The sequence below is a fragment of the Hypomesus transpacificus genome, chromosome 23, assembly GCF_021917145.1.
Source record: "Hypomesus transpacificus isolate Combined female chromosome 23, fHypTra1, whole genome shotgun sequence".
Classification (NCBI taxonomy): domain Eukaryota; kingdom Metazoa; phylum Chordata; class Actinopteri; order Osmeriformes; family Osmeridae; genus Hypomesus; species Hypomesus transpacificus.
In genome coordinates, this window is record NC_061082.1 from 5403089 (window position 1) to 5470533 (window position 67445).

Sequence of the window (67445 nt, forward strand, 5' to 3'; positions counted from 1 at the left end):
CACACATTCCTTTTTTAGAACTGGGTGTCATTCCTTCTCCTGTAACAATAGAGGGCAAGAGGAGCCTAAAATAGACAGGCTTTATGTGGCCTGTTCAGAAATGTATTTGCCTTCCAACTATTCGAGACTGTGAGCTAAGACAGACTGGCACGTGAAGATTCACAATTAGGCTTGTGTGTGAGTGCCCGAGGCTTAGAGCCCAGATACACTCAATCAGGACGATTTTAAATGTATACATCTGTTTTAAACAATTTTAAACTTCTTTACCTCTTCTTAGAATGTTGAATTGTGCAAGGTGACAAGGCCTTATGTTTGGTCATGTGGTTGCAGATCCTCAAGCTGCTTCTGCTTGTGTAGTAATTCCCCAGGGTAATCTCCTCACCTCATCCAGCCGTCACACATCATGAGATCCATAAATCATCTGTTGTGGTGAGTCAGAGTGGGATGGTCCGACTGCTTCACAGGTCACGAGTTTCAGTTCAAACAGTCCATGTTCTAATTGTGTTGCCCTATTGACAAACCTTTAATTGTATTTTGTAATTACTTTAGCATTTTCATGTCAATGGCATTTCATTTAAAGTCATGTGTTGCCTATTTACACTGACAGAGGCAACTCATGTCATGGCCTGAACAAATTGAGAAATATAAACAGATGTTAAACATGACACTAAATAAGTGTAGTTGGGTTAGTCAGGTCCAGTGTGACACAGGAGCACCTGCAAATTTGCTACCCTACAGAGGAATCTGGAGGGGTGTGGTGTTCCTGCTGGTGTCAGATCTCCTTCCACCAGGGGATTGTAATTCCATTTTAATATCCACCTTTGATAATGTCAAGTGTGAAAGGTGGTTGCATATACATGGAAAAGCTTTTACAGAGATGTGCAAGACAAGAGAAGCCAGTGTGTGTGTGTGTGCTTTGCAAAGCCCCCGAACCTACATGAACTTTAAAGCTTGTGAGTCAGAACATCTGATACAGACTACTTTCTTTCCTTTATATTTATTAGAGTAATCTAAAAGTAATATTGTATGAAGCTACGAGAACTAAAGCGAGACCCAATATTAAATGTTATGCAACAATCGTCCCTCTTACTTCAGCCACTGTTATTAATACACAAATAAAGAGAATGTTGGCCAAAACATATTGCGCTCTGTACCCATCCAACATAGACAGGATCGTCTTCCCAGAATCCAATGGTTGAAGCTAAATGTAGGGTGAGAGTAAAATTCTTTGATAATCTTTAGGTATCAACCATACACAGAAAGATGGATGTTGATCTACTGGCACCTAGTGTCCTCATGAAGGATGGACATCGAATAAAAGGAAGATATTTATAGTCTCTATCACTTGCAAAAACACATCAATGCCTTTAATTCTAAGCGTTATGTCACTGGTGTGCTTCCATAGAGACGCTATAGCTGCTTCTGGATTGGTAAATTTGTTCTTTCATACATTTGCATTTAGTTAAAAGGAAAACGTGTAGCCTGCACAGGCATGTACAAATCTTATTTGGATGATGTCTCTGACCATTAATTTCCAAGTCGTCAGTTTACTTTGCTTTATTTTGGTAAAATTGGATTGAATCCTGTGGCACCTCTCCACTAGGCAGCACTAATGCATCGTCCGTTTACAACAGTCAAGGACTGTCGTCCAAGAAGAAGACTGAGTTACCATAGTAACTACTAGTAAAGTCTATCCGTTGTACCAGTAGCACTATTTGCTTGTTAACGAGCTAGTCAAAGCTAGCTGGACCTTCCTATGGTCTGGTTGTATGTCCCGATTGTTCTCTATTTAGCTACCTGCGTAGCTGACTTTGCGTCATTACACTAAATCGTATTGAAACTTAAAGGTAAGACGTTAAGCGAACTGTTAGCTTCAGCGTGCTACAGTACAGTACTGTACTGTTTTTGGATGGCTACTGTAGCTCGTTACAGGAGGCTTGCTAGCTAATTTGGTTTAGTAGCCTGACTAGAATTGTGTGCTTACCGCCAGAGGCAGCACCACCTTGCAAGTAGCTCGTAGACTGACTTGTTAGACTAGCAAGGTTGGGTAACGTCAGTTGTGCCGATTTGCGAATACAGTACGTAGTAACTACCTGTTTGCATATTTACTAGTGATTTAACTAACAACGTTTCTTTTCTCTAAGGCAGGTGGTCAGTAACACAGTGGTCAGAGTATGTCGGGCGACCTTGTTGGCGTGTGGGAAGTGGCGTTAAGTGATGGAGTTCATCGGATTGAGTTTGAACATGGCACAACCACAGGAAAACGAGTGATCTGCATTGATGGAAAGGCAAGTGCAACGTACGCGTTTAAATGAAACGTTTGGTTTATGATGGAGCAAATATAAACTTTATTGTGTTCACCTGAAATTAAAGTAGTACTCATAGATTATGATGCTCTTAAATGCATGCATATCTATCGGTGGAAAACATCAATAATGCGACATGACCCATTGAATGAACACTTCCATTGTCCCTTTTGTTCCACCTAATAGGAAGTTGTGAGGAGAGACTGGATGTTTAAACTGGTGGGCAAGGAGACTTTCCAGGTGGGTAGCTCGGAAACCAAAGCCACCATCAACATTGATGCGGTCAGCGGCTTTGCGTACGAATACACCCTAGAGATAAACGGAAAGAGCCTGAAGACATACATGGAGAACCGCTCCAAGACCACCAGCACCTGGGTGCTCAACCTGGATGGCATCGACAGCAGGGTGGTCCTGGGTGAGTGTTCCAGGGGCCTGGTCTGTGGGGAACACGCACTTGGACATTTCCCTGAGTGGATGTTTGGAGGAAAGGGGTGGATGAGGCGAGATTGAAACTGATTTAGCTGATTGAGGTCCTTTTAAATGTGTTGGAGGTCAAGCACGAGTCTACATGTAGGGAAGGCAAGATAAGACTGTGTGGCCACCTCAGCTTGCCCATGCAGACTGAGGGGATGGGGGCTGGGACTGGTGTCATATATGACATGAATACATGAACTTCAGTACTCGTTAAAAGCCTTTGTTAAATCAACCCTACAAATGAAACGCCCTCTGTAGATAAATGGATAGAGGCGCTACTGTTAGCGACTCTGGGCTTAGCCTCTGCCACTGCAGTGATTCACTGATGTTGTATCAAGGAAGGAGGGTTGATCTCTTTAGCTGCCTAAACCCCTCACCGTGAGTTATGTCACTTGAGAGGGTTAATCCCTCTCCGTGCATGTCTCCATGGTTACCTTCCTGGTGGACTACACTGCAGGCTGAGCCTCTCAGAGACCTGTAGGGCCAGCAGTGTGGGTGGGGCCACTGGTACAGATTAGCTTGTGTGCCCTCTTGTTTGCCCCTGCCTCCATGACACGCTCCTGCCTCCATGACACGCCCCTGCCTCCATGACACGCCTCTGCCTCCATGACACGCCTCTGCCTCCATGACACGCCTCTGCCTCCATGACACGCCCCGTTGAGTCATGTGACCATCTGCCCCCCTGCTAAGAACAAAGTCAGCAGCGTTGATGGTGTTGTTGGTAAAACCCCTGGGCACAAACTAGACTGCAACACCCTTTGCAACCCTGAACTGTAATCACCGAGAGAACAGCAGCCGACTGTCACTAAGCAACTGTGTTTACGGCAGGGGATGTTTAAGAGGCTTTGCACTTTGGAAATCATACAGTGTTGGCTCACTCCTTGTAAAACCTTTTGATAATGTGAATGTCGGGTCATTGTACCTTATCACAGTGTGTTATTGTGTAGTGAGTTACGCATGAGTTATTGTACCTGTCAGCAATCATTTACAAGGCCCTCTGTAAAAGCAGCCTGCTCTGTAAATGTTTATGTTAAAATGAAACAGAAAGGAAAGCTGAATTATTTTCACTGCTTAAGATTGCACATGAGAAACTTGTTTTGCAGCAATCACATACCTTTAAAGGTCTTACAGATATGCCTTTCTGTTCAGGGTGGCGATTACATCAAAGAAAATATGATGAACGTGTATTTGTCTTTTGCCTTAAAGCATCTGGATGAAATTGACTCAACCTGTGTTCTCTCTCCTGTGACCAGAGAAAGACACCATGGATATCTGGTGTAATGGACAAAAGATGGAGACAGCGGTAAGCATAGATTCAGCCACACGTAGAGAAGTGCTCTCATTACAGATTACAAACAGCTTTACCTACATGAGCCCTGCAACAACCTCACATTCACCACACGGCACTGTGAATAAAAGGAGCCACAAAATACACACATGATCACCTTAACTAAGGACGCATACTTATTCAAATGAATGGAAGGATGAACTCAAGATAAGTCACTGTTTTAATACGAGCTGTTATTGACTGCGAGGTGCTCTGAGATGGATGTTAAGGGATGGGTGTTCTTGTTGGTAGGGGGAGTTTGTGGAGGACGGGACAGAGACCCACTTCACGCTGGGGGACCATGACTGCTGCATCAAGGCTGTGAGCAGCGGGAAGCGGAGGGACGGCATCATCCACACCATGCTGGTGGACGGCACAGAGATCGCAGAGTGCACAGAGTGACTGTTGCTGGTGGACGGCACAGAGATCGCAGAGTGCACAGAGTGACTGTTGCTGGTGGACGGCACAGAGATCGCAGAGTGACTGTGTGTGAGGAAACTCTGGGGCACATGCTGTTATCACAATGTTTGACACGTACTTGCATCAACAATAGCAATTCAGGGTCCAAATTACAGATTGAAAGTGAGTTTGTCAATATTTCACTGTCAAGCTGGATTTCCGATTGAATGCAGTGGAAATGTTGCTGCTCATACTTCTCCAGCAGGATGAGACTTGAGCTGAGACTGGCCAGCTGCAGGGGCCAGCCGAAATTGTGTTGAAAGGAAAGTAAAATGTCTTCATTTTACTCATTTGACACCCCTGTGCAATTCCCAGGAGTTCACAGTTGTACAAAGGGACTACAAAATAATTTGAAGGCTACTAGATCTTTCTGAAGAAAAACTAATGAAAAGATGCCTAAATTCCAGTCCATGCCACTGGCTTATACAGTAATGCAATAATGTGCCAGTAAGGAGCTTTTTCTTGTAGTCTGCAACATGTAGATAACTAAAGTGTTGTGTTGTTATTAGTAACAGCATCATGTCCGTAATAACTATAAATCAGTCCATAAGCATTTCATCTGGTTTGTCGATCATGAGTTCTGTGCAGGAATTTACAATATGTTTGTATAGAGGGAAAGTAGGATTTGGCTTTGAAACAGATTTTTGTATGTTCAGCAGCACTGTTACCCTCTGAAATAGAATTTGATTACATTTCATAAATAACATGAAGTATTCAGGTATAGTAATATTAAATTATGCTTACAGTGTATATTTTAGTTAACTGTTTCAGTGATGTAATATTTATCATGTATATTTTATTTCAGCATGTCAAAACTTATTTTATTAAATAATTGTAACTGAAGTATTTCATTGTAGTGCATTATGTGAGGTGAAACAGTAAGTTATGTAGGTGTTTCAGTGTGGCGCATTATGTGAGGTGAAATAGCGAGAGTTATGTAGGTATTTCCAGGTAGCTGGTGAGACAGTCTGGTGACTTGTTGGGACCAGATTTCCGAAGATGGCCCTGTATAACCACATGCTCTACCACTTCCACTGCTCAAAATCGTTGGGAGCAAAAAAAAAACTAAAGATACGTAGAATCTTGAAATTCTCATAGAAAGTTGGTTGATTTTTATTGCTTTGTCACAACAGTGTAATACAGATCAAGATTATGTTAAATTTAACATTTTAAAACTACAAGATAGTAAAGTTACAAACCCCAATTGCTACTTGATTATTTTTACATTTAAAATAACAATTCAGTTGTATACAAACTACAAATGATAAGATACAAAAAATTATGAAATAAGAAATAGCAGGGAAAAGAAAATGTACACTAATCATACGTTTCAAAATCAAAATGTATGGCTATATTCGAAAAGAGGATCGCAATCATTTAGACGTGTGCATTTAGGGGATCTGCATATATGCATGATTATTGACGCTTTTTGCAGATGAACAGATACTCAGGGAGAGCCTGGTACCCGTTGAATACGACATGGATGTCCTTACTCGTATTGGTGAGGCTGTCGTACAGAGACGAGGGATCTGAGCCGGGGAGGGAGGGTGGAAGGATTAGGTCTGGTGAACCAGTCGTGGACCTCCCCGTCAGCACCTGCGCCTCAACAAAGTACAGATACTCGTCTTCTGACGTGTTCCTCCACAGCTCCATCGCCAATCTGGGGCTTTCGCAGAAGTAGATCCCCTGTCCATACTTTTGCTCTAAGAAACACCCCGAGAGAATACAGAGAATAAAGTCACTTTTAATGGAAGGAAACACCAACGTGTGCACTTTTCAGCAGGTGAGATGAACTACACTGTGTTTAGAGAAATATGGCTTCCATGTAGAAGGAGAGGGAATCTTTATTAAGCTCCTTTGCTCAGTGACACAGTCTGCATGGAGGCCTGTATGCTTCCTTAATGTCCTCTCTAAATGAAAAGCTCCTGCTCATACCGTCAGGTGGGGCTAGCTCCCTGTGGAAGCCCACCCTGCTGACCAGCTCACAGAACTGTGCAGGCAGGCGCTGGTACATCCTTCTGGGAGTAGCCGACAACTGCTGCTTCTTTAGCTCAAACATCTGCTTCAGGCAAGGATTCTCCAGCTTTTCAACCTGGAAAATAACCCCCAACTCATTACTGCAAGAGTGCAACCTGTTTTTCTCAATGATTATACTGTGATCATTTTTATTTTAGATGATTCCTGTACTGGCTAGACTCACTCTGACAATCGGGAACTCTTTTGAACCTTTGTCTCCATTATCAAATCTGCTCCTCTCATAAGAGACTTTTCTGTTTAGTAACTGTACCAAGGCATCCTCTTCTTCTCTTGCAAACTCTTCTTGAGCCTTGCAGCACATTGCCTCCACCTCCACCCCCACTACAGATACTTCGATGGAATTACTTCCTGTTATTTGAATACCGGCACAACCATCTTGGAAAGACTCTGTTATGGAGATGTTCCACATGGTCTGGAAGGACAGCAGGTTCTCATGCTCGCGCTGGCCAAAGTGCTGAATGAAGTTGTTACGAATGTTGAAGCTGTTCTGGTGAAGGCACATATCATTCCAGATCCAACGCCTGGCCTCAGACATCCTCTCTTGAGTGGCACTTATCAGCTCGATGTGTGGAGTTTCAGCACTGCTCTTGGCATGGTCATTTGTCCTCATTAAATCTACTATAAAGAACATTAAAACTTGTGTTAAAATGAGACCATATTACATATAATCAGCAGGTTAAGTGCGTTGTGATGATGATGATAGCACTTGTCTTAAGTCTTTTGCTTGGGGTGTCACCTTGAGGGGACCCGCTGGGGTAGTTAGCACTACCTTGAGGGGACCCACTGGGGTAGTTAGCACTACCTTGAGGGGACCTGCTGGGGTAGTTAGCACTACCTTGAGGGGACCTGCTGGGGTAGTTAGCACTACCTTGAGGGGACCTGCTGGGGTAGTTAGCACTACCTTGAGGGGACCTGCTGGGGTAGTTAGCGCTACCTTGAGGGGACCTGCTGGGGTAGTTAGCACTACCTTGAGGGGACCTGCTGGGGTAGTTAGCACTACCTTGAGGGGACCTGCTGGGGTAGTTAGCGCTACCTTGAGGGGACCTGCTGGGGTAGTTAGCGCTACCTTGAGGGGACCTGCTGGGGTAGTTAGCACTACCTTGAGGGGACCTGCTGGGGTAGTTAGCACTACCTTGAGGGGACCTGCTGGGGTAGTTAGCGCTACCTTGAGGGGGCCTGCTGGGGTAGTTAGCGCTACCTTGAGGGGACCTGCTGGGGTAGTTAGCGCTACCTTGAGGGGACCTGCTGGGGTAGTTGTCCCTGGGGGGGACAACTACCTAGGGGGAATGTCCCTGTACTTACTGTAAGTCGCTCTGGATAAGAGCGTCTGCTAAATGACTAAATGTAAATGTAAATGTAATGTAGTTAGCGCTACCTTGAGGGGACCTGCTGGGGTAGTTAGCGCTACCTTGGAGGGTTCTCATCCCGTCTTCAAATGCCTGTAGAGATGCACAAGGAAGGTAAATATCCTAATCATGTCCCTAATAACCCTACCAAATCTTAACCGTAGGGTATTTGTTTTGCATACTTGTTGCTAAACATTGAGCATTTATAGTCAATTTACAGTTATCCTGATTAACATTAAGTCATTAAGGTCACTTATAATGGTAAAAAAAATATATTGCATGAATAATAGTAATAATAATATGTTCTAGCAATACTGACATGTTTTGTACCAAAACTTACTTTGTATGTATTTGTGTCAGTTGGATACATCAGGTAGGAAATGTCCAAGTGCACTCCATTGGTTTGCTGTGCAAATGCGACAGCACCTTCCATCATAACTCTGGCGACCACATCTTTGTCATAGCCTAGCAAACCAGTGCCGATGGCTGGGAAGCAGATGGATTTCTGCTGACTGTTGTGGGCCTTGTTCAGACATTCCCACACAATGTCAGCTAGAATCTGTTGAGTAATCCATGTGAGTCTTGGAAAAACTACTTGTTCAATGTTAATTTATGAATCTAGAAATAATTGTGGTAAAAACAATTTTAGTTGAACAAAGTACTTTGTATTAGCCCCACAAATACTTTTCTAATAAACTTTACTTTACAAATACCTTATCATATGGTACTCTCCAGTATTTTTCAGGACATATTGTGTGGTACACATATTGGCAGTTTAAGCCATATCCTTTAGTCTCAATGACGTTATAGTGTTTTTTGGATTTGGATTTTTTATTTATTTCATCCTGGATCCCTTGGCCAGCAGCTTGTAGAATACTTCTTGTTATAGCTCCGTTTGATAAATTCAAATCAGCACCAATTGTATTCACAATGATGTCCGTCTGTCAAAAGAATACACAAAAAAACTAAATGAATGTAAGTTGCAGAGCAGCATATGAGGTAATTAACAAGATCGCCTCGATCAAAACTGTTGTGTATCTTCATGCAAAAAAACATGCATATGAATATAATAATTTCCAACACATGTGAAACACCACTCACTTCAAGACATCAAACATGTTTAGTAAAACACCTTATGACTTTACCTTTTGTCTCTCAATGCTTCCTTTCTTGATGGTGAGTGTGACATTGTTGATGGTTAGTGTTGGACAGGGGCTGTTTCCATGGCGCCCAGCTGCGCTGGATGTAGCCTGCTGTGTCTGCGGCAGAAACTCCCTGCATGCTCGCTCCATTTCCTTCACACTGGGCTCGTCATTGTTGACCAGGTGAATCTCCAAGGGCCTGCCCTTAGATCTCTGATCATGCTCGCTCAGGGTTTTCACTATGGTGTCAGCGCAAACGCGCAAAGGGAAGTTGAACAGGCCAGAACTGATGGCAGGAATGGCAACAGACTGCAGGTTTTCCTTTTCCATTAATCTGAGAATGTTCTTGATTGCATCCTTCAGAATGGGTGTGGCTCGAACAACATCATGCGTAGTGTGGCTGGATTGAAGGCATGGACCCACAGCATGAATGATCTTCTGGTAATTTAGCTTTCCAGCTGTGGTGACAGCGGCCTCACCAGCAAACACCTTTCCTTTACTCTGAACATAACGGTCACTCTCCCGTTGGATATTTGGGCCGCCCGCATCAGAGAGCGCTAGGGCGAGACCTCCACCATGGCTCAGGCGCTCGTTGGCTGCATTGACAACAGCATCTGCTTGGTGTGTGGTAAGGTCATCCTTCCACACTGAAACAGTCATACCTTTGGGCAACTGCGTGGAAAACCGTTGATCAGGAACGACACTGGGCTTCTTGCCAGAGCCCCATTCAGCACTCACGCCATGGATTACAGCTTCACATCCAAACTTGTGTTTAAGGACGTCTATCAGGGCAGGTCCACATTGCTTGACAATGCTTTCCAATTTGTCATCCAGAGGGATTTTCACAGAGTCAGCCATTGCTTTCACTGAGGAAAACTGGTGAGAGAATGTAGGTCAGATGGCCTACACATTTTACATCAAGCTTAATTGGACATACAGTATACTAAATCATTTATAGCGCTGTTGCCAAATAACTACATTAAAGGAAAAAAACTACTTATAATTATACAACTGCTTATGTGTTATGAACACGTGAAGTTTAGATAGATGCTAAATGATGCCACTAGATCTATCCTTATGTAGTCAGTCTGAATGTAAACCCAGTGAAACACTAAGCTACCGTCTGTAGCGTTGGACGCTTACAGTAGTGTTGTAGGCTACTGTTGTAGTGCTATAGGCTACTCAATCCAAAAAGTTACTTTACAAAATGCTACGGTACAACCATAATTGTTCGCTTACTGATCTCTCCCATGCAAATATGTTTACAGACATGTATAGAAAACATTGGATACTCATGTAACTTACCTAGCGAACGATCGGTGTTTTCCAAAACTGTAATGATACGTTGTGACTCAACTCGAAAGTAAAACTGGATGGTATGCTAAATTAGATTCTAATAACGCCCCGCCTGAATACTTCTCTCGGATTTACGTTCGTGTAAGTAGTTTTTCTCGAAATTATTTGACTACTACAGAAGGATAATTACTTTTTTACTACAGTAATTACTTTACTAGCCTACTAGCAAAATAATTGCAAATTCACCCATTGCCGCGTAGTTGATAGCTCAAAGGTGCGTCTCGAAAGTTGGAGTAAACGAAGCCGAAGGTTTGACTCCAGTTCTTAACAGAAACAAAAGTGAAAGTGAACAAGCACATTAAAACATAGGCTACACAGAATATGCTCGCTAGTTAGCTACAGCGATGGCAGACGCGTATTTGTTTCCTTTGCTCGTCGAGCTAGAGAGTAACCAAAATGTCTTAAAACTCAAAAACAAGTTGGTGAAATATTTTCAAAGTAAGAAGGCTAACGGGGATGACTGTCAAGTGGAATGCGGAGCAGACAAAAGCACCGTAGTGCGCTTTAAAACTGAGGATGGTAAGTAGGCCAACTTGGCCAAGCGTTTGCTAACCATCAACAAAATATGTGATTTACATTGTATTACTTATTTTGTGTCTTGTGTTTTTTGGAGTTGATTGTAGGGACAATAGCCGGAGTGTGCACCCATGGGCAGTCGTTGGGCGTTGTTGACAAGGCTGTCCGTACGGTGAACATCGTACTGCAGAACTTGACTCGTATTTTTTGTTCCATTATGCAGCCAGGCAGAAAGTTGTCAGTAAACAGGTGCACGAAATCATTTTGGATCAAGAACGGATAAAACTGACTGTTCGATTACCAAAAGAGGTCTCAAGTGCAAATGTGAGTTCATGGGAGTTGTAGGAGAACAGCTCTGGAAAAGTTACCGCTGTATTTGCAAAGTCACTGTTGCCCTGAATGTGGGCTGAATGTCTGTAGGCTAATGATTTATACCGTCATACACAGGAATAGACTAACTGATGATTTCCTGTAATCTAAAGACTAGTCAAATGTAAAACTTAATATATAGAACAGAAGTTAAATCATACTTACAAAATATAGCTACACAAGTGAAATAACGCAACTTGTGTCTTTGTTTAGGAAGCATCGGCTGACCCTCTCGCAGACAACACATGTAAGTAGCCTACACCTATGAGTGTTTCTGAGGTGGTTCGCTAAAACTAATATTCTGAACATTTCTGTCACATCATCTGATCTGGATGACACACTCATCAAGACTGACTAACAGTTGGATTTAGACTGAATATTTTATCGTGTCAAATTTGCATGGATGATGGGAGTGGGTGGCCTACACAGGCAACGCTACTGTTGTAGAAGGAGAACAAGACGGTCCATTTCAGTACATAAAATGGCATTGTTTACCTGCTATTTAATATAATATATTTGTATGTATGGATATTTATCTGACTGATGAAATGTATCAGGTGTTAGGGAGCCAGTGGACAGCCTTCTCATGCCAACATATAAACGGAAGGCAGAAACCGACACACCACAGCCGGAAGTGTTAGGCTTCAAAAAGAAAGCTATAGGTTTGTGTTATGCTAGCTTATCCTAGTTTTCAATGTGAGAAAACAACTGATATTGCATATGAATGATGTGATCAGGTCAGTTCCTGTCACTGAGAAACGTGTGACAGTCCTGTATCCTCAACATGTAAAATTATTTTCTTCATAGTTGTTGCCAACCAATTAAGCTACAAGGTTCCGGAGGAGGAGGAAAAGGAGGATGAGGAAAAGGAGGAGCAAGGCTCTACCTCGTCTGTGCTTGGGAACGTGAAGGAGAACCAGGAGTTCCTGGAGATGCTGGTGGAGAACATCCTCAGTAGTCTGGGATCTGGTTCTGACTCCCCTTCGGCATCAGAAACCTTCAGTCTGGAGATTCTGCCTGACACTGCCATGGCTGTGGTGACTTTCCAAAGTGTTCAAGGTAGTAAATACTGTTTTTTAAATACTGTTTGAGGTAGTAAATACAGTTTTTTTAAATAGTGTTTGAGTTAGTAGATACTGTATTTTAAAGTGGAGGTAGCTTATTCTTCATATCAGAAATAAAAAACATTATATATTATGTAAATAGCCCTATATAGTACAGAGACAACAGATGCAAAATAGCTGCTAATTACTTTTAATTGTGCGCTATCCCTGCAAAAGAAAGAATGAAATTTACATAAATAAATGCTTTGTTTCCTATTTGACAGAGAGCAATAATTTCGTCTCAAACTGCATCGCAAACAGAGTGTTCAAAAAAAATAAGTTGACAGTCAGGCCTCTGGAAGTCACAACTAAAGCCATTTTGGAGGACGTTCCCCCAAATGTCAGTTCAGACCACCTCCTCCTGTACTTTGAAAAAGAAGGCGAGGATGTGCAAGATGTTTCAGTAAATGAAGAGGAGCAAACTGCCATCATCAACTTTCAGGATCCTAGAGGTATTGTAATTCTAACTGAAGTTTTGAGATTTTTTGTTCTCTACACTGTATCTGACACATATTATATATGTATATTAAACATGTATGTTTTCTTTTAGCTGTTGGCAGAATAATTAAGAGGAAACATCAAATTCACAACCAACCAGTAATGGGTTTCCCATTCTATGAATCCCTGGGAATGGCGCTATATGGTAAAAACAGACCCTCTTTAAAACTCCCGCCAGCCCACAGTGAGAACATCGATCAAGACGTTTGGAAATACCTCTGTGATACTCGGGAAGCTGCAGACTCCATCCACCATGACCTCGCCCAGCATTTCTGTAAGGTGGACCTCCAACAACCAACTGTCAAGTTGAGCCCGCTGCCTGAACTCCTTAAACAGAAGGGGATCAAAGCCAAGGATCTCCAGGAGTGGAAGGGCACTGTGCAGACAGCTTTCCTTCAAGCATTGGCTAAATACAAACTGTTGAAGCTCCTTGTCCAGGCTGCAGCCTGGGAAGAAGCTGAGCGAGAGATCAAACACACAGTGTCGGGGGCAGAAGTAGTGGTGGTCCCTGACAAGGCCCAGGGTGTCATCACAGTGGTCGGCCTTGTAGAAGAAGTGAACAGACTAAAACCGACACTGAATGAGATATTGGATAATATAGACAAAAGAATACAAAGGGAGAAATCTAGCATCAAACAAGATGTCAATTTGTGTCCGTCTATCTATCAAATCCTGTTAAAAGATGGCCTAAATGACAAGCTGGCGATTGAATACCCAGAGCTGAAAATGACATACGATGGCAATAAAGGGTTTGTCACCTTTTACGGCCTGCAGCAGGAAGTGTTGGACGGCAAAAAAAAGGTTTTAGACAGAGTTGTGGCATTGAAACGGAAGACTCTGGAATGGGACGACTACATGGTTGAGTTTCTGCAGGGTGAAGACCAAGAAAAGCTCACAGACTCTCTTCTGATTTCAAAGGGAATTCACGCAGCTCTAGAGATTGACAACCGTCTGCAGTTACTTGCTTTATCAGAGGAATCATTGAGTGAAGCAGAAGATCATCTTAACAGGCTTCTGTTGTCCGAGTACATAGATATTGAAGACTGCAATGTCCTGGAGATGTCAGAGTGGCAGGATCTGGTTTCACGCATGGAACACACCTCCAACATGTCCTTTAGAAAAGTCAGGATCCAGACTACTGGGGACGATCAGAGAGTAGTGGTATCAGGATACAAAGACAGTGTTTTATCAGTACGGAATGACCTAAATGACTTTATGCACCAAAATGCTGAAGTTGAAGAAACTCTTGAGGTCAAGCGAGAGGCCATAATCAAATTCATTCAGAACCATCACCGAAATGCCTGGTCTGATTTGGCTAGCGATAAAGTGAATGTAACTTTCAGGAAAGAGAAAGTTGTCTTAAACGGTGCCAGGGTTCATGTCACATCTTGCAAATCTGGATTTGAAGACTTGATATCATCCACATGCTTTAGTGTGTTGACAGTGTCCAAGCCTGGAGCAAAGAAGTTATTCCAGGATGAAGGTGCCATGTATGTGTCCACAGTTATGGGCCAGACAGGCTGTTTGGTACAGCTAGTTGAGGGGAGCCACGATACCGGACAAGATTCGGCACTTGGAGGTGCTTCAAAGCCAATCTACCAAGTTACAACATCAGACGGGGTAGAAATTGCCGTTTCTAAGGCCGATGTATGCAGCTATGCCGTGCATGCGGTCGTCAATGCAGCAAATGTAGACCTACAGCATAGTGGAGGTTTAGCCGGGGCGCTCCTGGATGCCGCTGGACCTCGTCTGCAGGACGAATGTGACCAGATCATCAACCGCAAGGGGAAACTGAAGCCAGGAGACTGTGTCCTCACGGGCGCGGGAGGTCGGCTCCGTTGTAAAAGTATCATCCACGCAGTGGGACCCCGGTATGATCACGCAAACCCCCAGAAGGCTGAGGGGCAGTTGAGGAGAGCGGTGAAAGGGAGCCTGGATTTAGCGGAGACTAACAACTGCCTCTCTGTGGCTCTGCCAGCTATCAGCTCTGGGAACCTCGGCTTTCCCCTGAGCTTGTGTACCCAAACTATAGCAAGAGCTATCAAGGATTACTGTGACGACAAGTTTGGTGAGAACACCTTGAAGAAGATCCATTTGGTGGACAACGATGACAGGACGGTTGAGGCCATGGAGGCAGCAGTGAGGAAGGAGTTTGGTGACCACGGAACAAGCCACGCTCAGCTGAGCCCTCTGACCAGCGCCACACCAACCCAGCATGTCCCTATGGTCCTCAGTACAAAGAACTCAGACAGAGTGAAAACCAGAGAAGGGCTTTCCATCGTGTTAATGAGAGGAAACATTCAAGATGCTTCGGTAAGCTGTCATTTGTGAGGCCTTTCTTTAAGTAAAAGTAACATTTAAGGACGTTTCCTGATTCAGTCCTTATTTCTTTTACATAACCATTAAATCACAGACAAATATTGAGTCAGCAATCATTTTAAATAAAAGGCTGACAACCGCAACAACAACTTAGTTTAAGATAAAAAATCATTTTGGGGAATTTTCTTAAAGTTCAGGGGGTATTTTAAAATACATACATTATTTATCTTACAGACTGAGGCACTTGTGAACACGGTGGGTGAAGACTTAGTTCTTAACAGCGGCGCAGTCTCAAAGGCCATCTTGAGTGTGGCTGGACCTGAACTCCAGGCCCTGGTCGACCAGCAAGCTGTCAGAGGTAACTGCGGGGACATCATTGTCACCAGCGGTGGCAACCTCAAGTGCAAGGTTGTGTTTCACACCATCGCCCCTAACTGGGACAATGGAGGAGCAGTGGCTCAAAAGGTAATACAGCGTACCTACATTTGATGCAGTTAATTATTGAAAGTTACCCGACTACGAAGTCTATTCTTATGAAGTGATCTTTGAAAAACATTTAATAGTTTTTTGTTGTTGTTTGTTTTCTGGTAGATGTTGAGTAGGATTGTGAAGGAATGCCTGGATAAGGCAGAGCATCAGCGACTCAGCTCCATAACGTTCCCTGCAGTGGGAACGGGGAACCTGGGCTTCCCCAAAGACCTCGTGGCTTCTCTTATGCTAAACAAAGTCCTCAAGTTCAGCAGTAAGAAGAACCCAAAGCACCTGAAGGAGGTGGTGTTCGTTCTCCACCCAAGTGATCCGCAGACTATCCAGGTAAAGACACAGCTCCACTGTCAGATGCAGAGTTAGAATGCAGCTATTTTGCTCTGCGCCTGGAAAATACAGCCCGTTCCTTGACTTTGATCCCTGAAGTACTGTTAGAACTTGAAGTACTTTTAGTACTATGCACTTTTGATCCTTGATTCTCGGCTGTAGAGAATGATTCTCTGCTTTGGGTAAATGCATCTGGGGTTAAATGAGATAGTGTATCTGTGAGTAGGTTTGGATGTTGTACAGGTATATTTGATTTAGTTCATTCAGGTTTTTCTCTGTGTAACTTTCAGGCTTTCAATGATGAATTTACCAAGAAGTTCACAACCCAGTCTGCTTTCTCTGGGGCAACCACAGCTGCAGCCACAGCAACACCTAAAGGTCCACTTAAAACAATTTGGCAACGTTTTCCATCTATGGTTTGACTAATATTCAACAGTTGCTTGATATTGTAAATGTAGTCTTAAAAACAACTTTTCTACTTCAAACTAGGCTTTTTTTCCAAGGTCACGTCAAGTTCAGGGGTGCATGAGACAACCATGTCAGGCGTGGTTATACAGGTTGTCACGGGAGACATCACCAAGGAGACCACTGATGTCATTGTTAACTCCTCCAATCAGGACTTCAGCCTCAAGTCAGGTATGCAATGTATGCGTACATCCAGGTGATCATGTCCATTATAGTTTGTTGTTTAGATTATATTAATGAATAACACGGAAATCAGTCATTACATTTGAAGCAGGCCATGGAGACACTGGTTTGAGGTTTAATCAGCTTGCATCTTTAGGATTGATGTAATGTGAGTCTTATGTTCCTGTAGGGGTATCAAAGGCCATTCTGGATGCAGCTGGGCAGACTGTGGAAGCAGAATGTCAGCTACTGGGTAACAACTGTGTTGCCTCATAATGTTTGACACTCACACTTTGTTGACTTCTTGAATTTATGAAAAAGCGTTATTAGATATATTAACTATTATTGTAAAGGGTTACTTCTTACTGGTTGATGAAGGTGTTGATGGAAAGAAGTAGGGGTTGATTTGCGGAAAAAAACTAAAAAAAACTTGTCTACCAAGTTAGCATAACAAAATGAAATCATACAAACTACTATAGTTACTGAACTAACCTTTGTCCGATTTTAATGTGCTATGGTCAGTTGCCATCTACACAGCAACATCGTAAACACTTGAGTTGGTCCTACCGATCCAGCTATTCACAAAACCCATCATAAAAAGTTACGTGAGCAAAGTTCATATGTACACAAATCTTAATTGGTATTCCTTGTAAAACCTGAATGTTTTTTTCTGACAGGAGCCCAACCTAACGCAGGAATGATAATGACCCAGCCTGGCAACCTGCAGGCAAAGAAGATCATCCACCTGATTGGCCAGACAGCTCCACAGAAAATCTTCAAGGCTGTGAAGGAGGCACTCCTTATGTGCGCTGTAAACAACTACACTTCCATCTCCATCCCTGCTCTAGGAACAGGTACTTAAGTAGCTTTTAGAAGAACTAGGAGACGAACTTTAGTGGTAGGAACTATAGTAGTAGGTATTTAACATTTACATTTAGTCATTTAGCAGACACTCTTATCCAAAGCAACTTACAGTAAGCACAGGGACATTCTCCCCGAGGCAAGTAGGGGGAAGTGCCTTGCCCAAAGACACAACATCATTTCGCACGGCCGGGAATCGAACTGGCAACCTTCTGATTAAAAGCCCCGATTCCCCAACTGCTCTGCCATCTGACTTTGAAATCACGTCTCCTGACATTATTATACCATTTAAGCTGATTGTTTGTTGTTTTAGAAAGAGTAGAAACTTTTATTGAAAAAAAACAGGTGAGGACACATTCAGTAGTAGTTTTGTTTATCTGGAAAGTGTTATTTATTTTACTTGACTAAAAGAAAGCTAAATCCTGATGGTTTCCTTGTAGGCCGAGGCCAGGTTCAGGCGGGCCAGGTGGCAGATGCCATGTTGGATGCTGTTGTAGACGTGATCAACCAGAAGTCTCATAACAATCTGACGCTGGTCAGAATCGTGGTGTTTCAAACTGCTATGGTCAAAGATTTCCTCAGCAGTATGCAAAATAAAGAAGGAACAGAGGACATTGCTGAAGAAAAGGACACAGTCTGGGGGAAAATCAAATGTAAGGGTTATCTAAATTGCTCACAATGTCCGTGTTGTTCTGTGTGAGTTATTTTCTTGCAATATTTCAAGTATTCCTTACAGTATGTTTCAAATACTAGAATAGTGACGATAGTAGCGACAAAGCAGAATCTCTCTGTCACACTATGTCCGATTCTTATCATAAATAATAAAGCACACGTTTTCCTAACAGCATTTTTCGGCTTGACTGGCACTCAAAAGCCCCAAAAGGACAAAGACTTTGTCATTGAGGGCAAGCAGGCAGACCCGGCCTGCTTCCACATCTGCGGAGACTCCCTGACCAGAGTGGACCATGCCAAGCAGCTGATCAGTGACCTGATAACCAATCAGCAGTTCTCCAACAGCATCAAAGACAACGCCATCCTCAGCCTCTCCGATCCGGACCGCCAGCGCATCAGAGACATGGAGGCCACTATGGACGTGAGCGTCACGCTGGAGTACGCCTCGTCCCAGGCCGTCATCACCGTGGAGGGCATGAGCAAAGACGTGTCAAAAACCACCAACGAGATCCACGAGATGCTGAGGAGAGCACGCGAGCAGGAGGCCTTTAATAAGAACGTGGAAATGATCGGTAGTATGACCGAGTGGCAGCACCAGCAGCAAGGAGGACCGTTTGTGAACTTTGACCCCGTCTCGAACTTCCATCTAGAGGATGGGTTTCAAAAGAAGCGTGCTTATGTGGAGGTCAACCTTCAGGGTCAGATTTACAAGGTTCTCCTGCCGGATGGACCTGGGACCGATGCACAGGGGAACACTCTGCAAATCAGACGCATCGACAAGCTAGCAGGTAGTTTGTTTTTAGTACAGTTGTCAACACACAGTCTTTGATTTGTGTTTCTAGTTCAAACGTGTTCTACCGTCTGTCTCGACGATAAAGCATGTGATCGAGGAACAGAGAAATACTCGTAGTCCAATGTGTCAAAACTGTAGATATTCCTAAAACACCCTAATATGCACAGGACTTTATGGCGATTGTCAAATGTAACATAGCCTTGAGATGGCATACTTGTTTTGAAAACCCTGACTGTTGATTTTCCGCCCCCAGGCCAAAAGGATAATCTCCCCCCCCATTGGGATGCCATGCCAGCCAACACGTCATGCCTGTCCTGCCCCATCCAGCCAGGCAGCACAGAGTACAACACCGTTCAAGGCCTGTTCAAGGCCACCTGCCCAAGGAACATAATAAAGGTAGCACTTTTCCCTCTCAGTAGCTACTAGGGGTGTAACAATACATGCATTTACATCAAACCTCGTCTTCTGTGTACCGTTACACCCCTAAGTAGCATGGAAGATGTTGATAGGTAGCGACTTGGTAGGCTATTGAGACGTAGCTACTTGCTAACGCTGGGTTGAACACCTCCGCCCAGATTGAGAGGATCCAGAACTCGACCCTTTGGAAGAGTCTTCAGATCAAGAAACAGGGGATGGAGAAGAGGAACGGGCACCAGAACAACGAGAAGCAGCTCTTCCACGGAGCCTGCTACCAGTCCATCGACCACATCACACACAACGGCTTCAACCGGAGCTACGCTGGGAAAAACGGTATGACATTCTTTTAAATACATGTTTCCAGGCATATGTGAATGAATTGTTACACCCACTAATACTTAAACATTTGAAGTGATCCTTGTGGTCTTAAATAGCTCTTTTAGAGGGAGACCCCAGTAGCTCAGCGGATGAGTGCAAGAAACATGTAGGGTTAGCTGCATGTCCTCCTCTTTCTCTCCCCTCTCTCTCTCTCTCTCTCTCTCTCTCTCTCTCTCTCTCTCTCTCTGTCTCTGTCTCTCTCGTCACGTCACTTAAAACCAATAAAGCATAAAACATACAAAAAACATGTTTGAAATATATATTAATCGATTACAGGGATCCAGTAGTGTGAGAGAATGTTTAACCCTTCCCTGAGCCAAGTGGGTAGGTTGAGGTCTTCTGGTGTGTTTAGGTTTGAGAGGGTACTGACCTCTGACCTTTCTATGGGTCAAAGGAATGTAGCCTTTACTGACCCTAACTGATGATAACTAGTTGGGAGTTAATCAATGAATAGACTGTCTTTACAACTATAACCAAACCTTGTGATGCCACACAAATCTGTTCTTTGTCCTGGTATGTTTGAATAAGGCTGCTGCATGTAGAGCAGCACAGCAAGCCTTTTCTCCACGCATGAATAAACTGAATGATTACACCATTGCATCCTGTAAGTCTTAATCATCATCGAACTACGATTGTTGGTTAGTATGCTAACAGAGATGTCCTATTGTTGGTTAGTATGCTAACAGAGATGTCCTATTGTTGGTTAGTATGCTAACAGAGATGTCCTATTGTTGGTTAGTATGCTAACAGAGATGTCCTATTGTTGGTTAGTATGCTAACAGAGATGTCCTATTGTTGGTTAGTATGCTAACAGAGATGTCCTATTGTTGGTTAGTATGCTAACAGAGATGTCCTATTGTTGGTTAGTATGCTAACAGAGATGTCCCATTGTTGGTTAGTATGCTAACAGAGATGTCCTATTCTTCAGCTGCAGCCTATGGAAACGGCACCTACTTTGCAGTGGAGGCTAGATACTCTGCTAGCGACACTTACTCCAGACCAGACCCCCAAGGCCAGAAGTTCATGTTCCTCTGCTGCGTCCTGACTGGCGACTTCACCAGAGGACAACATGGCATGATCGTGCCGCCGAGTAAAGGCAACACCAACGCTCAACTTTACGACAGCGTGACAGACAATCCCGCTAGACCCTCCATGTTTGTAATCTTCCACGATTGCCAGGCCTATCCTGAGTATCTAATCACGTTCAATTAGACACTGCTTACTGTAAAATAATGCTGCCATCAAACCTATGCCTTTTGATCATAGTTTCTCAAACTTTTATAATTTGTTGCAGGGAAACGTGCCTTTACATGTGACTGTTGTCACTTTTACAATAAACGCCAAACACATCCTCTGAACAGTGTTTACGCTGATGTTCATTTGCATGCTTAACTTTTAAGTGTGATTTTCATTTGAGGACTTTTAAGAAAACGTTTCATCCCTCAATTTCTTAATGTTGAAAACTGATTTAATCTTCAGGTAAACGGCATTGTATTTGGAATTACATTTCTGGCCTTTCAGTTTTCAAATTGAGGTTTTTGTAGTAAGTGTGTAGGCTTTGGCGTGGAGTGAACGCATACCATGTGATAACATTATGAATCTGTTTGGGTAATGAGAGATTCCAGGAAATACTGCCTGAAGTGCCTTGTGTTCAATCGTGTGATGCCATTGAATGTATGCTTATTGCTTACTACGTCAACTCTAGCATTGTCACCTGAAAACTGAAGAACCACAAGTATTTAGATATGGTACATATATCTAAATGTGACAAAACTGAAATGCAATTACATTAGGCCTACACAACTTACTGTTATTAAATACATGGTAGCTTCTCTGAAAGAGATTTCATTAGGCGCAGATCTGTTATCAATAGAGTAGTAGTTTGCGGGGTAGTGGCTCCCTCTACAGTTTGAAGCTCGTAATTGCACGCATGTTTAGAAATTTGGGGCCTGTTTTATGTTCAACATTTATGCAAATGTTACCTTTTTGGGTTTATAAATGTGTATTTCATCTGTGTTAAGATATGCATTAAAGAATTCAGCACTTTAACGAGTAATCATCTTATTAGATGTGGTAGGCTACTCTGATATGCGTCACATCATTTTAGAACTTTTCCTGTTGGCGTGTAACGCATCGGAGTTCCAATGTGAGGCAGGCAAGGGGGTGGATGCTTTTTGGGAGTGCCTACCTGTTAGGTAGCTCAGAACCTATACGGAAGTTCAGTAACGGCTTCAGGAATAGCAAGGCTACCACATTCGAAACAACATTTTAGGTGTCACTTTGTTACATGTACCACACATTTATGTAGCAAATGTTCAGCGAATCTTGATTGGGACCAGAAGCTAAAAGCACGGGAATGCGGCGACGTGACGCACTTCTGTCGGAGAGCGGGGGAATTCAACAGCACCAGGACCAAAGCCAATCTTTACCTAGTGCCGAACAACCTGTGACATCCACAAGCAACATGAACCCAGACGCCTTCAGCGACACCGGGACCTCTGGAGGAGGGAGCCCAGTCCAGGAATTGAGTTCGAGCGCCGTCAACCAAATTCTGATGGAATTCCTGATGTATTTTGGGAGAGCCATTTTATTATTTTATCCTGTTTACCTGACAGGATATTTGGGATTTAGCATCAGCTGGGTTTTGTTGTGTATGATGATGATCACCTGGTGGAAGAAAAATCGAAAGTGGAAAGATGTCCGAATTGATTCGGCCATAAACTTTTTCGATAACGAAAAACAAGTTATCATCAAAGAATTGAAAACTTTAAATATTGCATCATGGGTATGTATGGATCGCCGAGCCCTCCAATATCCTGACACCATGGAAACCACTGGTCCAAATAGGCCTACCACAATGTAGGCTAATAACTTTCGACACAAGAAACGTAATTATTTAGCTTACCAGGTTATGCGAACTTAAATAGCCTAGCCTATACATTTACCGACAACACTCACATGCCTCTAATGAAAATAGAGTCACATAGAATAGGCTGTAAAATAGGTTGTTTACGATGTTTAATAGCTTAGCTATGTCCCACAAACATTTTTAAACGAAAGCAGAGAAAACAGGCTAATATCCTTTAGTTCCAGATCCTCAATTTAGTAAGCTATCTAAGACAAGTCGATGATGCACAAATATTACTCAACCAATGAGTCATCTGTCTCAAATTCTGTGTTTTGCCATTGAGAGAATTTGAATGACATGGCTCACTATAAGTATCACATTAAGCAGAACGGAAAGACACTAACATCTGGGGCAAATAAGTGGTTACGCCTTAGTTTGCATTCCCCGAAAATATACCAAATGTGTGGACTACCCTCAAAGGGAAGGGGAACAAAAAACCAGCAAATTACAGTCAGTAGTTCTCCTAAGACGCTATGCAGCTGGACAAGGTCGATGCCCTCTAAACTTTAAACAAGACTCAATGTTTTTTGTTGACACACTTGTCATCACATCGAGACATTTGTGTAGACACCTGGCACAAATAGAGTAAAATGGACTAAGCCTTGCTTATTGTATACGATTGTAGTTGTGAATTGTGATTTATAAAAACATCATTTCAATGAAAGTGGGCGTGCATATCTATGGTCCCTTATTTACAATCCTGTTTCAAATTTTCTAAACAGAAACCTTATTAGTCATTTGATCCTGCCAAACCTGTTCCTGCCAAACCTTTGATAACTCCCCTTAGTATTTAGTATTCAATTGATGTGTTAAAACAATAGGGGCTCCAGTCTAATTTACTATACAGTTTATACTAATCTGGAAACTATATTGACATACAAATAAGAGAGCAGTGTCTCAGACTTTGAGGCTGCTGATGATCTTAATCTGATTTGATAGATGACCAACAAACTACCCAGTGTGTGACCTCATCTCTGCTTCCATTCACAGTGTCATGGTAACGATGCCAGGCATGTAGAAGCCCGAGAGCTTGCAGACATCCTGAAATAATTGTGGTTCTAATATTCCTGTCCTCACCTCACAACGATTACCTTGCTCAAACATAACATGCCAGAATGGAATGAATTACAATTATGTTTATTATCATATCAGCAATGTGTATGAATCTCATTGTGCCTTTTCTAATTTGCCCTGATTCGACACATCATTTCAAGAGACAAATTGGCTACTGGGCTAATCATTTGACACTTCTTTGAATGTGCACAAAATGTGACAGTGAATGAATGTGCTGTATTTCACTGGCCACCATCAAAAATATGTAGTATCTTTTTTTAAATCATCATACCATGTTATACTCAATATTGTCTTTCTCCAAGGTCCATTTTCCTGATGTTGAGAAAGTTGACTGGCTGAACAAGGTAAAACACTTGAACTAATCATTCCCATTCCCATTCCCATTCCCATTTCAAACGAAGGAGGTGGTTGTGTAGTTATCAGGACGTGATCAGGTGTCAGTTCTCTGAAACGGTGTCCCACCTGTAGATCCTACAGCAGGCTTGGCCTTTCTTTGGCATGTTTATGGAGAAGCTCCTTGAGGAGAAGATCCAGCCCTCCGTCAGGCTGTCCAGCCCCCACCTCAAGACCTTCTCCTTCAGCAAGGTCCACTTCGGTCAGAAGGTGAGCCGCCTGTTCCCACCCCAGGGGCCTGTTCCCCCACCAGGGGCCTGTTCCCCCACCAGGGGCCTGTTCCCCCCCGGGGGCCTGTTCCCCCACCAGGGGCCTGTTCCCCCACCAGGGGCCTGTTCCCCCCCCAGGGGCCTGTTCCCCCACCAGGGGCCTGTTCCCCTCCGGGGGCCTGTTCCCCCACCAGGGGCCTGTTCCCCCACCAGGGGCCTGTTCCCCCCCGGGGGCCTGTTCCCCACCAGGGGCCTGTTCCCCCACCAGGGGCCTGTTCCCCCACCAGGGGCCTGTTCCCCCCCCAGGGGCCTGTTCCCCCACCAGGGGCCTGTTCCCCCACCAGGGGCCTGTTCCCACCCCAGGGGCCTGTTCCCCACCAGGGGCCTGTTCCCCCACCAGGGGCCTGTTCCCCCACCAGGGGCCTGTTCCCCCACCAGGGGCCTGTTCCCCCCCGGGGGCCTGTTCCCCACCAGGGGCCTGTTCCCCCACCAGGGGCCTGTTCCCCCACCAGGGGCCTGTTCCCCCCCGGGGGCCTGTTCCCCCACCAGGGGCCTGTTCCCCCACCAGGGGCCTGTTCCCCCACCAGGGGCCTGTTCCCCCCCGGGGGCCTGTTCCCCACCAGGGGCCTGTTCCCCCACCAGGGGCCTGTTCCCCCCCCAGGGGCCTGTTCCCCCACCAGGGGCCTGTTCCCCCACCAGGGGCCTGTTCCCACCCCAGGGGCCTGTTCCCCCACCAGGGGCCTGTTCCCCCACCAGGGGCCTGTTCCCCCCCGGGGGCCTGTTCCCCACCAGGGGCCTGTTCCCCCACCAGGGGCCTGTTCCCCCACCAGGGGCCTGTTCCCCCCCGGGGGCCTGTTCCCCCACCAGGGGCCTGTTCCCCCCCGGGGGCCTGTTCCCCCACCAGGGGCCCCAGATCAGATGGGGTCATGTTTATGAAATGAGTTTGTTTTCCTGGATATGGCATGTTAGTGTTTTGTATAATTATACGGTATGCCATATAATCATGCACCGTTGATTTCAGCCTGTCAAGATTACTGGGGTGCAAGTGTATACTCATGAGGTGGATAAGAGGGAGGTGATCCTGGATATGAATGTGAGGTACGGATCATTGTTTTTTACTGTTTAAAGTGGTGTCTGTTGCTGAAGGGTGATACTAGTGGAACTGTACAGTGGGATATCAGCCACCACAGCCTGGCCACCCCGCTTCCTGTTGTGTTCTTAGTGTGTGCTGTTGGTGTGCTTAGCATGTTCTTAGCGTGTGTTGTCTTACAGTTACGATGGAGATGTGGACATCGACGCTCAGGTGAACCCCGCCATCTCCGCTGGAGTGAAAGGAGTTGAGGTGGGTTAGGGTTAGGCTTAGGGATCGTCTCGGTTGTTAGAGGTTAGAGGTAAAGCCACTGTAGTAATGAACCGTGTGATGTGACAGCTGAGGGGTGTGTCTTCAGTTCCAGGGGATGCTGCGCGTTATTCTGGAGCCTCTGGTTGGACAGGCTCCTCTGGTGGGAGGAGTCACCATGTTCTTCATTCGCCGCCCGGTAAACAGGAAAGAAAACACAGACATTTTAATGTGAACCCACCATTTACATTCTTAGTCCTGCTAAGTTTTTATGTTGGAACTTGTTTTCTTCTCAGACCCTGAAAATAAACTGGACTGGGATGACCAATTTACTAGACACTCCAGCTCTAAGGTTTCATTTTCTCAAATTTCTCAATTTCTTTCAATTGTAATATATCTTGAAGCATATCATAAATCATTTCATGTCAAATTATCTTCTTAAAAAAAAATACATATAACTTTTGCCTCTCAGTCACATCTCCGAGGGGGCTATCATGGACATCATCGCCTCCCTCATGGTCCTCCCCAACCGCATGTGCTTCCCCCTCATAGACCAGGTCAAGGTGGACCAGATGAGGTTCCCTCTGCCCCGTGTACGTATGGGGGACGTCTGTCTGCATCCTTGAAAAGATTCCAGCTCTTGTTTCGTTTGCACGCCAGAGAAACAAGTTGGAATGTGTTTAAGTTAGTAACATTTAGGCTGAGGTGTGTCTGTAGTTCTTTTGGGTGGTGTTTTCGTCCATTCTGACTGTGGTGTTTGTTCCCCGGCTCCCCTCCTCAGGGGGTGGTGAGGGTCCACCTGCTGGAGGCCAGGGACCTGGTAGCCAAGGACACCTACATGATGGGGATGGTGAAGGGTAAGTCTGACCCTTACGCTATCCTCAAGGTGGGCAACAGACAGGTCAAGAGCAAAACCATCTTCAAGAACCTCCATCCACGCTGGAATGAAATATACGAGGTACACGCATGCACACACTGTCAGGGAAGTCTGAGCGCTTCCATCAAGCAGTTCACTGGAAATAACTGTGTGTGCGTTTGAAGTTTGAAATAAACTTCTTGAGCAGAGACTTGGACATGCAGAGATGACACCAACATTTTCTGTGCTTGTGTCTGGGGATCGTGTGTTTCCCCGGGGCAGTTTGTGGTCCATGAGGCCCCAGGACAGGACCTGGAGCTGGAGCTGTATGATGAAGACACGGACAAAGATGACGACTTGGGCAGGTGAGCAAATACATCTAATACCATACATCCAATACCATACATCCAATACCATACATCCAATACCATACATCCAATACCATACATCCAATACCATACATCAAAGAGCAGTATAGAAACAAGTCTTTTAAGGTGTCACAAGTTGACACCAGCTCTCCTGCCTCTGTCTGTTAAAACGTGGCGCAGTCATATTCTAGTTATATTATATGGGATGCACTGAGGACATTATTGGATCACCATTAGGACTGGTTACATCTTCTTTTCCAGTTTTAATCTGGACTTTGGAGAGGTCAAGAGGGAAAAAGAGATGGACCAGGTGAGAGGTCCAAAAATCACTTCATGTCATAATCTTGAGAAAAAGTGTATTAAGTGTAAAGTAAAGATACTAGTAATGGTAGTAAATTGAAAGCTTGTAAAAGCTTTGCCGGTGGTTGACGACCGGCTCATGAAGCGTTGACATGTTGCAGTGGTTTCGTCTGGAGAAAATCCAGAGTGGAGAAGTGCACCTGAAGCTACAGTGGCTCTCCCTGCAGACAGACCAGAGCCTGCTAGCACAGGTGAGCTGTACCTGTCAGACCAGAGGCTGCTAGCACAGGTGAGCTGTACCTGTCAGACCAGAGCCTGCTAGCACAGGTGAGCTGTAGCTGTCAGACCACAGCCTGCTAGCACAGGTGAGCTGTAGCTGTCAGACCAGAGCCTGCTAGCACAGGTGAGCTGTACCTGTCAGACCAGCTGTTTACTGACTGTAAATGTTTGCGTTCAGACCACAGATGGATGTGCCTGTGCCATGTTGGCTGTGTACCTGGACAACGCCTCAAATCTACCGGTAAACAGTCACAATCTTTGTCACCTCCCTTAGCACCCTCCTTCACGCACATTTTCATACTTACTGTAACGACAATTGTCAAGCCTGATGCTATTTTTGGGGGTTTAATGTTTTTATTGTACAGTATGAAGTCCATTCTTACAGTGCAGATAGACTGCAGTGAATCATTAGTTTCCATGATGTATTTACATGAGGTCTTCTACTGATTCTGAATGTTTGTGCTTCTTCTCTAAAGACAGAGCAAAGTGAGTTCAGCCACAATGAGAAACATGGGAAACACGCCAAACAAGCCCGGGTAAGAGGGCCGTCTGAGGTCACTGGTACAGACCTGCCCCCTGGTGGCAGCCTGGGTGAAATGGTCTTCGTGTGGCTGGTATTTCCTGTCTGTCTGGTGGCTGTTTGCAGCTGGGTGGTGGCTGTATCAGGGTGTGAGCAGCTGGTGTTTCACACCTGGGGCATGTTCTGGACGGTGTAAAATTACAGTGTTGGGATGGAAATGTAGAATGGGAAGCTTGTGTAGCGAAGACCTCAGGGCATCTTGTTGGCTTCATTAAGTTTCAGTGCATCTCTGACATGCCCCTCACTTGTCCTCTAATCTAGAGGTCTGGATTAGAGCGTCTGCTAAATGACTAAATGTACAGGTGACTAGTCAACCTCTAGCCCCTCCCCATTATGACGGCTCTGGTTATGCTCCCCCACCTTTGTTTAGATGTCTCTGTATGGCAAATGGCAAATCTGTCCCACCCACTTTCCATTAAGAAAAAATCGTATTTAACTGCCGCATCATTTGTAAAAGTAGCTGTCCCACCCACATTTATAACAAACCTACGACTCTGGCGTTCATTATGTGTGTGTGTGTCTGTTGTGGATGTGTTGTCTGCTTGCTGAGGTCTCTACGGGCTGAGCTGGGCTGGCTGTGTTGGAGCTACACTCAGAATGGAATGTGTTGTCTGCTTGCTGAGGTCTCTACGGGCTGAGCTGGGCTGGCTGTGTTGGAGCTACACTCAGAATGGAATGCAGACGCATGCCTTTGCAAGGGAGTTGTCACCCGGCAACATTCCAGACTGCTGTCTGATGCAAAGTGGTTCTCTGCCTTTCCTTCTCTAACCGCACACGTTCTCTCACGTTGACATGCTAAAGTGTGTGTAGACATTAAGGTGTTGATAAAAATCAGTGACCCCTGACCTCTTGCTCTCCCTGTAGCTAACGAAGAGAAGTGCCAATAATCTCAACTCCTACGTGGAGTTCTCCATCGCTGAGCAGAGCAAGAAAAGCAAGGTTCAGATTCCAGTTGGAACATACACAGGGACAAAATAATCCATAATCCTCATAATAATCATATTCTTAGGACAGCATTTTCATTTTTGTAGAAGAACCGTTACGTTTGTATTTTTTATTTTTCCTGAATGATTGCCTGGCGTTCTGTCCGTTACAGATTGTATATGGATCCAAAGACCCTGTATGGGAGGAATGCTTCACGTTCTTCGTTCACAGTGTAACAAATCAGCAGCTCAATGTTCAGGTACCAAATAAGCAACAATTCCTCCTGAAGGATAGGTATGTTTGTATTCAAAATATAAACAACACCATCATTTATATTGTTTCCTACAATAATCTTTATTTTATTATATGTTAGCTTATCATAGGTGTAATCTATGTTCTGAGTACTTTTATGTCATGTTATGCCAGGTTGCTTTACATTGTCTTGTCCAAAGAATTTCAGTGCCCAGTCTGACCCTGTGTTGTCCTGTGCATCTGAGAGTAGAAAACTTGAACTTGAATAATCTATACTAATCCATTGTAATTTTGATGTCTAGACATACAGTTTATATTAAGACGGTTGTCTTCTCCACTTAGGTAAAGAAACCAGACAAGAAGTCAATACTGGGCACGCTGAGCATCCCCATGAGCCGCCTGCTGGGAGCCTCAGACATGACCCTGGACCAGCGCTTCCTGCTGGAGCGATCCGGAGCCATCAGCCAGGTCCAGATGAAGGCCACGCTGAGGGTGAGCTCTGGGCGCAAGGAGTTATTGATTCACAGCTAGTGACAAGTTAAATATTCACTTTTATACACTTTAAAACACTTTTTTACATTTACATTTAGTCATTTAGCAGACTCTCTTATCCAGAGCGACTTACAGTAAGTACAGGGACTTTCCCCCGAGGCAAGTAGGGTGAAGTGTCTTGCCCAAGGACACAACGTTATTTGGCACAGCTGGGAATCGAACCAGCGACCTTCTGATTACTAGCCCGATTCCCTAACCGCTCAGCCACCTGACTCCCTGACACATTTTTTAAACAGAAATGCGTTTTTGCTAAGGATATATTATTGGTCTGTAATGTTTTGAATTACTTTAGTTTTTGTCACTATCCTTCATTTCAGATCCTGAAGATTGAAAAACCCCAACCTAAGGTCGTCAAGGATCCACCTCCCCAACGTCAACCTCAAACACAACCCTTACACAGCAGCCAGGGTGACCCTGGACCCCCACCCGCATCCTCCTCCACCCTACCCTCCTCTCACGCCCAGGCACCAGCCTACGCCCAGGCACCCTCCAGCAGCCAAACACCTTCTGCTGGAGCTCCTTCTTTCAACGGGCACCAGGGTGACTACGTCTCCCAACGTCACGGGTCCTTCCTGGCGGCTGACGCCCGCAGGACAGCCCCCTCCACCCCGCTCATGCGGCGCTACGACTCTCACAGCCTCCTGTCGGAGAACTCCATCGCCTCATCGCGATTCGACCTCACCGAAGGAGCGTCCTATCCGGAGTGAGTCTCCTCGTACTGTTAAACGTTAGAATTTTTATTTTTACCTCTTTTCAGACAAATGTTTGATGAAAACATTTGACGTGATTGAGAAGCATTGCCATACACGTTATGAGTTATAACTCAAATATTGCATACTAAAATAGCATCCGGATGTTAAGTGGTCTACACTGTTGACTGTTGTGAGAGTTTAATATCCTCAGTGGTCCTTGAAAAGCCTCTCTTACTGACCTACACGTCTGTCTCCAGGGCCATCATGAACCACCAGGGCACCTTCGGAGACATCCAGATCACAGTGCGCTACGCCACCCTGAGGACCAAGCTCATCGTCCTGGTCAACTCCTGCAGGTAGGCCTGCTCTGCCCACACCACTGAACACTCACACCATCTCTAACTAGTGTTTTTACTCACCAGTACAAACAGCAGGTATTCAAGTTTCTCCTCCATCCTGTAGAGAAACCACAACATTTGTTTATCTTGTGATCCTGATCGGGGTGATTTCCCCCGGCCCTCTCTTCAGGAACCTCGTCCCCTGTGGTGAGAACGGCTCTGACGCCTACGTCCGCCTCTACCTGCTCCCAGACCAGTCCTGGAAGCACCGCGTGAGGACCCAGGTCAAGAGAAGGACCGTCAATCCTGTCTTCAACGAGAAGTACGAGCCGCTACACCAGGACCTCACCTGATTCATGATCATTTTTGTTACCATATTATATTTTATATTTATACCTTTATACTACAGTATTTGTTTTATGTTTCTTTATATTTATACTGACTATTTTAATTGCTAGGCACCACCTACCAAAGAAAATACCTTGTCTGTGTAAACCTACTTAGCAATATACCGGATTCTGATTCTCAAATATATTCATGGTCCTTTTCAGTTTTCAAGTTGTAACCAAGGATGAGAAAAAAATGATTATAAGTTGTCACATATTTAATATGATGAATTTTCTCTTTAAATACATTTTTACATTCTGATCTTGATGCGTAGGTTTGAGTTTGATGCATCGATACAGGAAGCAGCGACCAGGAAGTTGGATGTCGCCGTGAAGAACAACAGGATGTTTCACACACGGGAGAGGAAGGAGATTGGAAAAGTAAGCCACTAACTTTTATCATGTCTTTGGATGCTAACTAAGTATATTTTAAAGATGGATGGCTCAGATATAGTCGCTTATCCACTGTCACAAGTTTTGCATAACTAAAGATCAGATTTGTTGCCACAGGTTCTTATTGATCTGTCCCAGCTAGACCTGGCGAAAGGCTCGACAGATTGGTAAGTACTTAATAATTAAGTAATCTGCCGTTCTCTCATAGCCCATGCCCAACATAATCAAAACCACGCCTGTCTGTACACTTTGCACTTCATTTGCCAGTCTCCTATTTTCATCAATGTTTTATGTTTCATCAAAGTAAATAAAAGGATAGTAAGTCAAACAAGCTAATTTATACTTATTTTGTGACAGGTATGAGCTCACTCTACCAGGGTTGAGAACCCCCAGCTAGGCAGAGCCATTATCATGAAGAGATGCTCTTCAGGATCTACACTGAATTGCCAACTGAACTGATTAGACTTTGACAACAGCCTATGTACCATTTAACATGTGGATGCTATTGTAGGATATCTTTATGAAGGACCTCTGCCCTTACATGGTTGCACTGTTCTAAACAATTTTCAAAATTATTATTTTTTGCTTCATAATAGTTGTGCATATTTTTACCTTAATTGTATGAAAGTGTAGTATTGAGTATGCGGTGTCTGTGAACTTATGTCACAAGAATCTTTACTTTTACTTACAGTAACTGACAAATGGCAAATTATTTTTCCTATTTGTATGTTTTTCTATTTTTATATGGTTTTGTTGACTAGACAATATATGGTTTAGCCATATTGGGGACATTTTAATGTTTTGTATTTTTATTTCCTATCTCAATCCAAACAATTATTTATTTGATTGGAGCAAAAAAAAGTTTTTATTGCTGTGCATAGACTGAAATACAAGTGATGTCGTTTTATTTGAATGCATTTTATTTGTACATGACGAACAACAATATAAATTCCTTATTCTACAATTTCCTAATGTTATTTTCTGTTTTATTAAATTATTTTACAATTATTATTCTCTTCCTCAAACTGTTTTCCAGACCTATTTTTAACATACGGTGACAACTCATAAAAGCTTCAGTCGAAGAAGCAAGTTTTGCTGAAGTCTAACTGTAGAGGGCGGGGCAGTGACGTTCAGAGGCTCTCCAAGCAAAGGTTTTGTTTATCTCGTGCAGCGGGTGTGGTAGGCTACAGTTCAAAACAAGTCAAAAGTTTCTGAACAGCAGTTTTCTATCTATGTCGTGCAACAATTGAAAGCAAAAGGTAAGCTACATTACTGCACAGCAATTTTAGGTCTACAGACTTGGCCGAGCATGGGTAGGCCTACGTGTATTTTCAAGTACTACCCATGCTCGGCCAAGTCTTTATAAAATGTGTTTAATGAAAGATTAGTAAAGCTTGGAGGATAGGACAAAATAATCGTTAAACGTATTATTACGTACTGTATAATCGTTAAATCGTATTATTTACAAGAGAGCTGGCAAGAATGCGTTAGCATAACCCGTGAAGCAAGTTCAAGATATAGGCCTAGATAAATTTTCATATCAATGCCTATAAAATAACCGTTACCAAAAGTAGGCTTAAATACGTTAACCTTTTTCGATTTCCGTAAGACAAATCCCAGTTCTACTCAGATTCAACAGAAAAACACGGAGACAGGTTGTTTTAGTTTTAGTTAAAACAATGTTTTATGTCCCACTCCCAATACATTCATGGTAGCCTGTTTACAGAGTACAGAATGAACAGGACGTCCCGCAACATCCGGTCTCGGCTAGTCATATCGAAAGTGAAAGTAATCTACAGTGTTGAAATTGAAACACATTAAGTAGACGTAAGCCATTTTTATTCAGTTGGTTTGTGTCTGTTTCTGTTCACTTTGAGATAAACAGCATATGACAATGACACTGTCAACTTAAATGTGTATTGAATAAAACATTAGGGAAATTAAATTGGATAATTACTGGGTAGAATAATTGAGTAACGTGAGCTTGGGGCGCAGATGTGGGGGCTAGGAGGACTCGGGGGAGAGGAGTAAGCTGAGTGGTTCCCTAAAGGCCAAGAACTCCCCTGAGTTCTACCTCCACACAGAAACACACTGAACAGTAATCACCTGGCATCCTAAAAATGTATAGTGTATACTATAAATAAATAATTCTATACATTAGCTTTCTATTGCTGAATTCTAATGAGAAATGGTGCAAAACAGGATACATTATAAAGTATTGCAATGGTAGCCAACCTTTTTAATTGGATACTAACTTCCATAATATTTATGAATTGTGACTCAGAATTGTGAGTCATAATTATTAAATTGTTGAAGTTTCTAACCCAGTTGTCGATTAGCTGCCACACAACCTTTTGTGCAAGTACAACTCTTTCATGTAGAAACAAAACCAGTTTCCCAGTGTGTCTTTTGAGAATTTGTAAATAAATCAAATAGGCCTACTCTGAGTATTATAGAACTAACAATATATTGTCTGAACAATTTCATGTCTTTAATCTTTCCAGTCACCTACTCACTGAATCACCATGGAGATCGCCAAAAACTTGTGTGATAAGCTGTACTCTCTCATCGAGAATCAAAAGCGATGTGCTCCTCAACTAGTGAACCTGGCCAAAGAGTTGGAGTCCCAGAGAAAAGCCTACACTGTGGCTAAGTATGCTGGGAACACCGCCTCTGTGCTGGGCTCCGTGGCGGTAGTAGGGGCGGGCTTGGTCACCTTCTTTAGCGGGGGTGTGGCTGCTCCCCTCCTGGTCGCTTCGATGGCTGCAGCCGGGGCCACGGTGGGAGGGGCCGGGGTCGTCCTTAACCTGGGGGCCCAGTTATTTGAGTGGCTGCAGTCCAGCAGTACCTTGAAAGATGCGGAGAAGATCATAGAGAAGATTAGGAAGCTTAGAGAGAAGATCGAGAGACTTCAGAAAGAGCTGAAAGAAGAGTGTGAGAAGTTCCCCAAGTTAGAGTCCTCGGGGCCCCTTGGAGGGACGGAGTTTGTTCTGTCAGAGTCCCCAGGGGGCCTTGACCCGATGGAGTACTTTCTGAGAGCCATAGCCGTGCGGAGCGGTGTGAAGTGGCACACTCATGAGCCGTTGCTCCGGGTGGTGTCGAATTGGCCCAATCATAGGTTCACGGTAAACAATATCCATCATGGCCACGGTGATTCTTTTCATTTGATGGTGGCGTTTCCAGTTTTGGGTGCTGCCTGCCTGGCTTTGGTTCCAAAAGAGGTTGGAAAAGCAGTCTTAAAGACAACTCTTGCTGGAACTTTAAAGGGTGCAGCGCAAGTAAGTGTTTTAACTTATGGGGTAATAACAGGTCAGCGCAAATAACAAAGTGTGCCAGGAATGCTTCTTTTAAATGGAGGGTATGTTTGATTTAAATTTGACACAAAGGATTCTTATTTGCAGTATACAAAATAAAACAGGGAACAAATATTATTTCGAGGTCATTTCAACTGCTAGTTCAAGTTGTCAAGAGGTGTACTAGGTGAGTTTCCAATGCACAGATGGTGTTGTACATATCACAGGTTCTGTTCAGTAATTTCTCGGTCTCTTTCAGATCGGTGGAGGAGTTCTTGGTGTGGCACTGTCTCTTCCAGGAATGATTTCCAATATACAAGAATTAGTCAAAGGCGATCATGTGACAGAAGCCAGCCAATCTTTGAGAGATACAGCCAAGGAAATGAAGACTGTTACGGAGGACTTGGAGAAAGAGCTTGACTCGATCCAGTAAGCTATTTCTTAATGTTCTACATGCAAGGCAGACATTTCAAATAAATGACTAATTTCTCTGAAATTAATTTTCAAATGTAGCCTAAAGGACTTGCTGTATTCAATGTTCTATTTGTTTTGAAATACAGATTCAAAGGTTTTTTGTAAAATGTTGATTAATCTTAAAATTACTTCTGGAGTGCAATGTAAAGTGTATGTTTCCTGATAGTGGTAATTCATCCATTTCTCTCTCATCTGCCTTTGTCTTAGTAGCTGAAAATCCCATTCAAGTGTACCACTATCTTCTTAACATCCACAGTGTGAAAACACACATATAACTGTGGACCCATGAATTAGTATTTCCAGCAACATTTCTGTGGTCTAATTACATTGTGTACCTTCTACATCTTTTCTCACAGGGAGATCATCAAGGAGATTAGTGAGGTGAAGCGCTGCATTGACAGCCTTGAATACTCTGATCCTGCCACTAAGAAGAGTGAAAGTCAAATTCAAAGGGAAAGAATAATCCTGGACTTTCTGAGGAAGACATCTCAAAATCAATATCTGCTGCAGTGGATAGAGAGCATGGCCAGTATTGCACTGTTTCTCAACCTTGTGCTTTATTTAAACATGCTGCTACAGGAAAACAAGAAGAAGAAGAAGAAGAAACAAACAGATGAAGTTGACATCATCATCGTGGCACATGGAGAGATCACAAAACACCTCCTGCCAGCCTGTCTCCTTGTGCCCAGCCCTGCCATCAAAGACACCATTCTCTACTCTCCCTGGAACTGTGCCATTGACAGTAAAGTGGCCTATGGCATCGCAAAAGGCTGCATCGAACCTAACCACCGAGACTTTTTCTGCTCCTGGTGTAAAGCACCTGAATCCGATCACAAGCCGTCTGACCTTCCTGGCAGATGGAATCACATGAAAGATGCCAGTCTCATCCCGGAGATCATTCTCCGTCCTGTGAAACCAGATGAAGATGCGTGGGAGAGGCTTGGATCTTTGGACACGGAACTTTCAGAGAGCCGCTTCCTTTTCCCGTACCTCTTACCAAAGGGTGTGAACCCAGAGCTCTTCCCAGGGGTTTCATTCCATGTCTTCATCTCAGCCTTGAACCTGGTCCTTACGCTCTGTGGAGTCAAAGCCACTGTCCATCTGGCAGCGTTCCTGTGCCAGTACAGCCGAAGAGATGAGAGTGTGTTCCTTGAGTACTCCTACGCTGACGACTACACTATAATGACCACGAAAGGTGACATGAAGGTAGATCGTCAGTCAGACCTGTACAAAGCGTTCAAACCTATGTTCGGGGAGTCACCGTCCTGTCGCAGCAGAAGTTACCATCCCTAAACAGATCACCAAGCTGCGTATCACCAAGCTTCGTATCACCAAGCTGCATATCACCCAGCTGCGTATCACCAAGCTGCATATCACCCAGCTGTGTATAACCTTGCTGCGCATCACCCAGCTGTGTATAACCTAGCTGCGTATAACTCAGCTGCGTATCACCAAGATGCATATCACCAAGCTACATATCACCTAGCTGCATATCACCAAGCTGCGTATCACCAACCTGCATATCACCAAGCTGGTATCACCAAGCTGCGGCCTCCGTCGCTGGTGAATTAGCTGTTGTGGATTTTAATAGAAGTCGTTGTAATGAATGAATTAAATCCATGCAAGTGGGAATAACATGTGAGCTTGTTATTAAGAAAATAGGGTTAGCTTCTGTAGTGATGTTTCTCATGTTAATTAAGTTCATAATTTTCAAGCCTAAATCTATCCTGTCCTTATTTCAATATGATTTTCAAGTATTACTCAATGCATATTCTACCACATGAATTAGACAGTTATATGTTTGTTTTTCATTACTGATGTGTTATTGCCATATTATTGGTTGATTTTATTCTACTCAATAAAGACTTAATGGAAATCACGTTTTTCTGTCATTATGGTTGTCATGACAGTAAATAGAAACAGATGGAACTAAATATTTTCTCCTCAAACAAGAAAACAGGATACACAGGTGGATCCTACCCCCAGGAAGATGAGACCAGAAGGGTTCTGTCTCTCCACACATACACTGTCTATTAAGTATACCACATAAACAGTTACAATATATACATTTGTTATGACAGCTGTACATTATAAAATAACATGCAGCACATTTAACCTTTAAAGTGACAGAAGAACCTATATTTTACCAATCCTTTAAGAGGAGACCAGTTCGTAAAAGTCTACTTAAATGGTGTTCTCAATTTGACTCATACAAAATCATAATTCATCCCCAATCACAGTCCCACATTTAGCCAATCAATAATTCTTATCGGCCTGTCTCTAATCCATTTGTCTCCTGTTCCTAATCAATTAGGGGGTCTTCATGGAATACTTGATTTAAGTGATAAATACACACATTTTCTTTTATGTTTTATATTTAACTTAACTCAAGTAATTTAACATACATGAGTCATTGCATCTGAGTAAGCACAATATGGTGGATCACAGGCACAATTTCCTGTAAAAGTTGTAGACTGTTCAGGAGCAACAAGTGCTGAATTCATTCATATCAACAGCTAACTAGTTACAGTAGGTTGAAACTACAGGCGGGCGGGCAGGCAGACGGACAGACAAGCAGATAGACAGACAGACAGATAGATACAAATATAGATAAATAGTTCCGCTTACACATAGCCTCTCTCAGGCTTTATTGCATAATTTTCTTTTAATGTAAATACTCTGCATTGATTGTTTGTTGTTGCTATGGGTATCACCGGTGCTTGGCAACGTTAACTGCTTCGCGCAAGCGCTCTGTCTATCAATGCTGCATTGTGGGATTGGAGTGTATTGACATAGCGACAGCAGAGCTGTGTTTTCTGACTGAGGTGAAACTGAAATTTAGCTTGTGTCACGATTTGTATTAAAATCGACATTACTAGCTGCCATGAACGGAGCAGTGGTAAAAAAGACCCAAGATACCTTGGGGAAAGTGATCAAGAAACCGCCGCTCACCGAAAAACTGCTAAGCAAACCGCCGTTTCGATACCTGCACGACATATTCAGCGAGGTGAGATGTTTAGCTGGCTACTGTACTTGTCTCTACTATACTAGACAACCGTCTAGACTAGCGTTAGTTAGCGTGATTTGTATGTACATTGTGTGTGGGCCCTTGCTTGACTTCAGTTAAATCGTTAAACTATGAAATATAAATTGTTTGATGCAAGATGCAGAACCATATATTTCACGTTTTCCAGAAAAACGACATGACTAGTTAGCTAGAACTAGCTAATTAGCTGACGTCGCGAGCATACTGAAGTTGTACTGAAGTCAGTCCAGTTAGCTACCGCCAGTAGGGATAGCTAAGGTTTGTGTCTGCTACTTGAGCTTGAAATTGGATTTTTTTTGCTTCTGGTAAACGTTACCTACTTAGATGTAATTTATTTCATGAAGCCGGTTGACTAGAATTCGTTCAATTGTAATCCTGTAGTTTATTCCATAAATAAAACACGTACTGTACAACTCGTCTGCCAGCCAGCATCGTCACAGTAATTTTCTAGCTGTGAGCTGTCGCTAAGCAATGATGCATAGAAAAACCTTGATAAGATGGCTAATTAGCATACTAGACTGAAACAAGTACAAGCATGGGATTTGGGTCAGTTTGTATGTACAGTTGTCAGTATTAGCATCAAGCTAACTACTTAAGTTGAGCACCAGCTTCAGACTGAGGTGGTCGTCGTCAGATGTGTGTGGGTGTCAGACACAGTGTGTCCTTAACTAAAGGCCACTATATTGCGTAATTGATTACGTAGTTTAATAGCAGTATTCAAACACGAACCCTTCATTATTAGACCCTTCTGATGGTTGCTATTTAACTCCATGGTAAATACGTCTAGAAATGTTAAGAGAATCTGATAGCAAGCGAATAACGATTACTATTAAGTTCACACTCACTAGAAACCTCCGACTCTTGTCATCAAAACAAGAGCCTTTTCTGCTATGAATTTCTATGAATTGGACCAAAAGGCCTTGTTAGGGAGGTGCCTTCTTGCCCAGAATCAGACTTTGTAACAGGCCATGTATCTTTAAATGTGAGCAGTTGCTTGGTTGTTGCCTTTGGCTGTTACAAGCAGTCAGAACAGGCTCAGCTAAGATTAGCCACCATGGACATACTCACCAAGCAGCGCAGTCACCTGCAACACACACTCAGTGTCTAGAGGTCGTGGGCTTGAATAAGCTAGTGGCACAAGGCATTGTGGAGTGCATCCGAAATACATGTCTGCTGATAAATAGCTTTAAGCCAACATGCAAACCAGCTCCTGTGTTCTGTATGGGCAGAGAGCACAGGTCCATATGTAAACCTGTGTTCTGTATGGGCAGAGAGCACAGGTCCATATGTAAACTTGTGTTGTCTACATCTTCATTTAATCAATGTAATCCTTCCAACATTACTGAATATCATGGCAACATGTTAAGTTACCGACATGCATCCCCTGAAAAGGTAACTTCAAGTTAAAATAGACCAGGTCACTCTTTTGGTCTAGAACAGATAACTTGATTTAATGATTTAGTGTAGGACATGTTTAATGTTCTTCTGTCAGTCCGTGTTGTGTGTGTAATGATCGAGCTGACGTGTTGCTGCCCCCCCTCTCAGGTCATACGGACCACCGGCTTCATGAGAGGCCTGTATGAAGACTCCGAGATGAAGTCAGACAACGTAAAGGTACGTCCAGGTCAGGATCTGGAGGCCTGTAATCAGCTTTCCAACTTAACGCTCTGCTCACTAGTTCATCTCTATCTTTTATAATTGCATTGTAATCTGTATGTAGTGACCCTCAAGTGTATCAACTGATTCTCATTTGATTAGTCCACTGGGGTAGCCTGGTCCTAACCAGACTCTCGTACATTTCATTTGTACAGAGAGTCTGGCCTCGCTCCATTGACAAGCGTTGACGTCCGGGTACTCTGTTGAAGTTTAAAACTATTGGATCTGCCCAGAGCCACTCTGATCTGCCATAACCAATCGCTGGCATTCGCCTTAGCCAATTCCTTCACCACTACAGAGCTAGCTGCCGTAGCTGGAAAATCAAACTGTTCCCGAACCCCGTGGGGAGGAGGGCCACAACATCATGGCCAACAACAAAACACAGCAAAACTTGTTCTTCCTCCGGCTTTAGCTGTTGGATATTCGGCAGCGTTGCCACAACGGACCGAATGGCTTCGCTCGCATCTTTCTCCGCCGCCATTACGGAATTACAACACAAACTAGCGCACGACATCAACGTCATCGTTCTCAGCCATTCCCTCTGTTCGCTGATTGGCTGGTTGAAAATCTACCTGAAAAATCTAACTTACGTACCTAATGGCCAGACCTAGTACAGAAGCAAAATCAAAATTGAGCGGAAGTACGTAGGAAGGCAGAACCAGGCTACCACTGGGGGACTGTTTCCACACAAAAACGTGTACCCTTATCATCCTTGTGTGTGTGTGTGTGTGTGTGTGAGGAGGTGTGTGATCTTTCACTCAGTCATGTCCGTGTGTGTGTGTGTGTGTGTGTGTGTGTGTGTGTGTGTGTGTGTGTGTGTGTGTGTGTGTGTGTGTGTAACCCAACACACCATGCTGTAATGGGGCCACTCTCCTAGTGCCAGCAGAGCTAGTGGAGTGAGACTCAGTAACCCTGTGAGGTGTCAGAATGGCTGTTCACTGTGTTAGAAGCTTGACACTGCAGCTGACCCCAGACCAGTATCATGGAGTCAGAATGGCTGTTCACTGGAGAGGAAGAAGGTGTGTAGGGAGAGGAGAGGGAGGAGAGAGTCGTGTGGAGAGAGGTGTGTAGAGAGAGGTGTGTAGAGAGAGGTGTGTAGAGAGAGGTGTGTAGAGAGAGGTGTGTAGAGAGAGGTGTGTAGAGAGAGGAGAGAGGTGTGTAGAGAGAGGTGTGTAGAGAGAGGAGAGAGGTGTGTAGAGAGAGGAGAGAGGTGTGAGGAGAGAGGTGTGTAGAGAGAGGAGAGAGGTGTGTAGAGAGGAGAGAGGTGTGTAGAGAGAGGAAGGGTGGGATCCTAAAGGAAGGGCAAGGTGAGGACAGTTACAAACCCAAGCCTCCACACCTGACACCCTCTCCTCAGCGCTGGGCTGGGCCGGGCCGGGCAGGAAGGTGGCCAGTAGCGCCTCACTGATGCAGCCACAGCATGCATTATACAGCAGCTAAGTGTGCTCACACACAGCATACCTGTCAGTCGCTGGCTCCACATGAAAAGGATTGTCTTGGCTGGTTCACTCTGAGGTCCTGTACAGCCAGGTCTGCAGTGGAGGACAGGCTGTTTCACTCTGAGGTCCTGTACAGCCAGGTCTGCAGTGGAGGACAGGCTGTTTCACTCTGAGGTCCTGTACAGCCAGGTCTGCAGTGGAGGACAGGGAAGATTACATGACATAACTGATGATCATCTATCAGGATGCTCAAATGAAACACACAGTTGTGTGTTAAACCAGCTACTCTGCTTGGCATTTCTGTTGACAGGAAGACATTCCTAGCTGGATTTGTTACACGCATAACACGCATGCACCATTTGGCATAGATGTTTTCCTGAAACTTTCCTTCAGAAACACACGTTACCCAAGGCGATCACAGACATTTCAGGTTTTCAGTCCCCCTCTATCCCTCTGTTTCTCTGTCTCCATCTCTCTCCCTCCCTCCCTGCAGGATAAGGACAGTAAGATAGCGTTCCTGCAGAAGGCGCTGGACGTGGTGATGCTGGTGAGTGGGGAGCCCCTGGCTGCTAAGCCGGCTCGCATCGTAGCCGGCCACGAGCCTGAGAGGACCAACGAGCTGCTGCAGGCCATCGCCAGGTGCTGCCTCAGCAAGGTCAGGCTGCACACACACACACCACACCACACCACACACACTTGGGGTTACACACATACACACACACTAATGATGGAACTAATGATCGTGCTGACGTCTGAAGGGTATTGTTTATGGCTGGGTACATTTTAATGGCACCCTTGAGACTCAAATTAAAGGGGTTTTGAGAATGATGGATAATACCAACACTTTACTCCAACATGACGCATGCTCAGGTAGTCATCAGCAACAACATAGCAGGCTGGTGTCCTTCTGGTTCTATATATCTGCACCCATCAGCACAGTGGTTTCCTGGAGTCTCTACTGTAAAGGGGAACCTCTCACACCCTGCTGTGTTGTCTCCACAGCTGTCCAGCGAGGAGGCAGTGAAAAGGGTGCTGGCTGGGGACAAGCTGGACCCCAGGGGGAAGGCCAGCGCCTCCCGCTCCCAGGACAAGGAGAACAGGGAGGGGGGAGAGCGCCCCAGGGACAGAGAGGTGAGGCCAGTCTCCTCTCTCCACCAGGACCATGGGAATGTGGAGGGGATGTTTCTTAGGAGAGGTGCTGTTAGTAACAACTGCTGGCTTGTATATCTGAAGCAGGTCTTTGGCAGGGGAGAGAAAGGGGAGGGGGGAGGGAGAGAGAGGGGAGGGGGGAGGGAGAGAGAGAGATTGGAAAGGGGTAGGAAGTATACCGTAGAGGGTAAATCCTGGGTGATTCCCTCGGGTGTGTGCTGAGTGTGAGCTGCTGTTGTGTCCCCAGGAGAGGAGGGAGATCCGGGAGCGCAGCGGCAGCCGGGAGCACAAGGACCCGGACCGGCCCAGAGACCAGGACAGCCGCCGGGAGCACAAGGACCCGGACCGGCCCAGAGACCAGGACAGCCGCCGGGGGGACAAGGACCCGGACCGGCCCAGAGACCAGGACAGCCGCCGGGGGGACAAGGACCCGGACCGGCCCAGAGACCAGGACAGCCGCCGGGGGGACAAGGACCGCCACCGGGACACGGAGCGCTCGGAGAAACCCAGAGACAGAGACAGGACCAAGGACAGGGACAAGGACAAGAGCCGGGACCGAGAACGTGACAAGGACAAGGGGAGGGAGAAGGAGAGGGAGAGGGACAGAGAAAAGACCAAAGAGAGAGATTCCCACAGGGATAGAGAGAGGGAGCGGGAGAAACGGAGAGACAAGGAGAAGGAGAGACACAAGGAGGGTGAGGAGAGGAACAGGCCTTTGGAGAAGGGCGACAGGAAGGTATGTCCTGTGCCCTGACTGGCAACCACAGCTCTCTGTGTCACCACCAGACACCCACAGCGTGTTCTGAAGTGTTCTGAAGTGTTCTGAAGTGTGTGTGTGTGTGTGTGTGTGTGTGTGTGTGTGTGTGTGTGTGTGTGTGTGTGTGCAGGCCAGAGCGTCGGAGGAGACGAGACCAAAACCACACCCAGAGGAGCCCAGTAAAACTACCAAACCAGAACAAGCAGTACGTTCTTACAGTGTTTGTTTTTAAATATACAACTTTTCTTATTTGTTTGCAAGATATGCCAAAGGTTTACACTATCTAGTGTTCTTACCTGAAGTAGTCAAGGGAAATGACGGTCTGTTGTTTGTCCTCCTCCAATCAACACTTGACTCGTTTTACCAGCTTAGTTTTTCAGACTATTCTAAATTACATGGGTCAAATCTATAATCAAGAAGTAGTATAATGTTTTTTGTTAATTTTTTTATTTTTATTTCAAACCTCAAAAAATATTTTCAAAACCTTTTCACTACATTTAAAAAAACATAAAAAAATAAAATAATGTTTCAACCTTTTGAAAAGTTTGAACATATTTGTCAAATGTTGCACTTTGAGTCTGTACTATGAGGAATAAAGTTAGTTGGCTGCATGACCCCGTCATCCATCAGAACATGCGTTACACCAGCTTCTAACTGCCACATTCTTGAAGACAACATCTGAAGTGTAATCTTGTTGTTTGTCTTCCTGGGGAGGAGTCAGCACAGGGTGATGCTGAAGAGGTACACACCCCATACCATACTGCTCATGCTCAGTAGTAGGAATAGTAGTAGAGTTGGTATAGTTGGGTGCTTGTTTTCCTGTAGTCTGTCGCTGCTGAGTGCCTGCAGTCTGAGAGGCCAGGCTCCTAAACCCCGGGCTCCTCATGTGGACTGGATCACGTTGCAGTCACACTAGCTTTACATTCAGTGCATCTAATGACTTAGTCCTCCAGGCTGTTTAGTCCTGAGGGTACAGCCTACGCAGAGCAGGTGACATGACAGCTAAAGGTTGTTACTACCTCAAGTAATCAGGGTTCCACTGGAAGCTCATGGTGTTACTGTAGGTGCTGCTCTGTGTGCTGCTCTGTGTGTGCTGCTGTGTAGCTACGTAGTGATCATCACGTACTTGAAGGGTTTCTGTAGATTTTATTGATGTTGTCCTCTCTGATTGTACAGCCAGCAGAGGTTGCAGTTAACCAGGTAACCTTCAATGCCAAATCTTTATTTTAGTAGCCCACATTTGTATTTTCTTTGGGCTGCTCAAGCTTTCTGAAACTCTGTGTGTGTGTGTGAGGACTTCAGTGTGCATGTGTTCCTTGGGCATGTTATATGCTCTCTTCAAACATATATACATGTAAACCTGATTCCTGATGGAACATCTCACTCACAGCAATCATCCTCTCCTTCCTCTCCCCTGCCCCTGCCCCTCCCCCCCCCCCTGCCTCTGCCCCCCTACCCTCCTGCCCCTGTCCGCCTGCCCCAGGCTGACAGCCCAGCCAGGATACCCCGGCCCTCGTCTGCCAAGGGTCAGAGACGCAGACCCAAGCCTGGAGGCCCAGGTACACGCCCCCTCTCTCTCTTTCTCTCTATCTCTCTCTCCCCCTCCCTCTCTCCATCCCCACCCCAGCTGTGTCTCTTGTCCCTCATGTCTCTCCATCACTGTAGACCTTCTCCTGGTGAACCAGCCTTGTCATGTACACATGTAGTTCAGTTACCAGGCTTCTGTTGAGTAACTCAGCTGTCGTTGAGTCCTCGTACGTGTGAGAGTCCGGAGGGGAGAAAGCTGGGTCTGGAGGGGAGAAAGCTGGGTCTGGAGGGGAGAAAGCTGGGTCTGGAGGGGAGAGAGCTGGGTCTGGAGGGGAGAAAGCTGGGTCTGGAGGGGAGAAAGCTGGGTCTGGAGGGGAGAGAGCTGGGTCTGGAGGGGAGAGAGCTGGGTCTGGAGGGGAGAGAGCTGGGTCTGGAGGGGAGAGAGCTGGGTCTGGAGGGGAGAGAGCTGGGTCTGGAGGGGAGACAGCTGGGTCTGGAGGGGAGACAGCTGGGCTTGGGAAAACAACACCTGACTTCCTGTTTGTATTATTTCTCTTTCAGAAGAATCAGACAGTGACGGAGGTGAGTGTTCCTTTCCATCTCACTAGAGGGCGCTGTTGATGAGGGGAGTGTTGATGAGGGGAGTGTTGATGAGGGGAGTGTTGATGAGGGGAGTGTTGATGAGGGGAGTGTTGATGAGGGGAGTGTTGATGAGGGGAGTGTTGATAAGGGGAGTGTTGATGAGGGGAGTGTTGTGCTGCAGATGGCGACGCCCCCCTGGCAGAGAGGCCCCTCCCCCAGGAGAACGGAGACTCGAAGGACACAGCGTCCCCCCCTCACCTCGCTCACAGGTGAGAGACACACATGAGGGCACCCTCTTCTCTCTTCTTCCTCCTCCTCCCTTTCTTTCCTCACCTCTCCACCATGATAGCGGGTTAACAGAGCCTGATAGCAGGTTAACAGAGCATGATAGCAGGTTAACAGAGCATGATAGCAGGTAAACAGAGCATGATAGCAGGTTATCAGAGCATGATAGCAGGTTAACAGAGCATGATAGCAGGTTATCAGAGCATGATAGCAGATTATCAGAGCATGATAGCAGGTTATCAGAGCATGATAGCAGGTTATCAGATCATGATAGTAGGTTAACAGAGCATGATAGCAGATTATCAGAGCATGATAGCAGATTATCAGAGCATGAGAGCAGATTATCAGAGCATGATAGCAGATTATCAGAGCATAATAGCAGGTTAACAGAGCATGATAGCAGATTATCAGAGCATGATAGCAGATTATCAGAGCATGATAGCAGGTTAACATAGCATGATAGCAGGTTAACAGAGCATGATAACAGGTTAACAGAGCATGATAGCAGGTTATCAGAGCAAGATAGCAGGTTATCAGAGCAGCCAGGCTGTCTCCAGTGTGTGCTGTCTGACCCGTGTCTCCTCCTCCCAGCAGCAGGAGTGTTCCCCGGCCCAGCAGCGCCCGCCCTGCTCCCCCCCGTGTCCGGAGACAGGACAGCCACACGGAGGGCACGCCTGCTGACAGGTCAGCACACCCACACACCACACGAAACCTGCACACACACCTCACACACATGGGGTCCTCTCTAAGCCTTTATGGTGTGTGTGTGTGTGTCCAGGCTGAGCAGTGCCAAGCCCCCAGCAGCCGTCATCATGGAGGGGAGGAAGCTGTCTGAGGATGAGGAGGATGATGAAGAGCTGTTTGTGGTGGAGGAGACTGTCCCCCCGCCCCCAGACATGCCTGAGATGGAGCCGGTAGGTGCAGCCTCCAGGGTGACAGGAGCAGGACATCTGCTTTTGGGAAGGGTTACCAGTTTCTTTGATACTCCACATTGGAACCTTTTAATGGTTGCATCATTTTTCCACTGAATTTTGATATTCTGCTGTCCAAACAGGGTTGTCAGGTTTGAATACAAACCAAGATAAATCAGCATTATTTGTGTAGATTGAATATCAACGAATATAAAGCAGCATTGTGTGTGGATTCAGAATTTCGTTGTTTTGTTCTGCAGGAGCCTGCTGTTGAACTCCGGGGTGATGAGAAACATGGTAAGCAGCCAGTGTTAGCAGGGTTAGCATAACAGTGTTAGCAGGGTTAGCATAACAGTGTTAGCAGGGTTAGCATAACAGTGTTAGCAGGTTCAGCATAACAGTGTTAGCAGGGTTAGCATAACAGTGTTAGCATAACAGTGTTAGCATAACAGTGTTAGAAAGGTTTGCATTACAGTGTTAGTATAGCTAGAGTCCTAATGAGTTTGACTGTATGTGTAACAGCATTGCTTCTGCTTACAGGCGGGTTGGTGAAAAAAATACTTGAAACGAAGAAAGATTTTGAGTCTTCGCCGTCCTCCCCCAAGTCTAAAGAGCAGGTAAGACGGGCTGTAGTCCGCTCAGCCCCCCACTAGAGGTCAGATCAGCCCCCCACTAGAGGTCAGATCAGCCCCCCACTAGAGGGCAGATCAGCCCCCCACTAGAGGGCAGATCAGCCCCCCACTAGAGGGCAGATCAGTCCCCCACTAGAGGGCAGGTGAGCCCCCCACTAGAGGGCAGATCAGCCCCCCACCAGAGGGCAACCAGCCCCCCACTAGAGGGCAGGTGAGCCCCCCACTAGAGGGCAGATCAGTTCCCCACTAGAGGGAAGATCAGCCCCCCACTAGAGGGCAGATCAGCCCCCCACTAGAGGGAAGATCAGCCCCCCACTAGAGGGCAGGTGAGCCCCCCACTAGAGGGCAGATCTGCCCCCCACTAGAGGGCAGTGCAACAACATAGATCCTCCTTCTAAAGCCTCTCTCAGCCATTCCTCTGTAGTGACTCAGTGTCACTATATCTCACGATCAGCCCACCAACACCTGATTTCTGGGAAGCCTAGGTCTTTTAGGCCGTTCCGTAGGGACGGATGTTTTGAGCGATAGCAGAACCTGCCGCATGCATTTATGCTTGTGCATCAGATTCCTGTGCAGATGAACTGAAGTGTGAAGCCAGTGCCTGAAAGCAGGTTTTCTTGAAGGCATCGTTGAGAAGTTGTGAGGCCTCGCGGTGGCCCTCCGGTGACGTCGCTGGTCCTGGAGCGTGTCAGGTCTCTGCTGTCAGACTGTTCTTGTAGTTGATAGATAGCCCCCCCTCCCCCTCCCCACGGGGTGTGTGTCGTCCAGGGAGCAGAGCCTCTCTCGGTGTTTGGATAGTGAGTCAGGGTGAAGGCTCCTGTCTGTGTTCCAGTGTTGTGGCGTAGATCCGTGTGTTGGGTGGTCTGGCTGGCCGTGCTCTCTCTCCCTCCTGTCTGATGGATGTTGTGTGTCCTGCCCCGCCCCCCCTCCCTGAACCACAGCCCAGGGAGGTCATCTCAGCTCTGTGGAGGAGCAGAGGGAGAGGGCAGCCAGGTGCCCTCAGGCACGCGCCCCCTCCCCCAGCAGGGCAGGGCTGACTTCATGCAGCATCATCAGTTCTCAGGATTCCAGAGCCTTATTTCAAGGCACTGCATGGCCTTGTGGGTAGTCAGGGCACTCTACAGTCCGAATAGCACCCCCCCTCCACCACGCTCACACACACGCTCATACACACACTCACACACACACACACACAGCCTTGGTGCTGTAGCCTTGTCAGCTAAATAAAGGACTGTAATGACTTCCTTCCTGACATGAAAGGGTTGAGAGGTCAGAGTAATGGAGCCAGTTCTTTCTTGTAATCATGGCGGAACACGGAGGGTTAAAAATGTAAATATTCAGCTTCCTGGTCCTGTGGCCTGATGAAGTTCCACCAGACATGATTCACTCGATCACACTGATGTTTACCAAACACACTGCTTCATAACGCCTCACACATTCTCTTTTTCAGAACTAAACTCAACTGCTGAATAAAAAAAGAAAAAGTTTAAATGCAAGACAAATTAGGTCTCGAGTTTTGACACTTAAATATATATTTTTGAGAAGAATAAAAAAGTGTCATAACTCCTGCTTGGTCCCATCACCCCACCACCTTGAAAACGTTTTGCTGCTGTTAATGCCAGATCCTTCTCACCACATTGTTGATAGGATGTACATACAAAGCCTCCTTGGACAGTTGAAGTGCTTGTATTATGCCATATCCCACCCCAGAATATGCAACACAAGAATTTGCTGTATATTTTGGGGGACGACCTTCCCCATGACCCTGTAACACGCTTGTATATTATGGTAAGATACTTCTCCTTGGGCGTCTTTCTGTTTGGACAGCACCGGCCCCTCGCAGCAGCTGCGCTTTCAGAAGGAGGTTTTTTCAGACCCCTTTCTCTCTTTTCTTTCCCCATCAAATTAGCCTTGATGAAGGTTTGCAGCGTATAAACAAACCCTGTGGCACACAAATGGATGGCTGTTGAGTGAGTGTCACAGTGGAGGAAGCCCAGAATACACTCAGCAGAATCCGCACAAAAATAAATACCCCTCCGCAAAGGCCTGGGACTTGGTAAACACCAAACCTTTTTGGGTGGAATTTGGAAGGAATTGACCCTCCCCACCCTCACCCCATTCGATCAGACATAATCCCCCCACAGGAGAATGTTGATATACCAGAGGTGAGGCAGAGGTCTAGAAATATCTGGAGGTCTGGATTATCTAATATCAGATTTGAAAGGGAAGAAGGAAAGGGTTCTTCGGACACGTCTGATTTCCACCTCGCGGACAGATCTACCTTCCATTGTACTCAACCCAGAGATTCAGTATCTCTTCTTTTTCTCAACAAAGAATGTCTTTGTCCTCCTTCAAGTCCCCATGTCCTGTTGGATGGGGGGGGGGGGGGAGAGAGGGGGAGGGATCCTCCCCCCAGAGTCCTGGCCCCGGGTAGTGAGCTCAGCTGGGACCCCCAGGGCCCTCGCTGACCCTGGAACAACATCCTGTAACCGTCCTAGACCTCTGCCTCTCTCCCCACCTCACTGACTCCCAGCTATTTTTATGATCTGGCGGGACATGTTTCCCCCAAGAATAGGAAGCGCGTGAGCAAACCCTGGCCTAACTGTGTCCTGTAAAGCCCTGCTCCCTGGCCCACCTCAGACACTGCCTCCAGGGACACATCCAGGGGCTTCTTGGAAGCTCTGGGCCTGCAGTAATGCTGAGGAGAGAAGAATTAGAAGTCCGCAAAACTCTCACAGTCTCCCCTGTTGTTTCTGTAATGATGTAAAGACACCTTGATTGCCCGTTCTGGACCTAGCTGGAGACCTGAGGTCATGGCTGGCTTCTTGCAAATCAGCTGGAGGGGGTCAGAGCTGCTGTTGATGAGAACGTGCTCCTCTGCCGAACAGTGAGGCTCCACCCACCACAGTGAGGCTCCACCCACCACAGATAGGCTCCACCCATGGCAGCTAGGCTCCACCCACCACAGCTCACACGGCTAACGAGTCACACGTTACCTGCTGGGAGGATGGCTTGTGACTTTGTCAGCCCCTGTTGTTTGGTCTGATCATTAGAGCTGACAAAGAGCCTTATTAACTCCAGCCAATGCTTCATCCAGCAGACTACTTTGAGTGATGGCCAGAGGTAACTAGCTCTCAGACAGGTTCACTGCTAGCTGGTCATTTTTCTTGTCAAAGTCTTCTTTGAAGAATGTTATTCTATACATCTCAACAGGATCCCGATTACTACCTCATAAATCAGGTCTTTTGCATGCATTTCCTCATTAAGCTAATTAGGCATGTGAGGGCAGGATAAATTAACATTAAAGGCTGGCCAAGAATCAGAGCTGTAGTTCTCTTCAGAACCCAGACTCAAGTTTTAGACCCTTTTAAGTCTAGGTGCTCTCATCAATTGATAAGTAACCAGACTTGTTTGTGAAGTTCTACTGCTCTGGATATGTGAGACCCAGCATACCCTGAGAAGTGATTGTGTGAACCCTGGATCAGAATCCCCCTTCTTCACAGAGGAGGAACCCTCCTAGCTCTCAGTGAGCCACCTGATCCAGGGAACTGTTGTATGGTCCTTCCTCTCCTCCAGTCCTCCTCTCCTCCAGTCCTCCTCTCCTCCTCCTCCAGTCCTCCTCCTCCTCCTCTCCTCCTGTCCTCCTCTCCTCCTCTCCTCCAGTCCTCCTCTCCTCCTCCTCCAGTCCTCCTCCTCCTCCTCTCCTCCAGTCCTCCTCTCCTCCTCCTCCAGTCCTCCTCCTCCTCCTCTCCTCCAGTCCTCCTCTTCTCCTCCTCCTGTCCTCCTCTCCTCCAGTCCTCCAGTCCTCCTCCTCCAGTCCTCCAGTCCTCCTCCTCCTCTTCTCCTCCTCCTCTCCTCCTCCTCCAGTCCTCCTCTCCTCCAGTGCTCCTCTCCTCCAGTCCTCCTCTCCTCCTCCAGTCCTTCTCTCCTCCAGTCCTCCTCTCCTCCTCCAGTCCTCCTCTCCTCCTCCAGTCCTCCTCTCCTCCAGTGCTCCTCTCCTCCAGTCCTCCTCTCCTCCAGTCCTCCTCTCCTCCTCCAGTCCTCCTCTCCTCCAGTCCTCCTCTCCTCCTCCAGTCCTCCTCTCCTCCAGTCCTCCTCTCCTCCTCCAGTCCTCCTCTCCTCCCCTCTCCTCCAGTCCTCCTCTCCTCCTCCAGTCCTTCTCTCCTCCAGTCCTCCTCTCCTCCTTCAGTCCTCCTCTCCTCCCCTCTCCTCCAGTCCTCCTCTCCTCCTCCAGTCCTTCTCTCCTCCTCTCCTCCAGTCCTCCTCCAGTCCTTCTCTCCTCCAGTCCTCCTCTCCTCCAGTGCTCCTCTCCTCCAGTCCTCCTCTCCTCCAGTCCTCCTCTCCTCCTCCAGTCCTCCTCTCCTCCAGTCCTCCTCCCCTCTCCTCCTCCAGTCCTCCTCTCCTCCTCCAGTCCTCCTCCTCCAGTCCTCCTCCTCCAGTCCTCCTCCTCCAGTCCTCCTCCTCCTCTTCTCCTCCTCTCCTCCTCCTCCAGTCCTCTTCTTCTCTTCTTCCTGCTCTCCTCCTTTATCTGAGCTAATGGGAAAACCTGCCCCACACGCCTGCCTCCAAGCACCACACTCTAAACAAATATTGTTCTTGGGTCGGGGTGAAAAGAGGAAAACGTGGAGCGTGCAGCCTTGTAGACCCTGACAGAGACCCTGACAGAGACCCCATAAAGCCAGATTTATGTCAGCCAAGACACTGCTCACCGACCCAGCGACATGTTATTACTGACTTTTCCAAGACATGGGTGCTGGTGGTGGAGGGGAGGGAGGGAGGATGAGAGGGAGGAAAGAGAGGGAGGGAGGAAGGATGAGAGGGAGGGAAGAGAGGGAGGGAGGAAGGATGAGAGGGAGGAAAGAGAGGGAGGGAGGACAGTGTAAGGAAGGGCCAGTGCCGAGAAGGCTGTTTTGTCGGGATGTCTTCACGCTCGGCAGCCTGGCGGTCTGAATGAGCTGCAGAGTGTTTGTGTAGCTGTAGTGTCAAGACCCGGGCACACCACCCACCTGAAGGACATGCTCCACCCCTCCCAGCTGCCCCACACCCAGCCAAGCTCCACCCCTCCCAGCTGCCCCACACCCAGCCAAGCTCCACCCCTCCCTGCTGCCCCACCCCCAGCCATGCCAGAGGCAGCAGGAGAACGGAGGCTTGTCTGGTGGTGGTTTGCCAGCTTCCCAGAGCAAAGGGACAAAATTGAAGTTTTGACGTGTTTTAAGTCCTGTCCAGTTAAGTGGGTTTTCAAGCGCACTAATCAGTGAGCTGTGAAAGACTTCACTGATGAGAGGCTGGCTTACAACCAACGTGACACCAGCAGGTCTAAAACAGCCTGCTGTACTTTCTGTACCCACTATTTGCATGTCGTTTTGGATTAAAACGTCATATTGATGAATCATAAATGAGTGAAAAGCTCCCTATGGACCAGTGTGACCAGGCGCTAGCAGGACCTGACAGCCTGTGTGACGCTCTGCGTGGGGGGGAAGTCCTGGGGCCAGTGGTGTCTGTCACTTCCTCCTCCAGAGAGACTGGTGTCCCAGCTGGGTGCAGAATGACTGCTGTCCCAGCTGGGTGCAGAATGACTGGTGTCCCAGCTGGGTGCAGAATGACACAAATTGGCTCAAGAGTTGAACTTGAAAGGGGCATAAGAGTAGTAGTTGTTACTCAATACTGTAGTCAAATAACCTCTGTGCCACAGCTTGTTACTAAAATAAACAGGACTTTAAGACCAGGATTGTGGGTGGGTGCCGTGTGTGTGGCATTAGGCCAGACAGACCCAGCCTTCTAGCTTGTTACACACACACACACACACACACACAGGGCCACAGGACCCAGCTGAGTAAACAGCCCCAGGTCCATCCATGCCAGGGGGAGGCTCTGCCCTCCCCAGCCCTGCAGACTGGGAGCTGACTGGGGCACAGCAGCACCAGGACCCCCCAGCCTCCCACACAGAGGAGGCCTTCACCAGCCCTGCCCCCACACCAGCCAGCACAGGCCAGCCACACCTTTCATCTCTATATACACAGCTAACCCTGGAGGATTCCCCACCACATTTTTAGCCTTGCAATCCTAAACCGCTAAATGTAGCCCTGCACTAGCTCAGGGCATGTGATACTTTGCTGGGGAGTGTGGAACGTTTATTATGATTTGGGTGAGGGAGAGTGGCGTTGTTGATGTGTGCACACACATATATATATATATATACACACACACGTGCGTGCACACCCTCTGTATCAGTACTAGGGTTGGCATCCGGAGAGTTTGTTTCTGTTAGTTACCAAGTAAGCCGTTTGAAAGTATTTTCTTATGAACTAGTATGAGCTGAACAAGTAGTAATCCTGCAATCTCAAATGTTAAAATGATGTCTCTCCCTCTCTCTCTGTCTCCCTCCCCTTCTCCCCCCTCCCTCTCTGTCTCTCCCCCTCTCTGTGTCTCTCCCTCTCTCTGTCTCCCTCCCCCTCTCCCCCCTCCCTCTCTCTGTCTCTCTCTCTGTCTCTCCCCCCTCCCTCTCTCTGTCTCTCCCCCTCTCCCCCCTCCCTCTCTCCCCCTCTCCCCCCTCCCTCTCTCCCCCTCTCCCCCCCTCCCTCTCTCCCCCTCTCCCCCTCTCCCCCTCTCCCCCCTCCCTCTCTCCCCCTCTCCCCCCTCCCTCTCTCTGTCTCTCCCCCTCTCCCCCCTCCCTCTCTCCCCCTCTCCCCCCTCCCTCTCTCTGTCTCTCCCCCTCTCCCCCCTCCCTCTCTCCCCCTCTCCCCCCTCCCTCTCTCCCCCTCTCCCCCTCTCCCCCCTCCCTCTCTCTGTCTCTCCCCCTCTCCCCCCTCCCTCTCTCTGTCTCTCCCCCTCTCCCCCCTCCCTCTCTCCCTCTCTCCCCCTCTCCCCCCTCCCTCTCTCTGTCTCTCTCTCTGTCTCCCCCCTCCCTCTCTCTGTCTCTCCCCCTCTCCCCCCTCCCTCTCTCTGTCTCTCCCCCTCTCCCCCCTCCCTCTCTCCCTCTCTCCCCCTCTCCCCCCTCCCTCTCTCTGTCTCTCCCCCTCTCCCCCCTCCCTCTCTCTGTCTCTCCCCCTCTCCCCCCTCCCTCTCTCTGTCTCTCCTCCCTCCCTCTCTCCCCCTCTCCCCCTCTCCCCCCTCCCTCTCTCTGTCTCTCCCCCTCTCCCCCCTCCCTCTCTCTGTCTCTCCCCCTCTCCCCCCTCCCTCTCTCTGTCTCTCTCCGCCTCTCCCCCCTCCCTCTCTCTGTCTCTCCCCCTCTCCCCCCTCCCTCTCTCTGTCTCTCTCCCTCTCCCCCCTCCCTCTCTCTGTCTCTCTGTCTCTCCCCCCTCCCTCTCTCTGTCTCTCCCCCTCTCCCCCCTCCCTCTCTCTGTCTCTCCTCCCTCCCTCTCTCCCCCTCTCCCCCTCTCCCCCTCTCCCCCCTCCCTCTCTCTGTCTCTCCCCCTCTCCCCCCTCCCTCTCTCTGTCTCTCCCCCTCTCCCCCCTCCCTCTCTCCCCCTCTCCCCCTCTCCCCCCTCCCTCTCTCTGTCTCTCCCCCTCTCCCCCCTCCCTCTCTCTGTCTCTCTCCCCCTCTCCCCCCTCCCTCTCTCTCCCCCTCTCCCCCTCTCCCCCCTCCCTCTCTCTGTCTCTCCCCCTCTCCCCCCTCCCTCTCTCTGTCTCTCTCCCCCTCTCCCCCCTCCCTCTCTCTCCCCCTCTCCCCCTCTCCCCCCTCCCTCTCTCCGTCTCTCCCCCCTCCCTCTCTCTGTCTCTCTCCCCCTCTCCCCCCTCCCTCTCTCTGTCTCTCTCCCCCCGCCCTCTCTCCGTCTCTCCCCCTCTCCCCCCTCCCTCTCTCCGTCTCTCCTCCCTCCCTCTCTCTGTCTCTCTCCCCCTCTCCCCCCTCCCTCTCTCTGTCTCTCCCCCTCTCCCCCCTCCCTCTCTCTGTCTCTCCCCCTCTCCCCCCTCCCTCTCTCCGTCTCTCCTCCCTCCCTCTCTCTGTCTCTCTCCCCCTCTCCCCCCTCCCTCTCTCTGTCTCTCCCCCTCTCCCCCCTCCCTCTCTCTGTCTCTCCCCCTCTCCCCCCTCCCTCTCTCCGTCTCTCCCCCTCTCCCCCCTCCCTCTCTCTGTCTCTCTCCCCCTCTCCCCCCTCCCTCTCTCTGTCTCTCCCCCTCTCCCCCCTCCCTCTCTCTGTCTCTCTCCCTCTCCCCCCTCCCTCTCTCTGTCTCTCTCCCCCTCTCCCCCCTCCCTCTCTCTCCCCCTCTCCCCCTCTCCCCCTTCCCTCTCTCTGTCTCTCCCCCTCTCCCCCCTCCCTCTCTCTGTTTCTCCTCCCTCCCTCTCTCCCCCTCTCCCCCTCTCCCCCCTCCCTCTCTCTGTCTCTCCCCCTCTCCCCCCTCCCTCTCTCCGTCTCTCCTCCCTCCCTCTCTCTGTCTCTCTCCCCCTCTCCCCCCTCCCTCTCTCTGTCTCTCCCCCTCTCCCCCCTCCCTCTCTCTGTCTCTCCCCCTCTCCCCCCTCCCTCTCTCCGTCTCTCCTCCCTCCCTCTCTCTGTCTCTCTCCCCCTCTCCCCCCTCCCTCTCTCTGTCTCTCCCCCTCTCCCCCCTCCCTCTCTCTGTCTCTCCCCCTCTCCCCCCTCCCTCTCTCCGTCTCTCCCCCTCTCCCCCCTCCCTCTCTCTGTCTCTCTCCCCCTCTCCCCCCTCCCTCTCTCTGTCTCTCCCCCTCTCCCCCCTCCCTCTCTCTGTCTCTCTCCCTCTCCCCCCTCCCTCTCTCTGTCTCTCTCCCCCTCTCCCCCCTCCCTCTCTCTCCCCCTCTCCCCCTCTCCCCCTTCCCTCTCTCTGTCTCTCCCCCTCTCCCCCCTCCCTCTCTCTGTTTCTCCTCCTTCCCTCTCTCCCCCTCTCCCCCTCTCCCCCCTCCCTCTCTCTGTCTCTCCCCCTCTCCCCCCTCCCTCTCTCTGTCTCTCCCCCTCTCCCCCCTCCCTCTCTCCCCCTCTCCCCCCTCCCTCTCTCTGTCTCTCCCCCTCTCCCCCCTCCCTCTCTCTGTCTCTCTCCCCCTCTCCCCCCTCCCTCTCTCTCCCCCTCTCCCCCCTCCCTCTCTTTGTCTCTCCCCCTCTCCCCCCTCCCTCTCTCTGTCTCTCTCCCCCTCTCCCCCCTCCCTCTCTCTCCCCCTCTCCCCCTCTCCCCCCTCCCTCTCTCCGTCTCTCCCCCTCTCCCCCCCTCCCTCTCTCTGTCTCTCTCCCCCTCTCCCCCCCTCCCTCTCTCTGTCTCTCTCCCCCCTCCCTCTCTCCGTCTCTCCCCCTCTCCCCCCTCCCTCTCTCTGTCTCTCTCCCCCTCTCCCCCCTCCCTCTCTCCGTCTCTCTCCCCCTCTCCCCCCTCCCTCTCTCTGTCTCTCTCCCCCCTCCCTCTCTCTGTCTCTCTCCCCCTCTGTGTCCCCCGTGTGCAGGGCGTGGTGTCGGAGGCGTCCCGCAGGAAGGAGCGTGAGCTGGTTACCAGGGAGATGGAGCGCGTGCGTGCGTCCATCCAGACGCTGTGTCGCAGCGCCCTGCCGCTGGGGAAGATCATGGACTACCTGCAGGAGGACGTGGACGCCATGCAGCAGGAGCTGCTCACCTGGAGACGCCACAACCAGGAGCACACACTGGCCCTCCAGCAGGAACAGAGGTACACACTCACACACACACAGACACACACACACTGGCCCTCCAGCAGGAACTGAGGTACACACTCACAGACACACACACACTGGCCCTCCATCAGAAGCAGAGGTACACACACACAGACACACACACACTGGCCCTCCAGCAGGAGCAGAGGAGAGACACACCAACAGGTATGAGAGATCAGATTTCAGTGTGTGTGTGGTGTGTGTATGGTGTGTGTTCCAGGGTGACTGACAGTGCCGTGGAGCCCCTGAAGGTGGAGCTGCAGGAGCTGGAGCAGCTGATCAAAGAGCAGCAGGACAGGATCTGCACCGTCAAGTCCAACATCCTGAAGAACGACGACAAGATCCACAAGATGGTGACCAGCATCAACTTTTCCTCTCAGACATGAGACAACAGGCCCCTAATAAACCCAGCCCTTCTACACCTCCCCTCCACAGGCAGGGAGTCTGCCTGTCTGTCGTACTGTCTGCTGTTGGTGTCACTGTTCTCAGCTGCACCTCCTCTGGTGTCCCAGGGGGGGCGCTGGTCCCAGGGGCCTGGCCATCCCCACTGTGGCCCCAAATCCTTTCATAGTGCCTTTCAACACGCACAACCCCCCCCTCCCCATCTCTGTCTCTCGCACACACTCAGACCTGCCTAGTAAGGTCCAGTGAGGATCTCATTCATTTCAAGAAAAGCCACAACTATTCAGTCCTGTGAATTTCTTCTTCTGTTTTCCTCTTAAATGTGAATTCTGCATTTTTTGAATTATTTCATTGCTTTCAATACATGTTTATTCGAAATGGACATGGTAGGATTTTAGTTTAAAACTAATAAGGCGCATAGTCAACTCCCTACGAATAACAAAACAGTAATTCAGCTGGCGTTTCACAGCCATGGTTTTGTCAGTTACACCTTGTTTAGCGAGACCACCTCAGTTTGACAGTACCAACAGATGTGGATGGAAAATAGGAGTTCTTTAATAGTTCCACCTGTGAAGCACCTCTGCACTTTGAAAGAAGACCAGGACAAACGGAGTGATCATTAGAGCAGGACACGGTTCCCTCGGTTAACACCACAGTGGATGTGGAGTCAAATCTAATAGAACACTATCAAAATAAAATAAGTTTCCGAAACGTTTTCAAATAAAACCATTGGTACTATGATCTGAATGGACTTTCACTCCAACACCACCTAGTGGATTGTATGTTTTTGTCTTTGCTTTAGAATACTAATTTAAAATAAGAATAGCAATTTATTCAAATTTTTCCAATGATTTATACAATAAAGCAATATAAAGATTGTGAAGTTGCACTGAAATATAGACCAACTAAGTTTTCAAAGGGAAGGAAAGTGTAAATGGACAGCGGTAACATGCTTGAAACAAGTATGAAATACTAGCAACGTATGAAACACTAGCAATGTATGAAACACTAGTAACGTATGAAACACTAGCAACGTATGAAACACTAGTAACGTATGAAACACTAGCAACGTATGAAACACTAGCAACGTATGAAACACTAGTAACGTATGAAACACTAGCAACGTATGAAACACTAGTAACGTATGAAACACTAGTAAAGTTGATAGGTTGCAAGACATGAGACATGTTAAGACCATCTCAATCAAAAAAGATGGAGAACTTAAAATATTAAAATGTGTTAAAATATCAATACATTCGTTATAGTCATTTGGCAGGTTTTTATATCCACAGCAACTAAGAATTTATGGAGAATGTGAAAATACAATATTAAACCAATAATTTGTATCAGTTATATAACTAGTTAACAAAAAAATCTGGGAACATTTTCTAAATTTGAAATTCCAAGAAGGGCCCATTTTAAGACTTTAAATTGTTCAAATTAGAATTATTTCCATACGTTATGAAAAAAAATATATATATAAAACACTTTATACCATACACACAGTTTTTCTTAAACTGTACATTATGTATATTTTGAGTCTGTATCATAGTTTACAAATGACACATTTTTGTAGTGGAGTGGAATAAATCTTATTTCAATAACATGAATGTCCTGTGATTATTATCAAATCAAATAATAAAGAAGAGGAGGAAAAGACCCAAGTTAGACCAGTGACTGGATATCGTCAGAAGACAACTGGAAACTCTTAATATGAGGTAAACATTTGACTGGCACGTTAACAAGTGGTCTGGAAAACTTGTACTACAAAAAAATGACAAAATGATGAATGACTTAAGTTTATACTTTTGACAAGTCCACAGAAAGTGGTCATGGCTCTGAAGGCAAGCTGGCTGTGACATAACCTAAATATGCATAATACATTTTCTTTTAAGAGATTATTATAACCTCGGTGCTGAATGTTTTTTGGCAAACCATTAAACAGCTGCAACACAAAAAGCATTAGAAATCCCTTAAACCTCTATTAAGAGAGCTTTAGACCAAGCGCTTGTGAAGAAGTGAGGTTTAAAAGCCCCTCTGAGAAAGTGAACACCTGCTTGAAGCAAAGCAGTCTTAGCTGCAGCGGAGCCTGCCCTATTGTCAGCCTGTTTACCCTCTCCACAACCCCGACAGAGTCAACTCCTGCAGAGCCCACTCCTGCAGAGCCCAAAACAAACTTGAAGTGACTAGTCCCACGTGTGGCTTCAGGAAATGTCCGCCTCTTCACCTTTTTAGGGGAAAAAAGAAAACTTACCAATGCATCTCAAGTGTTTGAGTCTTGGAGATTTTTCTTAATAACTTCATTTGACGTGTTAACCCCTTCCCTTAGAATCACCCTTCCTATGGCTTTACCTTTCCTAGTAATCCCTTTCTGCAGTTCTAGATTATTTATTGTCCTCGCAAAACAAGGACACTTGGCGTGTGGGCTGAATGACCGAATGCATGACAGGCCTTTAATTCAACTTAATAAAACAGTCATGGTATCATAGAGCATTCATACCCGTTACACATTCCCCATAGATTGCAGTTTTTCAAAGACAGCATTGCAAATCAGTGATGTATTTCTTTTTCCACTAGTGAGTATCCCGGTGTTTGCAGAGCTTGGGGGAGGTCTGGGTCACCCTGTCTGCTCGGGGGGACACATGGAACCAGCCTGCCTGTTTATTTTTAGAGCCCGCTATGTGTCCACGGTTCAGCTGTCGTCAGGCAGCAATATGCCGTGCCTGCACGCCTCCCTGACGAACGGCCGAACCTCCAACGACGGTGAAGAAATGTCAGCAACCGCATATAAACATTAAAGACAGCAATTTGTCAAGTAAAAGAAATCTATCTGACCTGCATCTCTGGCTACTAACGGAGGCAGTAATGTGGGTTAATATCGGTGCTGACATGTCAAGGCATTTTCAGAAGTTTTTTATTTGAGTTATCAAGTCAACGGAGATTCACAACTATAGCAGGAAATATCTCCGATTTATATTTCAGAGGTGCTTTTGAAGCTTACAAAGTCATGTTATACACATTAGAATTCCTTTAAATATCGTAAGCTACCGTCTATAGGGAAATAGTTATCAGGCAATAGCTGTTGATGGCTTTGAAAATGCTTTAGATTACTTTACAGTGTGCCTAACTGTGAAGATGCGTCGAGGAGGTGAGATTGGCTGACTGGCATGATCGGTCCACCTTAAAATATTCAGGAATATAACAGGAAGTCGCATCGTAAACAGAGATGAGCACAGAGACCCAGAAATCCATAACGATGTTTCTAAAACCGAGAATACGTATAGACGGATGTTGATATATTCTCTGACTGTTTTGTCGTAAACTCTCTATCGCAGTACTACAGAGTTGTTAAGTTGTTAGGGCGAAATGGCGGACGGCGGTGTCGGAGGTGCAAATGGTGATGGTGATGGCCGTCCCTGTATTCGGTGTCCGCTGATCACGGTATCGGATTTACCCAGTGCCACACCCGCAGGTAAAAACAAACACAACAACAACACGTTTATAAATGCAGGCCATCTGTAAGTCTGTTAAAGTAAGTATCCTAAACAACCGTTGCACAATCGGTTGTGTACATCACGTTCCCAATTTCACATTTTCCATCTGTGAGAAAATGAAGTTACGAGGCTCAATACTTGTGATTTCATATTTATTCTAGATTGTGCCTATCGATCATCTGTGTTGTGACGTGCATGAGCAGAGCGTATCTTTCCTCGCAGGGTAGCCTAGTGAATGTGCCCCTCCGTCTTCTAATGGCAACCCCGAGTGAGCGTTGAGGGGCTCCGAGTTAATCGTTCTCTCCTTTCCTCTAGGCCGCAACCTCAAGGCCTGGCTTGAGGAGCAGATCAACGACAAGTCCCTGGACCAGGAAGAAGACTTACGGCTCCACAATGCTGCCTATGTTGGAGACCTGGACACCCTGAAGACCTTACTTCAAGATAACTTCTTTAAACAGTGAGGATGGCTTTTGTAGCTCTACAGCTCAAACATAACTCGCTTCCAGTAGCCATGTGACACATACACCTATTACTGTTCACATCACCAATCATAGAGCTCTGTAGCTCAGACAGGAACTACACTTGAGAAAATGTCCATGTAACCATCCCCCTAAAGCTGATGTCATTCTCCCCTGGCCAGGCGCATCAACGAGAAGTCGGTGTGGTGCTGCGGGAGCCTGCCCTGCACCCCGCTCCGCATCGCGGCCACGGCCGGCCACGCGGCCTGCGTGTCCCTCCTGGTCCAGCAGGGGGCAGATCTGGAGCTGGTGGACGTGAAGGGGCAGACGGCACTCTACATGGCCGTGGTTAACGGTCACCTGGACTGCGTGCGGATCCTTCTGGAGGCGGGGGCCGACCCCAACGGCAGCCGGCACCACCGGAGCACGCCCATCTACCACGCCTCTAGGGTGGGCCGAGAGGACATCGTCCAGGAGCTCATCAGGTGAGGAAGGATTACCTGCCACTACAGGTACATACTCATACATAGGACTGTAGTACACAAGGATGGTGGATCTCCTCCTCCAGGTTCAGTGATCAGGATGTGTCCCTGTCCCCCTCTCCTCCAGGTTCAGTGATCAGGATGTGTCCCTGTCCCCCTCTCCTCCTCCAGGTTCAGTGATCAGGATGTGTCCCTGTCCCCCTCTCCTCCTCCAGGTTCAGTGATCAGGATGTGTCCCTGTCCCCCTCTCCTCCTCCAGGTTCAGTGATCAGGATGTGTCCCTGTCCCCCTCTCCTCCTCCAGGTTCAGTGATCAGGATGTGTCCCTGTCCCCCTCTCCTCCTCCAGGTTCAGTGATCAGGATGTGTCCCTGTCCCCCTCTCCTCCTCCAGGTTCAGTGATCAGGATGTGTCCCTGTCCCCCTCTCCTCCTCCAGGTTCAGTGATCAGGATGTGTCCCTGTCCCCCTCTCCTCCTCCAGGTTCAACGCCGATGTTGACGTGGACCACCAGCTGGGTCCTCGCCCATTCTTCAGCGCCCGCACCCTGAACACCCTGGTGGTGTGTCCGCTCTACATCTGCGCTGCCTACCACCACCTCCCCTGCTTCCGGCTGCTTCTCCAGGCTGGCGCCCAGCCCGACTACAACTACAGCGGGCCGGTGAGCCTGGAGGTGCTGGGCCGGGGCCTGGCCTCCTGCCTGCTGGACGCCGTCATGAGGCACGGCTGCCAGGCGGACTTTGTGGGGCTGCTGCTGGACCACGGTGCGAACCCCGCACTGGTGCCCTGGGAGGTGCCCGACGCAGACGCCTCGGGCAGGGTGAAGGTGGACCCAGAGGCCCTGAGGGTCTTCCAGGAGGCCAAGGGTGAGTTAGCGGAGCAGAGACGCGCCTGTCCTCAGTCCGTACCACCAATCTCCTCAGACTGATTTTTTTATTTTTTATTTTTTTTTATCGCTTTTTGTTTGACTATTTAGACATCTGTTTGGTTGTTCAGTGCAGAGCAAGGTCTTGTTCAGTTTCTGGAACGCTCTTCTTTCTGATTCTTGTTTTCCTGTTCTCTCTCTCCAGGATGCCCTCCCAGGCTGACCTGTCTGTGTCGGATCGGGATCCGGGCCGTAATGGGAAAGAAGAGACTGAAACACATAACGTCACTCCCCCTCCCTGACCCAATCAGAAACTTCCTGCTTCACCAGAACAGGCAAGGTCCCGCCTCCGACAGCCCTCTCAAGGATGATTGATGTGGCTCTCAACCTATCAGAGGCCCTCCGGCCATCACCACTGGTTCTGGCTGGTATGGACTTGCGTTCTGCTTCCCTTCTTTACCTTGATGTCAGGTTTGTCGGCGTGATGCTGTAAGGTGGACTGGAAACCACCAGGGAAGCTAGAAAACAAAAACAAGCAAACAACAAGAAAAATAACTACAAATAAATCTTCATCTGTTGACGGTGTTACGGTAGAGGTATCTACACACATGCAGATGTGCCAAACTGACCTGTGAAACCTGCAACAGCTCAAGAGAAAAGGATGAGCTAGAAGGGCTGTAGAGACAGTAGAAAACACTGAGTAGTTTGTTGCTGTCCTCTGTTAGCCTGGCTTGTTGTGTCAGGAACTGTCTCCTCCACAGGGAGTCTAAGTAGCTTGAGCAGTGTTTGCAGGGCCACTTTTCTCTGCATGTACAAGAGCTGCTTATCGCCTTACTCATGAAATGTGTAATCTTAATAAAGTATGTGGTGTTTATTTATGAGAGCACGCATCGAGTATCAAGTCGTCTGTGAGCCTGTGTGTCAGAAGGGTGGTGTCTGAGCTGTCAGTGAGAGAGCTTTCATACTCCTTCTAGAGTTGGACAGAGCACAAGTCTTGTTAACCCATCTCTGGAGAGCCAGCATTGGAGATCTGGGAAAGATTGCCATGGATCTCCTCTCTGGAAAATGCCCATGGGGATCTTTTCCAGAAGAACTCTTCAGAGCCGTGACCAGATTTGCACCAAACTGAACTTTGTGTCCTTAACTTGAACATCTGATTCAACAACCCCAAATTGAAAGTTACAGTTTGTTACTGAAATTAGGGGTGTGACTACTTGGCTAATCTGTAAGTAAGTCTGCGCCAGCGTTAAGATGGTCCCTCCGATTCCGAGTCTCTAAAGCCTTCCGCTACCCCTTCTGTCAAGCACAGGCTTGCCCAGCAGGAAATGGGAGCTAATTGCTGAGTCATGCGTAATATATAATCATGATAAAGGGTAAACGGAGACAGGGACTGCTGGCCACAGCATCCTTGGCAGATATGAGGCTGACATGTCCAGCCCCAAACCCAAGCCCTCCTGATGGAACAGACAGCTCCTTTGAGCTTTCTTGGAGATGTGGAAAGATTTCCCATGCAAGCTACTCCATATGTACTGTGGAGACCAGAGTCCCTGGATGTTGTCTGGTCGTAGATTAGGGTTTTGCATGTGTGCCCTGATGTTGTGACAGTTGTAACCGCATCTTGGTGAAAACCGCCACTGTGGAAAATGCAGGGCCTGGGAAATGTTGGGCCTCGCTAACGGAACCAGAGAGGAACTGCACTGCAGAGACCTGGATCCTGATGATCCTGTCAGAGAAGGAAGATCTCTCTCCCTCCCTCTCTCTCTCCCCCCCTCTTCCTCCCTGTCCCCCCCTCTCTGTCCCCACTCCCTGTCCCCCCCTCTATCCCTCTCTGTCCCCTTCTCTGTCTCTTCCTCTCTTCCACCCTCTCTCTCCCTGTCCCCCCCTCTCCCTCCTCTCTCTGTGACTTCTTGTGATTTCAGAGACTCACTATGGGTTTTTAGGCCTTAGTTCCAGATGAGTTTCTGGGTTCTTCTCATCCTCGACCCTCTTAACTTGCTACACTTACCACAGCACTGGAGGAAAATAAGTATTACAGCTGTGAATGGATCCATCCACCTGATGACCCTGCATTTCCCTTCAAATCAGGTCAAGCCAGAACTATAAGAACTTAGTTTACTCATTTGACCCAAGCCAATGCAGCTGATGGACGTGGAGAGAGTCAACCTTCCTCTCTAGGGGGACTGACCCATGTTGTATTAGGGTGGCCTCTAGGTGGCACTGTCCACATGTCAAGTAGGGCTGTCTCCTCTCCCTCTCTCCCCCCTCTGCCCTCCTGTCTCCTCTCCCTCTCTCCCCCCTCTGCCCTCCTGTCTCCTCTCCCTCTCTCCCCCCTCTGCCCTCCTGTCTCCTCCCTCTCTCCCCCCTCTGCCCTCCTGTCTCCTCCCTCTCTCCCCCCTCTGCCCTCCTGTCTCCTCTCCCTCTCTCCCCCCTCTGCCCTCCTGTCTCCTCCAGAACAGATGAGCATCTGGGAGCCTCTGCAGTTGTCTCAAAGTGCTTAATCACCACAGCTCCCATTAAAGCAAGTCTGTCATTAACAGCATAAACACACACAAAAGCGTATTTGCACCAGTGGAAAAAATAAGAAAAAAAAATCAGTTGGGAATGGACAGTTGGAAAAACCAATATCATCCTGCGGTGAGTTTCCACAGCAGAAGTGTTTCTTTCAAGTTAGAACAGAATATCTCCTCTGTCCACATACTGCCATCCTGGAAAGCAACATTAACATTGTGTTATTATCTGGACCTTTCAGCGCACAAACAAACAGTCATGTTTATTTACTCTACTTATTTGTTTAGTATTTTCCTGTTGCCCGAAATGACTGTACTGAACAGACATGTTTATGCTGCAAATAGTTATCGTGAGTCTGGAAAAAGTTGTGTTCTATTATTCATTCCAGAGTTTATATTTGTGTCACAAACTGCAGTCAAACTCAACGGTTTCGATCTCCGTCTCTTGTCGCCGCAACGTTACGTTTGTGTTTGAGTGAGATCTTAAAGACTCTGGCCTCCTATTAAAGATGAGCTTCTCCTTGTTAAATAACCACATTGTTTAGTTAAGTAGGAAACGAGTATTAAAGTTGCTTCCGTGAATTATGTTTATAGAAAGGTCTGTGTTCGTCGTCGTGTGTTTCTGTTCATGTGTGTTTTTAGGAAGTGTTTTGTTTTTTTATTTTTTTATCTTGTTTAGAACAAAAAGCAGCTGTAAGTTATTACGCAGTTGACCACAATCTCTTTCTGTCTACCTCTTTATCAGTCTCCTTTTTCCTTGCACTGGCATTTTACCCTTTGGTAATTTCCATGTGCCTTTGTTTGAATGATGTCATACCTTCAGATTTATGGAACTCTTGGTTTCCTCCAATGAATATACTACTTGAACTGTTTACATCGCTCTCCTCTCTCTCTCCATCCATCTCTCTTCCCTGCTTTCTCTGTCACTCCCTCTATCTTTCTTTGTCATGTAGGCTTGCTTTCTATGAATGATCATGAGATCAGAAACATATCAAAGAAGGAGGGCTTAAGAAGTTCCTGTCCAAGAATAGCAAGGTTCCCGGCCGCCCAGCAGGTTCCCGGTCGCCCAGCCAGCTCTGGTACACTGGAAGATGTGGGAGGCAATTATGAATATATTTATCATTTTTCACTTGATCTGTCATGCACAGTACGGCTACATATGTAAACAAGAGAAACACCTAGAAGCTTTCATCCAACAAGACCATAATCTATCCTAACTCTACAACTAGCCCCTGATCTAGCCCAACTCTACACCTACGCCATAATCTACCCTAACTCTTCAACTAGACCATAATCTATCCTAACTCTACAACTACACCATAATCTCCGGGGAGTAAAATGAGGAGGAGGTGTTACATTGTCTAGCTTCATTGACCACAAAAAATATGGCAGGAAATATTGAATGATCTTTATTTACTAGTAAACTCTGAATTAAAAACCGCAGACTGGCTTAATGAGTTTTCCATTTGACTTTTCTCCCCCCAGAACGCCCGGTAGCGGTAAAATGTGGTGAAGGCAGGAAGGATGTGATAGCCACTCTATAAGCTATCAAACGCTATAGAGTGGCGGACGTGACAATAATTACAGAAGCAGACTTCCCTTTGAGAAGTATGGCACTGTGACGTGATGCTGATGCTGCCTCGCAAGCGTGCTGCAGTCTGCATGTGCATCCATGTGGCAAACCCTAACAAGCATTAGAACTTTAACATTTCACTAAAGCTGCATGAGACTGACAGTCTCTATCTGTGTCTCGGAGACGGGGAGATCTGCTAATGACGGTGTCCAGTAAGCCAAACCAGCCATGCTTACAAGGCTTCTGCAGAGCAGGCTCTCACGGGAGAGCCTCGTTCCAACGGGGAGCGGCGGGTCCTGACGGGGGGACGGGGCAGACGAGACGCAGCTCCTCCAGGAGCCCACAGCCTCACCACCACACTACAACAACAGAGGCCTGGGGAGGAGGGAGGGAGGGAGGGAGGGGGGGGGGGAGAGAGAGTGACAGAGGAAGGAAGGAAGAGGGTAATTCTGTGGCCATTACTGTGGGAATGTTGTAAAATGTGTTTTCTTGAGGCCTCGGGTATCGCTGTCTGGAGGCAAGACACTGAAGACAGAGCAGACCTGGAGACCAGGACCGTGTGAGTCTGGAGGTGAGGGAAGGAGACATGGAACTGTGTGTGTATGTGTGTGTGAGAGAAAGTGTGTGTGACAGAGAGAAAGAGTGTGTATGTGTGTGTGAGAG

The 67445-nt window shown here is 47.1% G+C and overlaps 7 protein-coding genes across 14 annotated transcripts; 6 read left to right on the forward strand and 1 right to left on the reverse strand.

The window, feature by feature from the left end:
- The first annotated feature begins 1678 nt into the window (after positions 1-1678).
- On the forward strand, positions 1679-5403 carry faima (Fas apoptotic inhibitory molecule a). Of its 2 annotated transcripts, XM_047046853.1 has the most exons (6): positions 1679-1847; positions 2145-2288; positions 2493-2721; positions 4034-4083; positions 4360-4473; positions 4519-5403. In XM_047046853.1, the coding sequence occupies exons 2-6, from the start codon at positions 2175-2177 to the stop codon at positions 4552-4554; spliced, it is 543 nt and encodes a 180-aa protein (XP_046902809.1). In that variant the 5' UTR covers positions 1679-1847; positions 2145-2174; the 3' UTR covers positions 4555-5403. The 2 variants fall into 2 exon arrangements, with proteins under 2 accessions (XP_046902809.1, XP_046902810.1); XM_047046854.1 differs by having other exon boundaries at positions 2149-2288; positions 4360-5403.
- Positions 5404-5645: 242 nt separating this feature from the next.
- Positions 5646-10713, reverse strand: parp9 (poly(ADP-ribose) polymerase family member 9). 5 transcript variants are annotated; one of them, XM_047046208.1, is made up of 9 exons: positions 10397-10713; positions 9095-9967; positions 8663-8890; positions 8290-8508; positions 7965-8042; positions 7835-7853; positions 6767-7221; positions 6502-6658; positions 5646-6269 (listed from the first exon to the last, which is right to left on the reverse strand). In XM_047046208.1, the coding sequence occupies exons 2-9, from the start codon at positions 9947-9949 to the stop codon at positions 5983-5985; spliced, it is 2298 nt and encodes a 765-aa protein (XP_046902164.1). In that variant the 5' UTR covers positions 9950-9967; positions 10397-10713; the 3' UTR covers positions 5646-5982. The 5 variants fall into 5 exon arrangements, with proteins under 5 accessions (XP_046902164.1, XP_046902163.1, XP_046902167.1 ...); XM_047046207.1 differs by having other exon boundaries at positions 9095-9994; positions 10397-10682; XM_047046211.1 differs by lacking the exon at positions 7835-7853 and having other exon boundaries at positions 6767-7218; positions 8012-8042; positions 9095-9994; positions 10397-10682.
- Positions 10439-21862, forward strand: parp14rs1 (poly(ADP-ribose) polymerase family member 14-related sequence 1). 2 transcript variants are annotated; one of them, XM_047046205.1, is made up of 18 exons: positions 10439-10966; positions 11187-11287; positions 11546-11579; positions 11890-11994; positions 12140-12391; positions 12660-12887; positions 12986-15246; positions 15487-15717; positions 15844-16065; positions 16356-16443; positions 16555-16701; positions 16883-16945; positions 17370-17546; positions 17994-18206; positions 18399-19013; positions 19272-19414; positions 19594-19768; positions 20742-21862. In XM_047046205.1, exons 1-18 carry the CDS (start codon positions 10792-10794, stop codon positions 21023-21025), a joined length of 5514 nt encoding a protein of 1837 aa, XP_046902161.1. In that variant the 5' UTR covers positions 10439-10791; the 3' UTR covers positions 21026-21862. The 2 variants fall into 2 exon arrangements, with proteins under 2 accessions (XP_046902161.1, XP_046902162.1); XM_047046206.1 differs by lacking the exon at positions 11890-11994.
- Positions 21863-21953: 91 nt separating this feature from the next.
- On the forward strand, positions 21954-32665 carry esyt3 (extended synaptotagmin-like protein 3). Its single transcript, XM_047046359.1, has 23 exons — positions 21954-22598; positions 24098-24139; positions 24264-24398; positions 25419-25495; positions 25670-25739; positions 25846-25935; positions 26033-26088; positions 26209-26329; positions 26518-26694; positions 26875-26957; positions 27222-27270; positions 27422-27511; positions 27718-27780; positions 28016-28075; positions 28984-29058; positions 29216-29302; positions 29638-29787; positions 30165-30550; positions 30797-30895; positions 31068-31199; positions 31539-31644; positions 31774-31823; positions 32014-32665. Exons 1-23 carry the CDS (start codon positions 22170-22172, stop codon positions 32051-32053), a joined length of 2667 nt encoding a protein of 888 aa, XP_046902315.1. The 5' UTR covers positions 21954-22169; the 3' UTR covers positions 32054-32665.
- Positions 32666-32752: 87 nt separating this feature from the next.
- LOC124485064 lies at positions 32753-37299 on the forward strand. The gene is made up of 4 exons (XM_047046360.1): positions 32753-32915; positions 34161-34934; positions 35209-35378; positions 35780-37299. The coding sequence occupies exons 2-4, from the start codon at positions 34182-34184 to the stop codon at positions 36714-36716; spliced, it is 1860 nt and encodes a 619-aa protein (XP_046902316.1). The 5' UTR covers positions 32753-32915; positions 34161-34181; the 3' UTR covers positions 36717-37299.
- A 901-nt stretch (positions 37300-38200) lies between these two features.
- traf3ip1 (TNF receptor-associated factor 3 interacting protein 1) lies at positions 38201-58415 on the forward strand. 2 transcript variants are annotated; one of them, XM_047047202.1, is made up of 15 exons: positions 38201-38430; positions 40015-40083; positions 42058-42219; positions 42567-42695; positions 42961-43449; positions 43601-43675; positions 44954-45029; positions 45559-45579; positions 45761-45848; positions 46456-46548; positions 46643-46778; positions 47036-47072; positions 47316-47392; positions 56784-57001; positions 57226-58415. In XM_047047202.1, exons 1-15 carry the CDS (start codon positions 38308-38310, stop codon positions 57389-57391), a joined length of 1959 nt encoding a protein of 652 aa, XP_046903158.1. In that variant the 5' UTR covers positions 38201-38307; the 3' UTR covers positions 57392-58415. The 2 variants fall into 2 exon arrangements, with proteins under 2 accessions (XP_046903158.1, XP_046903159.1); XM_047047203.1 differs by having other exon boundaries at positions 46459-46548.
- A 1844-nt stretch (positions 58416-60259) lies between these two features.
- Positions 60260-63585, forward strand: asb1 (ankyrin repeat and SOCS box containing 1). The gene is made up of 5 exons (XM_047046812.1): positions 60260-60879; positions 61217-61358; positions 61542-61844; positions 62321-62703; positions 62908-63585. The coding sequence occupies exons 1-5, from the start codon at positions 60774-60776 to the stop codon at positions 63075-63077; spliced, it is 1104 nt and encodes a 367-aa protein (XP_046902768.1). The 5' UTR covers positions 60260-60773; the 3' UTR covers positions 63078-63585.
- Positions 63586-67445: the final 3860 nt, after the last annotated feature.

What these genes read in the sequence shown, in the direction of transcription:
- faima (XM_047046853.1), top strand. Translation starts at nt 2,175, where the DNA reads ATGTCGGGCGACCTTGTTGGCGTGTGGGAAGTGGCGTTAAGTGATGGA. An exon ending in TGATCTGCATTGATGGAAAG is followed by an intron (nt 2,289 to 2,492) that starts GCAAGTGCAACG and finishes TCCACCTAATAG; the next exon opens with GAAGTTGTGAGGAGAGACTG. An exon ending in GCATCATCCACACCATGCTG is followed by an intron (nt 4,474 to 4,518) that starts GTGGACGGCACA and finishes TGACTGTTGCTG; the next exon opens with GTGGACGGCACAGAGATCGC.
- LOC124485064 (XM_047046360.1), top strand. Translation starts at nt 34,182, where the DNA reads ATGGAGATCGCCAAAAACTTGTGTGATAAGCTGTACTCTCTCATCGAG. An exon ending in CTTTAAAGGGTGCAGCGCAA is followed by an intron (nt 34,935 to 35,208) that starts GTAAGTGTTTTA and finishes GGTCTCTTTCAG; the next exon opens with ATCGGTGGAGGAGTTCTTGG. An exon ending in AAAGAGCTTGACTCGATCCA is followed by an intron (nt 35,379 to 35,779) that starts GTAAGCTATTTC and finishes CTTTTCTCACAG; the next exon opens with GGAGATCATCAAGGAGATTA.
- asb1 (XM_047046812.1), top strand. Translation starts at nt 60,774, where the DNA reads ATGGCGGACGGCGGTGTCGGAGGTGCAAATGGTGATGGTGATGGCCGT. An exon ending in ATCGTCCAGGAGCTCATCAG is followed by an intron (nt 61,845 to 62,320) that starts GTGAGGAAGGAT and finishes CTCCTCCTCCAG; the next exon opens with GTTCAACGCCGATGTTGACG. An exon ending in GGTCTTCCAGGAGGCCAAGG is followed by an intron (nt 62,704 to 62,907) that starts GTGAGTTAGCGG and finishes CTCTCTCTCCAG; the next exon opens with GATGCCCTCCCAGGCTGACC.
- esyt3 (XM_047046359.1), top strand. Translation starts at nt 22,170, where the DNA reads ATGCGGCGACGTGACGCACTTCTGTCGGAGAGCGGGGGAATTCAACAG. An exon ending in GCTGGAATGAAATATACGAG is followed by an intron (nt 26,695 to 26,874) that starts GTACACGCATGC and finishes TCCCCGGGGCAG; the next exon opens with TTTGTGGTCCATGAGGCCCC. An exon ending in AGCAGAGCAAGAAAAGCAAG is followed by an intron (nt 29,059 to 29,215) that starts GTTCAGATTCCA and finishes TGTCCGTTACAG; the next exon opens with ATTGTATATGGATCCAAAGA.
- parp14rs1 (XM_047046205.1), top strand. Translation starts at nt 10,792, where the DNA reads ATGGCAGACGCGTATTTGTTTCCTTTGCTCGTCGAGCTAGAGAGTAAC. An exon ending in CAACTTTCAGGATCCTAGAG is followed by an intron (nt 12,888 to 12,985) that starts GTATTGTAATTC and finishes GTTTTCTTTTAG; the next exon opens with CTGTTGGCAGAATAATTAAG. An exon ending in GTGATCCGCAGACTATCCAG is followed by an intron (nt 16,066 to 16,355) that starts GTAAAGACACAG and finishes TGTAACTTTCAG; the next exon opens with GCTTTCAATGATGAATTTAC.
- traf3ip1 (XM_047047202.1), top strand. Translation starts at nt 38,308, where the DNA reads ATGAACGGAGCAGTGGTAAAAAAGACCCAAGATACCTTGGGGAAAGTG. An exon ending in CCAGGTGCTGCCTCAGCAAG is followed by an intron (nt 42,220 to 42,566) that starts GTCAGGCTGCAC and finishes TTGTCTCCACAG; the next exon opens with CTGTCCAGCGAGGAGGCAGT. An exon ending in GCCCTCCAGCAGGAACAGAG is followed by an intron (nt 57,002 to 57,225) that starts GTACACACTCAC and finishes TGTGTGTTCCAG; the next exon opens with GGTGACTGACAGTGCCGTGG.
- parp9 (XM_047046208.1), bottom strand. Translation starts at nt 9,949, where the DNA reads ATGGCTGACTCTGTGAAAATCCCTCTGGATGACAAATTGGAAAGCATT. An exon ending in GGAGAGTACCATATGATAAG is followed by an intron (nt 8,509 to 8,662) that starts GTATTTGTAAAG and finishes ATTACTCAACAG; the next exon opens with ATTCTAGCTGACATTGTGTG. An exon ending in AAGAGTTCCCGATTGTCAGA is followed by an intron (nt 6,659 to 6,766) that starts GTGAGTCTAGCC and finishes GTTATTTTCCAG; the next exon opens with GTTGAAAAGCTGGAGAATCC.